Source organism: Nuphar pumila, chromosome 10 (genome assembly GCF_984573655.1).
Source record: "Nuphar pumila chromosome 10, dmNupPumi1.hap1.1, whole genome shotgun sequence".
NCBI lineage: Eukaryota > Viridiplantae > Streptophyta > Magnoliopsida > Nymphaeales > Nymphaeaceae > Nuphar > Nuphar pumila.
Window position 1 is genome coordinate 39545962 of NC_143258.1, and position 72089 is coordinate 39618050.

The 72089-nt window shown below is 37.1% G+C and overlaps 1 protein-coding gene across 1 annotated transcript; it reads left to right on the plus strand.

The window, feature by feature from the left end:
* Nucleotides 1–550: 550 nt before the first annotated feature.
* Nucleotides 551–29522, plus strand: LOC149826703 (U2 small nuclear ribonucleoprotein B''-like). The gene is made up of 5 exons (XM_090020111.1): nt 551–707; nt 23220–23392; nt 26120–26213; nt 27018–27091; nt 28738–29522. The coding sequence occupies exons 1-5, from the start codon at nt 635–637 to the stop codon at nt 29020–29022; spliced, it is 699 nt and encodes a 232-aa protein (XP_089876237.1). The 5' UTR covers nt 551–634; the 3' UTR covers nt 29023–29522.
* Nucleotides 29523–72089: the final 42567 nt, after the last annotated feature.

Below are 72089 nucleotides of genomic sequence, written 5' to 3' on the forward strand. Positions count from 1 at the left end.
ACTTGTGAATGCCACTAACCCAATGGGTCGTCACAAGTTCGAAACCGGAGTGGCGTCCCTTTTCACAAGTCGAAGCTGGGTGTACTTTCCTGTGGGCAGGAGGGACCTCAAAGGTTTTGCCAACCGGAGGCCAGCCAGTGAGGAGGGGGTGCGGGTGTTCCCTTGGATTATCCAAAAAAAAAAAACAAATTCATCAAACATGTCATTTTTCAGATTCGACTAAATAATCAGGTCAGATTCGGTTTTAGGTTTTCTCATCCAGATCCAAATTTGACTTCTAATAGAGTAAATGTCCGACCCATTCACATGCCAAAAATGCTCTTGAGTCTCTATCAATGAATGTAACTAATCGGATCCAGGTTTTGATAAAAGGTTTCCCCGTCCGCATCTGAATCCGAACACGAATCCGATTAATCCATGTCCGTTTTGTACAATTTGGAAAGGCAAAATCCGACCCGAATCCGGCTCGTTTATTTTTTATTTTTTATTTTTTTTAAAGGCAAGCTGGGGTTGGGCAGACCCCTAATCGGCTGGTTTATGCACCAAGTTTACCTAGAACAAGCCCTTTGTATTCACAGGTGGTGTACGAATTGCTATTGTCATCTCTCTCTCCCTCTCTCTCCGTTGGGTGACCATGCTATCTGCAGATATCCCGCCGAATCAGACCATTTATATAAAAAATCTCAATGAGAAAGTGAAGAAGGAAGGTATGCCAGTTTGTGGTTGCTCTCCCTTTCGCCTTCTTTTCTTCCTCTACCCTGTAAGACTGCGCATTTTTTTATGGTTGCTCGCATTTTTGTCCATTGGGTGTTTGCCTCAACCATTTACATGGGCGTCCTCTCTTTTCTATAGATAAAATGCAAATGGAACTTTTTTTTCTGTCTCCGGATTGTTATTAGCTTTGTTTTGTTGTGGAACCCATCTTCCCTATTCACTCACTAGTATGCAGATTGACTGTTGAAATTACGCTGGTGTTTTGATTTTTCATCTCTAAGAGAAGACATGCTTCTTCTGCTGTTTGGTATTTATATTGGATGTGGTTCATGTGTTCTTTTCGCTTTCAATAGCGCGATTTTAACTGAAATTTTTGGACAGAATGGTACGTAATGAGAAGGAATGCATCGATAGTAAACTGATCACAGCTTTTCATTAGTATAATGAACTGATCACCAGATCACATCTGACGTACACTAGATCAATCTCAAGTGTTCTCGAATTGACATACGTGATGTATGGTGAAGTCTTTGTTGATCATAACATTTTTTTTGTCGGTCTTTAATAACAGTAGGACATTTGAGCAACTGTTTTTTTTTTTTTAATTTGATTATTTCTTTTCTTTCTTTCACCGCTTTTTTTTGGTTTATGGCTTCCTTGCCAAAATCTTGTCACATGCTTGAGGATGTCAGGTGATAATATATGACAAACAAGTAAAAAGGAAAAAAGAGAAAGGGAAGGCACAAATCTACAGTTAGGGTAGTTGCATGTGCACTCAAAATGTTTGATGAAATACCAGAGCAAAAGTGGAAGCTAAAATTCCACGGCTAATTTTTTTTCTGCTTTCATTAGTAGGTGTCTCGATTCACGCGCTAACTTGTCTTTGGCTTATTTAAGGAGTGTAATGTCTCCAAAAGACAATAGATTACTGGTTTTGAATAGTGTATAGTTGGTGGGAGAAGTGTTGTTATTGATGTTTTCACTTTTCATGAGAACATGTTTGAAATTCAGTCTAGGTTGTCTCAAACTTAGTTCATTAGCATGCTGTGGAATGAGGTTGAAAGTTCATACTGGATGGACCTAAAGTCTCCAACTTGCCATGCTTTTTTGCTGTTGGTGTTAACATAATTATTTCCAAGTGTAAGATTATTACAATTACTTCTAAGATATGGAGCACCTTACTGAGACTCCCCTCAAATAAAGTGTGTCTATGGTTGGTAGTCAAAAGTATGTGTTTCTGTAGTTGGTAGATCTCTTAGTTTTTGTTCATGGAAGAGGTACCATGAAAACTCCATTATTTACCTTAAAATCAATGCATTTACGACCGTTGATTTTTGCATCTCCGGGAAAACCTATACACATGTCAGATTCTAGTGATTCAAAAGCTGGTTCCTGCTAAAAACAGCATGTAGATCACATCCATGGGGTTCTTTGGACAAAAAAAACAAGAAATAAGAAAATGGAGTTTGCTAAGTCATTTGTACATACAAACGTTTGTAGCAAAATTTTTACCACCCCATATATATATATATATATATATATATATATATATATATGGGGAGAGAGAGAGAGAGAGGTTAAAGAATTTTTCGATTACACTAATGAAAAATTGTTTCTATCATGATTGTAATTTATAATGAGGATTAACCAGGGATATAACCATGCAAAGCAGAACGATTGAGGGTCATATGGACCAAGGCACCCAAATCAAGTACGCAGTCATTCTTATATGTTGAGAAACCCAAAAAACATAGAGAAAGGGGAAGATATTCCTAACTTCCAAGAACATGGATGCAGAAATTGAGTGTTAAAAGAATTATCCTCCTTAACATCTGGAGGTCAAGATAGCTGATGACATTACAGTTGTCTGCACCATAGTATATGTTTTATGAGGAATCACAATAAAAAAGGGGGAATTTTGACCAGCATACCAGAGATGCTATTGAAGACAACTTCATCGAAAATGGGTTTGAAAGCTGTCTTTAGAATTTTGACAAGGTCATACCCTGGTGATCTAGGTGGATCAAGCAGTAGTCTGAACCCAAAATGTCAAGATGTAGGTCCACTTGGAAATCAAATCAAGACGTTTGGCTTCAATGAGGAATAACTTTGGCTATTGATTTGTGCTGTTGAAAAGCATATTCTGAGTCAAAGTCAGTTTGCTGACATTTCAATGGTGATTCAAGGTTTTTTCTTGGTTCTTTTGGACTGTTCAAACTTTGACTTTCTATACGTAACAACATTTAACCGAGTCATCTATCCTTATCCCGGAATAATTTTAAGTTTATCCAAGATTCATTATTCATATATTTGATAAGTTCTATCATGGTATTAAGCTCTTTAATCTTTACGGAGCTTGCCTAATTGGATAAGTATTCTCCATTTTAACTAGTAAGAAAATAGTTATTACCTAATTAAGGAATGGGAAGCCTACTAGATTTTAGATATCGTTTTCATATGATTCCCAAAGCAATCACAAGAAAGAAGAAGATGAGAAGACGTTAGGAGCTGTGCTGAACCACGATTTTCGAATATGGAAGTCGTGTGCTGTATCCTCCTTTATATATGCGCTGCAGTTATAAATCATATAGCAATTACATATGAATGGGTGATTACCCTTGGACATTTTACATATAGCTATACACATGAATGGGTAAAATAAAAAAGAATAAAGCAAATACATGTAACAATCTGGATCTTGATCTAAACCCAGACCTAGAACCAATGTCACATCTCATTAGCCTCCCTCAAGTTGTATATGGTATTGGTAATCACCATGGACAACTTGGACTTGTGATGCAATTTTTTCTTAAAAGTATTTTTCAAAAGGTATTTTCAATAAAAATGGTCAGTGTAAACCGTGCATCAAATTATAAATAACCACTTCACACTAATGGTGAAATCCGAATCGAACTTAGGGAACGGGTTAAAACCTCGTACTCCAAACAAAATAGTCTTTATTTCTTTAAAAGTAAACAAAGCGCAATTAAACCTATTACAAATGTCTGAGCGAAAATAAAATTATTACAACCCAGATTAATTAAATGGCTTAATGCTCTAAAAAATAAGAAAATAAGAAAATAAGAAAATGAAAATCACAGGTCTTCATTTGCTCGCAATCTAGCTCCTGTTATCCGCGTGTGTACGACCCTGGTATGCTTGTCACTGTCGCGTTCCCAATAGAAATAAAAAAGCTCATGCCCACCTGCAAAACTCAAAACCACACAAGAACAAAAACAATTAGACTACCTATTCTAGTTATGGTTAGTTGCAATAAACTAATAATTGAATTGAATCTAAAAACAAAAATCTATATGTATTTAAATCTAAGGAAAGGAAAGGTCTAAACTATTTTTTTATTTATTTAGCACACGGTTTGCCAAATCGCGATTTCCAAAACCAGATTTTTTTTATTTGTAACTCAATATGCAGCAGAACCATGAGCTACTATGCTAATCTAATACCGAAAAGTAATAAACTACTAATCGTTGGCAATCAGGCTGGCAGATCAATCGGTTGATCAGGTTGCAAATCGGGTTTGCCGACCTGCTGGTCGTTCGACTGGCCGATCAGACCGGCTTGGTCGGGCAGTAGATCTGATCAACAAATCTGATCGATGGCAAATCAGGTTATCTGGCTGGCAGGGTCTGCTGACAGATCTGGTCATCCGATCTGTGTAGCAGATCTGGTCGGGCCTGACTTGGTTGGCCTGATCGCAAATCGGGCTGGCCTGGTCTGACTGGTTGATCTGGTTTGGTCGGCCAGATCTGAGGGACAGATATATCAGATTTCCTTTTTGTTTTCACTAGAAAAATAAAAACTTAACTATATGCTGAAATAAACTAATTCACAAAGCTAACCTATATGCGACAAACTAATGCAAATGCAAACTAATCTATATGCAAAAAAATAAAATATAAAGAAAAGGAGGAGAAGAGGCTCACCTTGTAGCTCGCCTCCGACGGACTGGGGAGAGAAAGAGCGGCCTTCCCTCTTCTCTAAACGTATCACGCACCTTCGATTCAAGAGAGGAGAAAGAAGAAGAAGAAGAGGAAGAAGAAAGAAGAAAGGACGAAGGGAAGAGGAAGAGAGAGAGAGAGAGAGAGAGAGAGAGAGAGAGAGAGAGAGAGAGAGAGGGGCATGAATTCTAATGAGGGAAGACGCCCTCCTCTCTCTAAAAAAACTATTTATAATAAAGGGTTAGGGTTAGGGTTAAGAGGGATTTTATTAGAAATTTTCTAAAAAAGATTCCAATTTCAAAGATAAAAAAAAAACTCACTTTAAAATTCTATTCCTAAAAACATGTTAAAAAAACTAAAATATTCTAAATCACAAGTGGGTCAATCTGGAGTTTTAACATTTTACCCGATCCGTTCGCTCCAAATTGTTTATTTTTCACTCTAATTTTGATGAAATGCGACACAAAGCTCTTCTTTAGGACAATGCATCAAAATCGACTATACACGAGCTTTTAACATTGATTATGTGCAATATCATGCATAAAAAATATATAAAAACATGAATAAAATATGCATGATCAACTTCAAATGCCAAAATCTTTGCTTGGTCTGTTCCTTAGTAAACAAGTCTACCAACTGTTTTTTTTCATCTAAATCATGCATCAAGTGTCTAATACATGTAAGTTTTGAAGATTCTCCTGCTATGGTTCGATATTCCGCTTCAGTGCTTGACTGTGCTGCAACCTTTTGTTTTCAACATGACCAAGAAACCATATTTCTTCCTGTAAAAACACAATACCTTGAAACTGATTTCCTCTCATTTGGATCGCTTGCTCAATCCGCATATGAGAAAGCCATGATTTTGAGAATATCTTCACCTTGCGCTCTTTTTCTATAATACAATCTTAGTTGTCATAGATGCTAGGCGGAGCCTAGACGGTGAGCCCCTAAAAAGGTCTATGTGGGGCCTAGGCGTCCTAGGTGGTACCCAAAATAAAAAAAATTAAAAAAAACATAAAAAACATAAAAAACATAAAAAACATAATAAGAAACATGTATACAACATAATATCAATCAATAATAAGCAATAGACAAATAATATGTCGTTGAACACTGTAAAACAATTATATTACATAACCTTAATCTGCTCAAACAAATTAAGAATAAATTAACAATTGAATAAACAAACCATACAACTAACAATGTGAATGAACAATACACAAAAAATAAAATCATGTATACAAAAAAATTAACAACAATAGACATAATACAAACAATAGACAAATAATGTCTTTTTCTTCTTCTCAATAATAGACGTAATATAAGCAATAGACAAAATATGTCTTCTTCTTATTCTCAACAATAGACATAATACAAGCAATAGACAAGTAACATGTCTTTTCTTTCTTTCTTCTTCTTCTTCTCCTCCTCAAAGAAGAAAATAAATGATTTGTCTTAAAAAAAAAGCCTAGGCGGTGACAACGTAGGTGGCGCTTAGGCGGCAATATAGGGCCTCACCACCCAAACTTGGTCGCCCAGGTAGTGGAGCAGTGCCTAGGTCGCCTAAGCGGTGCGTAAATGCCGCCTTTGACAACTAAGAATACAACCCATTTCCCAGTGTTCCTTTTAAGTAACATAAAATCCTCTTTACCACTTACATATGACTCGTTCTTGGTTGATGCACGAACTGGGATCCTTGGTTTACAACATATACTACATCTGGCCGAGTAAAGGTGAGATATTGCATCATGCTCACTATGCTTATGTATTTTGTTGGGTTCTCATATAATTTTTCATCATTCTTGATTTGTTTAGGAGATCCAAACACCGAGGAAATATTTCAACTTTCCAAGATCTTTCATCTTGAACCTCTTGCGGAGAACACCTTTAATCTCTCTTATATGATCTTCAAAATCCCTTGTAACAATAGTGTCACCCACATAGATAAGTAAAATCGTCATACAACCTTTACCTTTATGAATAAACAAGGAATGATCTAGACTTGATCTATAGAACTCATGTTTTTGTATTTCAACTAAAAAGCTTTCAAACCATGAATGAGAGGCTTGTTTCAAGCCATATATTGCTCTCTTCAATTTGCATACATATTGAATTAGATCATTCTCATTGAACCCAGGAGGCTACTCTATATACACTTCCTCTTTAAGCTGTACATGGAGGAAAACATTCTTCACATCAAGTTGACTTAATGACCAGTCATAATCAACAACAAGAGACAAGACAACCCGAATAGGTCCCATCTTCACTACTAGACTAAAGGTTTCATCATAATCTAATCCGAGCTCTTGTGGGAATCCCTTTGCAACCAAACATGCATTGTATCTTTCAATCGTGCCGTCAGGTTTGTACTTGGTTTTATAAACCCATTTCGATCCGACTATATTCTTATTAAGAGTTTTTTTTTTTTTACAATTTCTCACGTCTGTCACTCATATAACACTTTCTTTTCTTCATTCATGGCTTCTATCCATCTTCTACTTTGGGTTGCATGGCCATAGGACTCAAGTCGGCCTTGCTTTTCAATCTGTATCATAAACATTTGGTGGTCTAAATTGAAACTCTCATAGCTTACCCATCTGTCAATGGGATGCTGAATTCTACTTGACCTTCTTAGAATGGCTGATCATTCTCTGCATCATTTTAGTCATAAACATGATGCTTATCATTTGATGTTTGAGGTGATTCAGTGGTGGGTTGCTCTCTGTTTCTTCTAGTGTAAACATGTCCTTCTTTATACCTGATGATCTCTGCTGCTAGTTGTTTTTCACTTCCTTTACTTGGTCAGCTTCTACAATGGAATCATTTATCAGGAATCCCTGATTATGAACTGTTCTACTAGGATCAAGAAATAGATGCCTAATATTTCGCTGCCTCTTATGCTTCTTTTCTTTCAGTGCCACTTGAGTCTTGTTGTTTGAATGCTTTCATCAAATATGACATTTCTTGATGTTTGAATGCACTTATTGCTAATGTCATAATACCCATAACCTTTATAATCATCAAGATAACCATCAAACTTGCATAAATAGGCCTTAACTTCGATTTTGTTTCTTAATTATTTTTCAATATGAACATAACACAAATGCCCATATGCACACAACACATTATAATCAGCATATTTTCCATACAAACAATAGTATGGAGTTTTGTTTCCCAAGATTTTCATAGTCAACCTGTTTATTATATAAACAACTTAATGGAATGCCTCCATCCACAATAACATGGCAACACTACTAGCATGCAACATAGCAAAAGCATTCCCTACAATATGGCGATACTTTCTCTCAAGAAGGCCATTTTGTTGCGGGGTTCGCTGGCAAGAAACTCTTCTATTGATCCCATTGATTTGGAGATAATGAATTCCTTTGAAGAGTACTCCCTCTACCATCACATTGGAGACTTGGAATAGGCATAGAAAATTGATTTTTGACTAAGGCATATCATTTCTTGAATATACCAAAAACTTCATCTTTATGTTTCATGAAGTATATCCAAGTAAAACGGGAATAATTATCAATAAATAAACATAATACCTACTACCAAAAGAGGAATAAATGAGTGTAAGACCCCAAACATTGGAATGCACAATTTCAAAGATTTTTGAAGCTCTTTCATTCAATTTAAAAGGCAATACATGACTCTTAGACAACTGTCAACTAGGACAAACAACATCTTTCAACGATGGACTCAAACTAGCCCTTGGAATTAAATTACTGGGAACAAGTCTTTCAATAAAAGACAAACTACCATGACCTACATGATTATGCTGAACATTGGACTTATTTGACTCAGACTCACTGAAAAGGCACGACGAACAATATATATCCAACTTGAGCTTCGAATAATGACTAACAGGCACACGTGAAGGATCTTCGTGGAACACATACATGTTGCCCATTCTTTCTCCCTCAACGAACGTCCTCCTCATGTGAAAATCTTTAACATAAACATGAGTAAAAATGACACGAGTTGGTATCATCAATAAGTTTAGAAACAAAAACAAGGTTCTTTTTTATATTAGGAACACGGGAAACATTAAACAACTTGAGAGAATTACAACTTGACAAAGGAAGAAACATATTTCCAATGTGAGTGATGGGGTGACGACTACCATCACCAATAATAACAGTATCTCTACCTTGGTATGAAATCAATTTAAGAAGTTTACCTATATCACCAATAATATGAGTAGCAGCCCCTAAATCGATATACCAAATCCTTGATCATTCAAGAGCAGCAAACAACAATTGCTTGTCTCCAGAAAAAGGTTGTGATGCCTATGCTTTTTGAGTAGATGTTTGTGCCTTGTTCTGATTCTTGTTTTGAGCTATGTCACACGGACTCGGCTAAAGGGTTGCCGCACCCGCGTCGACACGCACGGACTCGGGTGCGGCTTTGGACTCGGCCCGGACTCGGTCAACTCCGAGTCGGACTCGGTCAACGAGTCCGGGCCGAGTCCGACCACATTTTGGACTCGGTCAATTTTGACCGAGTCCAAAATTGTCCAGTTCGAGTTTTAAATTTTGTTTTGGATCCGGGTCGGGTCGGGTCCAAACCCGACCCAGATCCAAATTTTTTTTGGCAGCCGAACCCTAAAAGGGGTTTATCGACAGGGAGAGGGGCTTACCCTCTCGATTTTGCCTCTCCCCCTCAGCCCCTGCAGCTTTCTCCTGCAACCACGCCGGCGATCCGAACTCCGGCGACAGGCAGCCACCGGTTCCCCCTCCGTCAGGTATGTCGACCCTGCTTGTAGCCTCCCTCCCTGCACCCTCTGCTCGCAGAGGAGGGGCTCGGCCCCCCTCCCTGCACCCTCTGGTCGCAGGGGAGGGGCTCGGCTCCTCCCTGCACCCTCTGCTCGCAGGGGGGGGGCTCGGCCCCTCCCTGCACCCTCTGCTCGCAGAGGAGGGGCTCGACCCCCCTCCCTGCACCCTTTGCACGCAGAAGAGGGGCTCGGCCCCCCTCCCTACACCCTTTGCACGCAGGGGAGGGGCTCGGCCCCCCTCCCTGCACCCTCGGCTCGCAGGGGAGGGGCTCGGCCCCTCCCTGCACCCTCTGCTCGCAGGGGAGGGGCTCGGCCGCTCCCTGCACCCTCTGCTTGCAGGGGAGGGGCTCGGCCCCTCCCTGCACCCTCTGCTCGCAGGGGAGGGGCTCGGCTCCCCTCCCTGCACCCTCGGTTCGCAGGGGAGGGGCTCGGCCCCCCTCCCTGCACCCTCTGCTCGCAGGGGAGGGGCTCGACCCCTCCCTGCACCATCTGCTCGCAGAGGAGGGGCTCGGCCCCCCTCCCTGCACCCTTTGCACGCAGGGGAGGGGCTCGGCCCCCCTCCCTGCACCCTCTGCTCGCAGGGGAGGGGCTCGGCCCCTCCCTGCACCCTCTGCTCGCAGGGGAGGGTCTCGGCCCCCCTCTTTGCACCCTCGGTTCGCAGGGGAGGGGCTCGGCCCCCCTCCCTGCACCCTATGCTCGCAGAGGAGGGGCTTGGCCCTCCTCCCTGCACCCTCTGCTCGCAGGGGAGGGGCTCGGCCCCCCTCCCTGCACCCTCTGCTCGCAGAGGAGGGGCTTGGCCCCCCTCCCTGCACCCTCTGCTCGCAGGGGAGGGGCTCGGCCCCTCCCTGCACCATCTGCTCGCAGAGGAGGGGCTCGGCCCCCCTCCCTGCACCCTTTGCACGCAGAAGAGGGGCTCGGCCCCCCTCCCTGCACCCTCTGCTCGTAGGGGAGGGGCTCGGCCCCTCCCTGCACCCTCTGCTCGCAGAGGAGGGGCTCGGCCCCCCTCCCTGCACCCTCTGCTCGCAGAAGAGGGGCTTGGCCCCTCCAATATTCCCTGTTTTATTAACTTTATTTTATTTACTTATTTAATTTTTTTCTTTTCAGTTTTCACTTTTCAGATATAATGGAGAGTTCTAGCGGTAGTGTCAATACATTTGGTTCAAGTTCTAACCCTGAATTAGATGTTTCTCAACCACTTTGGAGGCTTGTGACAAAAGGGATAAAAGCTAATAGTGGTGGTGGTGGGAATGTGCAGTTTCATTGTAATCTATGTAAGACTGTTTTCACAGGTTCTTATACGCGTGTGAAAGCACATCTTTTGCATATTCGTGGTCAAGGAATTAGGGCATGTTCTGGGGTTGACAAAGACATGTTAAAACAATTAAAAAAAGAACAAGAGGAAGCTGAAAAGAAGAAAATTGCAGAGATGAAAAGCGATTCGATTAATTTGTCTTTTCCTACTGCTAGTGATACATAAGAAGAGCTTTTAAAGAAAAGAAAGATGGAAAGCAATAAAACAATACAAGCGTCATTCAAAAACATGGCAAGAGCAGAAATTGATAAAAAGATTGGTCGATTCTTTTACTCAAGCTCAATTCCTTTTAATGTAGCTAGAAGTCCATACTGGAAAGATATGATTACATCTTTGGCTAATTGCAATTTGAGTGGTTATGTGCCTCCTAGTTCAGAAAAACTAAGAACAGTCCTTCTTGCAGAGGAAAAAAATAGAATTGAAGACTTGTTAGAGACCAAAAAATTTGCATGGAAACGACATGGAGTGTCGATTGTTTCTGATGGGTGGACTGATATACAAAGGTGACCACTGATAAACTTCATTGCTTACTTACTAAATGGGCCAATCTTTTTGAAGACTGTTGATGCATCTGGAGAGTATAAAGATGCTGAATATTTAAAGAGATTATTTGTTGAAGTGATAAAAGAAGTGGGTGAAGAAAGTGTGGTGCAAATCATTACTGACAATGCTCCAGTTTGCAGTCGTGCAGGAATGAATTTGGCAAGTGAAGATACATATTCACATATTTTTTGGACTCCTTGTGCAGCACACAGTTTAAATTTGGCACTTAAGAGTATATGCAATCCATCAAAAGATGATGCACATGCACATGAAATGTGCTTATGGATTGAGGAAATAGAGCATGATGTTCGAAATATTAGAAATTTTGTTGTAAACCATCATCATACCCTTTCTATATTTAATAGGCATTCTGATCTCAAGTTACTGAAAGTTGCTGAAACTCGTTTTGCTTCTCTAATTGTTATGATAAAAAGAATTAAGCAACTCAAGAATGCATTGATGATGATGGTGGCTGATCAAGATTGGGATTTTTATCGTACTGAAGATGATGTCAAGGCTCAAGCTATCAAAAAATGCATCTGTGATGATTTTTGGTGGGATAAAATTACATATTTTGTTGAATTTACAGAGCCTATTTGGGAAATGCTGAGAGAAGTTGACAGAGATGTACCCATGCTTCATAGAATTTATGAAATGTGGGACAATATGATTGAAAAAGTTCAAAGTATCATTTTTAAACATGAGAAGAAAGATATTGCACTTGATGATTCAGAATTTTACAATCATGTACATTCAGTTTTAGTGAGAAGATGGGATAAAAGCAATACACCTTTGCATTGCATGGCACACTCTCTCAATCCAAAATACTATGCAAAAAAATGGTTGACAGCAGGTGTTGGTCGTGTTTCTCCAAATGAAGATCCTGAGATATCAAGAAATAGAATGATATATTTGGGAAGAGTTTTTAATGATCCTCACATGTTTAAGGTTGTAAATAGTGCGTTTGGCAAGTTTTCTACTGGAAGATTTGATTCTTTAGCAGCACTTGTGACAAGGGACGAGGAAGATCCCCTTAATTGGTGGGCAACATATGGATCAGAGACACCAAATCTGCAAAGTCTTGCAATGAAGTTGTTATCCCAACCTGCTACATCATCTTGTTGTGAAAGAAATTGGAGTACATATGCTCAAATTCACAACATTAAAAGAAACAAACTCACTAGTAAAAGAGCAGAGGATTTGGTATATGTTCACTCAAATCTACGATTAATTTCTCGCCGCACCAAAGAAGAGTATAGGTACTTTTTTTTCTTTGTATTCAAAGTTTGTATTTAAATATTTCATATTTGTATTCAAAGTTTTAAGTTAGAGACTAATATAGTGATTTTTTGATGCAGTTGTGGACCATCTAAGAATTGGGATGTAAATCCAGAAGATTTTGACTTGGAGGGAGAACATAATTTACATACTCTCAACATGGACTACCTCGATCCTGTTCTTCCTTCTAATTCAGACGATGAGGCAGATTTATGATAAGTTTTGTTGTTTATCACACTCACAAGCTTCTTTATGTGTTATATTTTGGTAAGTTTGTGTTGTTAAGAATTGCTTTTTTTTTGCTTTAAAATTTACAATCTTTATGTGTTAATTTATTGTTATATATATAATTATAATATTTAAAATATATATATTTATAATATATATTTTTTAATATATATATATATATATATATATATATATATATATATATATATATATATAGCCGAGTCCCCGTGTCCAAATTTTTTGGAATTGCGCCGCACCCGTGTCGCACCCGCACCCGCACCCATGTGACATAGGTTTTGAGATGCCTTCGAATTGTATCTAGGATCATCTTTAAACCATCAATTAGCCTTTATATGTCCTGGCTTTTTGCATATGTAACAAGTTGAGATCCTGTTTTGATTGCCGACATTTGGAAGAATATTGGGTGTGGGCAATATTCCATGGCCTCCCTGATTATTGGCGTGCCCACATCCTCTTCTTCCATGGTAAAATCCTCGACCATGACCACGGGAAGGAACACCTGTCATAAGCACCTCCTAAGAATCTGCAGCTTTGGAATTATTGCCTGTAAGAGCAGCAAGGGACATCTCATAATGTAGTAATTTTCCCTTGAACTCTTCAAAAGAAGGGAGACACTTTCTTATACTGAAGAGTAGTAGCATTAACATGATATTCTGCTCCCAAACCGCTTAGAATCTTATGCATTTTATCCTTTTCAGGAACTTCATATCCGACCATGTTCAGCTGGTCGGTGATGGTTTTCATCTTATTCAAGTATTTCATTTTACATGGAGCCTTTCTTCAAAATTTGTAATTCTTGTTTTAAATGCATGACCCTAGATTTCAATATTTGGGAGTAGGTCTTCACCAACCTGAGCCACAACTACTTATCCGTGCAATCATCTGGAACCCCTACGAGAACCTCCTGAGACAAAGTGGAGGCCAATGTTAGATCTCTCTTCATCCAATAAATGAATTCAAAATTTCACGAGTGGTAGTCTTGACCAAGGTTGTAAGTATCGTATCGTTACCCGTATCGGTCGGGCTCAAAATAAGATATGTATCGTATCGTAAAAATCATGACTTTTAATAAAAAATTTAAAAATTTCAAAAAAATCATGAAAAATCAGAAAAAAACTAGAAAAAATTCTAAAAATATCATAACACATGCAACAATGATGAATTACACAAAATACAACTATAAAATCACATATGAAGCATTTGTCTGCATAAGACATCATAAAACATCAACTATCTCATAAGAACAATGCAAAATATTAAATATCTTGCAATTAAGAACATGTCATAAGACTCATACTTTCATCTTACATAAACAAAAATATTATGGCAATATTTGCACTCGATTTTCAATCGTTTTCCACTCATTACTTGAGTTCTCCATTGCCATGCCGGATCATTTGATGACATCTTTGTTGGAGGAGTGTGGAGCCTTGATAAAATCTCTAATTTCTGCAAATCCAACTTCACGGTAAGTTGGCGGGGGGCGGGGGTTGCAAGGGGGCAATGCTCTCCATGGTAGAAATGTTTTGGATGGCAACTTTGTAATTTTACTTAGAATTTTTTTTTTACCTTAACCCACTTTCTTGAGTGAAAACATGGTGAAAATGCACTTTTACTTTAGCAAACCGTAAAAGCTCTCTCCCTTGAGCACGAATCGACCTCCAAATCGCTCTCATGAGTCTTAGGGTGCTTGAATACCTCTCTAATGACTTCTACACAAATGAGGGAATTGGCCCTCAAAAGGTCTTTAAAATCTAAAACTGGAAAATTATGATTCGACCTTTTTTAAGTAGACCGACCCTGTATCATACGCTACACCCTGTATGCTATGTCACATGGGTGCGGGTGCGGGGGTGCGGCACTTTCAAAAAACTTGGGTTCGGGGGTGGGGCAAAAAAAAAAAAAAATATATATATATATATATATATATATATATATATATATATATATATATATATATAAAGTCCAAAAGTTGGACATAAATGACCCTGGGTGCGGTCAATGCACCCAGGGTCAGGTTGACTGCACCGGGTGCCGCACGCGCACGCGCATCCGACCCGTGTCGACGCGGGTGCGGCACCCAGTTGGCTGAGCCCCTGTGACATAGGTGCCACCTTAGAGATTTTGGTATTGTGCCACCAAAAACGAAGGTTGAAGCAAAATTTCTTAGCTGATCCTTTTTCTTTTCTCATTTTCTTATTGTCAATGAAATCACCACCACCAAATTGTTTATGAGAATGTAGCTGTTCCCTTGCGACTTACAGTGTACAGTTGCGCTTAGAGTCTGTTTTGCTTTTGTTGAGTCTGATGTAAGCTGCCCGGTTCAGGTGAATTAATACCCCGAAGGGGCAGCCCGTATACTTGAACTGTAATAGCCTGCGGGCAAAATTGTGAATGAATCAAATGCGTTGAGCTTTCTTTTGTTCACCCTCGTTGTGATTGCTTCTTGTGATTGCAACTTCTCTCCCTCTATTCTCTCTTGCTCTCTTGCACTCTGATCATAAGCTTCCGCGACCGGCAAGCGAGCTGACGAGTAGGCTTGCGGCGGTAAGGAAGGACCGTCGCGCCGCGCTGGCCCATTGAAGGAAATAGGCCCGTGACAAGTGGTACCAGAGCCCGTTCTCGTGCTGGGGAAGGGACTCCGGAGTCGGTGTCGACAGACACGCCGACAGGCTGCGATTTGTGAGCAAGACATCGTGGCGCCTTATCAACACTTGCGCAACACCAGAGGCAAGGCAGTTGCCGAAGCTGAGGAGATGGGTTCACCTCAGGGCCAAGAAGAGTTGGCTGCAACTGTTAATAAGCTGGTGGAAGATGTGACTTCGCATGATGAAGCGATTTCACGTGCATGTGAGTCATTCAATGGATTGAATGATGTGGTGGCGAGCCTGCAAGAGCAGGTGAACTTACTAATGGGGCAGGTCACTTCGTTGACGACTACAATGGCCGATCTTGAGTTGAGAAACCGTACGTTACAGCGGACGGTGACCCTGAATGGCGGAAATGGTGAGAGATCGTCAAGGATTGATGTACCTAGACCCGCAAAATTCAATGGTTCTCGCGACTGCAAGGCCATTGAGAACTTCTTGTTCCAAGTAGAAGACTACTTGGATATCCAAAATGTGACCCTTGAAGATCTGAGGATCAAGGCTGCAGCGGCCTTACTTGATGGTGATGCTATCGCTTGGTGGAGGCGGAAGCGCAATGACATGGAGAGGGGTCAATGTGTGATAGACACCTTTGACGACTTCAAAGTAGAGTTGCGCAACTACTTCATGCCAAGAAATGCGCAGAGACAGGCTTACCGGATGGTTCGTGAACTCAAACATACTGGTTCGTTGCAAGACTGTCCGAACGTTCCAGAAGCTTATGCTGGAGATACCTAACATGCCAGAAGACGACATGCTCAACTGGTTCATTGTGGGACTTCAACCATGGGCACAGTCCGAAGTGGAAAGGAGCAACCCCCGTATTTTGGAAGATGCATATGTGGCGGCGGAGCGCTTAGTTGATACTCAGCGCAAACCTTTCACCCCATCAACCAAAGTTGGGAAGAAGCCTGACCACGGAGGCAAGAAGGATGAGCAGCGCAACGATAAAGGTGAGGCGTCGACACGCCATCAATCCGAAAAGAAACAGAACTACACAAAGCATAACAACAGCAACAAGGGTGCGGTTGTGACATGTTGGTTCTGTGGTGATAGACATATCGCCCGGCAATGCCCAAAGCGCCTTGTAAAGGACGACGGGCAAGCCAATGCTGCACAGGAAGAATGCAGCGATACTGAAGGCAGTGACACTGAGACCATGCAACCGAGGATGGGCGCCATGCGATCGATTAACGCAGCTAGAAGTTGCGCAGCTAAGAACATGCAGGTCAGTAAGGAACTTATGTTCGTAGAAGTCATTATGAATGGAAAGTCTACTTCGGCAATGGTAGACTCCGGGGCCACACACAACTTTGTCTCGCAGGAAGAGGCAGAGCGATTGGGCTTGAAAACTGGGCCAAAGCAGAGGACTATCAAAACAGTAAATTCTGAGGCCAAGTCCATTCTTGGTGAAGCAAGAGATGTGGCTACTCAAGTGGGGAGTTGGGTCGGCAAAGCTAACTTCTCTGTGGTGCCCCTGGACGATTTCAAGGTGATTCTGGGTATGGAGTTTTTGCGAAGCCAGAATGTGATGATGCTGCCAAAGTTTAACACGTTGACGATCATGGGATCAGACCTGTCCCACACAGTGCAGTGCCTTACGCAGAAAGGCAAGTCTTCAGTGTTATCAGCAATGCAACTGAAGAAGGGTGTCAAGCATGGGGAGCAGACATTCCTAGTTGCAGTGCGTGCAGATGAAGGGAAGGTAGAAGCAGCAGTGCCGCCGACCCTAGCCCCTCTATTGGAGGAGTTTCGGGGGGTGATGCCTCCGGAATTGCCAAAGCGTCTTCCGCCAAGACGCGAGGTCGACCACAAGATTGAGTTGACCCCGGGAGCAAAGCCTCCCGCAATGGTTCCATACCGTATGGGGCCAACAGAGTTGAAGGAGCTGCGCAGGCAGCTAGACGAGATGTTGGACGCAGGCATTGTTCGTCCATCAAAAGCCCCATTTGGTGCCCCGGTCCTTTTTCAGATGAAACATGATGGCTCTAAACGGTTATGTGTGGATTACCGGGCCTTGAACAAGGTCACGGTGAAGAACAAGTACCCATTGCCATTGATAGCAGACTTGTTCGATCAGCTAGGCAGTGCCCGTATCTTTTCCAAGCTAGATCTGCGATCGGGTTACTGGCAGGTGAGGATTGCCGAAGGTGATGAGCCGAAAACAACTTGTGTCACCCGCTATGGTGCTTACGAATTTCTAGTAATGCCATTCGGGTTGACAAATGCTCCAGCCACATTCACGACTTTAATGAACCAGATTTTCTACCCTTACTTAGACAAGTTTGTGGTAGTCTATCTGGATGATATCGTGATCTACAGCAGTAACATGGAGGAACATGTCGGGCACTTGCGAACAGTGTTTCAGGTGCTGAAGGAGAATGACCTCTGTGTTAAACGAGAGAAGTGTCTCTTCGGGCAGGAGGAGATCAGCTTCCTTGGCCACGTTGTGGGGCGTGGTGTGCTGCGTATGGATGGGCAGAAGATAAGGGCCATCCAGGAATGGGTTCCGCCAAGCAAAGTGCCAGAATTGCGGTCATTCCTCGGCTTGGCAAATTATTATCGGCGTTTCATCGAAGGTTATTCCCTCATTGCTGCGCCCCTCACAGATTTGTTAAAGAAAAATCGGGTATGGCTCTGGACAGGAGCGTGCCAAGATGCCTTCGAGGGCTTGAAGAAAGCCTTAGTGAGAGAGCCAGTGCTGCGATTGCCTGATCATTCGAGACCCTTCGAAGTCCACACTGATGCCTCAGACTTTGCCATTGGCGGAGTTATTATGCAAGACGGGCATCCGATCGCATATGAGAGTCGTAAGCTGAAGGATGCAGAGAGGCGGTACACAGTGCACGAACGTGAGATGACCGCCATTGTGTATTGCCTCAGGACCTGGCGGCACTACCTTTTGGGTGCCGAGTTCGTCGTCAAGACGGACAATGTGGCCACGAGCTATTTTCAGACGCAAAAGAAGCTGACGCCCAAGCAAGCTCGATGGCAGATGTTTTTGGCTGAGTTCGACTTTGCCTTGGAGTACAAGGTTGGAAAGACCAATGTTGTGGCGGATGCCCTGAGCCGTAGGGCTGAACTGGCAGCTGCGCGTGCGGAGTCTTCTGAAGTGCATTTGGAGGGTGCACTGTTGAGCCGCATCCGCGAGGGTACGCAGCAGGATCCGACCGCACAACACCTTGTTTCTCTAGCGCAGGCAGGGAAGACTCGGCGATTTTGGCTACAAGATGGCCTCCTCATAACAAAAGGGGGACGCATCTTTGTACCACGGTGGGGAAGCCTTCGCCGAGAGCTACTCAAGGAGTGCCATGATACACTATGGGCCGGCCATCCTGGTCAGGAGCGGACCTTAGCACTCCTTGAGCGCGGCTACTATTGGCCGCAGATGAGAGACGACGTTGAGGGGTATGTGCGGACATGCCTCATCTGCCAGCAGGATAAGGGGACAAATCAGAAGGCTGCCGGTCTCCTTGAGCCTCTACCAATTCCAGAACGTCCATGGGATAGCATCTCCATGGACTTTATTGTTAGTCTGCCAAAGGTAGAGGGCCTCAGTTCTATTCTAGTTGTGGTGGATCGTTTTTCAAAGTATGCCACCTTCATCCCGGCTTCTAAGGAGTGCCCTGCAGAGAAGACTGCAGAGTTGTTCGTAAAGCATGTGGTGAAGCACTGGGGCATACCAAAGAGCATTGTGAGTGATCGTGATGCTCGCTTCACGGGCAAGTTCTGGCGTGAAGTATTTCGGCTACTGGGCTCTGAGTTGCTGTTTTCAACTAGCTTCCATCCGCAGACAGATGGGCAGACAGAGCGCATCAACGGGATCCTGGAGCAGTACCTTAGGCACTTTGTTAGTGCCAATCAGAAAAATTGGGTGAAGCTCCTTGATGTGGCACAGTTTTGTTATAATCTGCAGAAGAGCGAGTCTTCAGGCCACAGTCCGTTTGAGATAGCCACGGGGCAGCAGCCACTGACTCCGCACACTCTTGCCACACAGGAAAAGGGAAGGCCATCATTCGCCTATCAGTTTGTTCGCGACTGGCACGAGCAAAATGAGTTAGCGAAGGCATTCTTACACAAAGCGGCAAAGAGAATGAAGAAGTGGGCAGACAAACACCGTCGGCCCGCAGGGTTCCAAGTTGGGGACCAAGTGTTGGTGAAGTTATATCCTGGTCGCACAGGCATCTTCCGCGGGCGGCACCGCGGACTACTCAGAAAGTATGAGGGACCCTTCACCATCACAAAGAAGGTGGGCAAGCTAGCCTATAAGCTGGAGTTGCCCCCAGACTTCAAGGTGCACCCGGTGTTCCACGTGTGCAACCTCAAGCAGTTCCATCCAGATGATGGAGACCCGGAACGCAATGTGCCGCAACGCGCTCCCATCATGCAGAGGGCCCCGGCAGCACAACGGGCCGAAAAGCACCTCAGTCAGATCCTTCGCCACAAGGTCAACTACTTGGGGCAAGCGAAGAAATACTTGGTGCAGTGGGAGGAAACAGCGGAACCAACGTGGGAGCCTGCATTTCGAATGAACAGCCGCTACCCGGCTGAAGTCAGGGCTTACCACGAAACAGATGGCGCCGAGGACGGCGCATGATTTGAAGGGGGGAGCATGTTCCCTTGCGACTTACAGTGTACAATTGCGCTTAGAGTCTGTTTTGCTTTTGTTGAGTCTGATGTAAGCTGCCCGGTTCAGGTGAATTAATACCCCGAAGGGGCAGCCCGTATACTTGAACTGTAATAGCCTGCGGGCAAAATTGTGAATGAATCAAATGCGTTGAGCTTTCTTTTGTTCACCCTCGTTGTGATTGCTTCTTGTGATTGCAACTTCTCTCCCTCTATTCTCTCTTGCTCTCTTGCACTCTGATCATAAGCTTCCGCGACCGGCAAGCGAGCTGACGAGTAGGCTTGCGGCGGTAAGGAAGGACCGTCGCGCCGCGCTGGCCCATTGAAGGAAATAGGCCCGTGACAGTAGCTGAAGTCCAAATAATAATCTGAAAAGGTAATTACTACTTGGTTAGAGAAATCAATTCTCATAAAGCGCTTAAATGGCAACAAAATCAAGGGTATGAAGCCCATAATAGGTAAAAAAACTTTAACTAGTGACATCAATGTGAAAAAACCCAAGAAGCATCCAAATTGCTAAAACAAAATGATGCCCAGTAAGACCGGAAAATTGCTCATGCATGCTCAAATTTTGAAAGAGATCTTACTAAATTTTATAGAGCATTAACTTACTTGCAGGAGATCAAAAGAGCACATTAAGATGGCCCTTGCAGGATAAGATGACTGAAACCGATGCATAAAAAGGGGAAGGTAAAACCTTAAGGGACATAACTAAGATGCTATGTCACAGGGACTCTTCAACTAGGTGCCGCACCCGCGTCGCACCCGCACCCGCACCCGATGCGGTCAACCTGACCCTGGGTGCAGTTAACACACCCAGGGTCATTTATGTCCAACTTTTGGACTTTATATATATATATATATATATATATATATATATATATATATATATATATATATATATATATATATATATTTTGCCGCACCCCCGCACCCAAGTTTTTTAAAGTGCCGCACCCCCGCCCCCGCACCCACATAGCTCAGATGATATCTCAGTCAGGGATTCAAAAATAGGTTGCTCTTGGGCAACATTCAACAACAACAACAACTACGCCTTCATCCCAAAACAATTGGGGTCGGCGATATGAACCAACAAAGAAAATCATTCTGGGTCTTCCACATGAATCCTTCTCCTCCAATCATTAGTGTAGACAGAAGTGAGGAAAATCCCATAGAAATTTAAAAACAGGCAGAAACTTAGGAAAGCAGTTTTATCAATAAATATTTGTTGCATCTCAGAATCAAGAGCTTAAATGCAAATTGTTTAGGAGTTCTACTTGCTTGGTTAAGATTTTTCACATGCAAATTTTCAGGTATGATACAGCCCACACCCTTAGAATGTCGAGTGGGCAGATGATCAGAAATCTTATGGGAACAGAATGTACTACAATTGAATGTATACATGAAAGTCCTATATTCAAAATCCTTGTGGCTTCTGAATTGGTCCATGATCACTCTGCATGCATAAACCATTGCCATGATTCAAAAATTTCATGTATGTTGCATTCCTTTACTGCAAAATTTTCAGTTACTTGACTTGCTTGCCTGTTAATCTATTTCACTATGCCCATTCTTTTTGTTTATTTATGTATTCCATTATAATGGTTGTTCCTTTGCCATCAAAGGTTAGTATTGTGTACCCAAGGACATACAATTACTTGACATGTTAATTCAAAATCATTTACCATTAATGACCATTTTACTTTTTTTTTAAGAAATTAGTTGTTAATTTTAATGCAATGCTCCATAGTTTTAATTACTGCAAATTGTATGATCATTTAAGCTTGTACATCCTTATCATCGTCGTCATCATCATCACTATGTTCAATTTCTTGTTTCACTGATGTTTTTAAAGCAGGTCATAGAACAATCTCTTGCTCTTTATTACTGTTTTCGTCCAAGTCTGTGTTCTCCTTAGTACCTAACCCAGAATCATGTCGGCTTTCATAATAACTCGTGGATTTAGTAGTGCCTTGCCTTGTCACATTTGCTGGGTTAATACTTGGTAGTTGTGGTTTATCTTAACATCAAACATGTGCTAAATCTTTTTGCTCAAAAGACCAGGAGGATTAGTAGCAAAATGGTTTTCCCTGTGTCACTTTTATGCAAGATCATTAGCTCACATACACATGCATCCTTTATTTGGAATTTCCTAATCATGGATTTTTTTCAAGCTTGGCACTGGCATTAAATTTTATGGCCATTGTGTTATGGTGTTTGTTTATCCCAATGTGACTAAAAGCACAAAGATTTTCAATTTATATTATTTTTTATGCATTATTTGGGAGAACTTTTGTATCTCTTATGTGCTTTACACTTTCTTTATACTTCCCTTTTTCAGTCTAATTTCCTTCATTATTTTGTCTAGTTTTGTTGCTAGAATATTTATTTTTCTCTATTTCTTTCATTCTGGAGTTCCCTTTTCTGCTTGACAAGCTTTTCTTCATCCAAATTCTTTCTTGATTTGATGACCGGAGGATTATGGATGTAAGTCTTTTCCCAGCATAGGGGCGAAATGATTGGAATAAAGTACTTAAGTAATACTTTTCTGTTAGCAAAAATTAAATGTAAAGATAGTACCAAATCAGGGATTGTATTTCAAGGGTTAAATATCAAGTTGTTAAACTGTCATTTAAAGTTTTTTTTTTTCTTAACCATTAACCTGTCTGATGCACAAGTGGTTCTCATTTTAATGATCAAATTCTGCTTTGTTTTTTGTTCTTAGTCATGTTAGAGCTGTCATTATTATAAATAATGATCACCTTGCTTATGGTAGGCAATTAAAGTAAAACTATGATGAATGCTGTACAGATGGAGGTGATCTCTCATATCGAAGTGTCCATGTTGGGCCCTGTAGTTTTTTTTTCTATTTTGAACTGTCCATGCTTAAGAATCCCACACACCTCGCTTGATTAAAGCTTTGATAACATCGTTTGCAAATCTTACAGTGTGCATTACGACTCCAGTTTTGCTTGTTGTTTTGGTAAATTATTTGCTGTGGAAGATATCTCAATTGTGGCCGATATTATTTTTCTGTCTTTTCTTTTGGTGCCACAAGTTTTAATGCAGCAGAATTTGATGACATACATTTTTGGTCCTCTTGGCAGAATTGAAGAGATCACTGTACGCTTTGTTTTCCCAATTTGGGAGAATTTTGGATGTTGTTGCTCTTAAGACCTCCAAACTTCGAGGTCAAGCATGGGTGGTATTTAGTGAAGTGACAGCTGCAAGTGCTGCTGTGCGTCAAATGCAAAGCTTTCCCTTTTATGATAAACCAATGGTGTGTCTTGAATGATTTTTCCTTCTTTGGTTGCTGTTGTTTTCTTGACTTTTTAAAGTCAAACTCTGTACTTTGACATGGAAATTATGTTTATTTTGAATGCCCTTTGAGTTGAAGACCACAGTGGTTTCTTTTTCCTTTCTGCATTGAATTTTAGTACTGTTGGCTGATCATGTATACTGGCAATGACATTTGAAATCTAAATGCAGCTTGTAATCTTAAATCGAAAAGGAATTTTATATGTTTGTATTGTACACATGGTTGATCGAGGGTAACTATATTTCATTGCACATTCCCTAGATTCCCAAAAATGTTATATGCCCAATTCCTAGGTGACCAATAAAATTCTTCAAAAATTGAGAAACGATCTGGAAGCATTTCATGCCGAGGATTTCATCATTTGCTTTTTGAGAATAACCATGCTTAGTTTCTTTAGCACTGAAAAACATAATGTTGCATATTCGTAGTCATTTGTTGTAGGTAATTCATTTTCACTCTGTTCAATCTGATTCTTAACCTACTGTTTGTCATACCTCTCTCCTATCACTTCTTGTTTTCTTCCTCCTGAAGCATCCCTTGGAATAATAAGTTTTTTGTACTTTTTAAGTCCTTGTATACAATGTGCACTTCCAACTTCCTCTTGTGTTACTTCTATATTCCTGCTTCATAATAAATTGTCTTGACTAATGGTTTTTTAGTTATTAATTTGTGGAATCTCATTCTTCTCTACAAATGCTATATTGCGTCATTGGGTACATCCATCTAGTGTTGGCTGAGATTTTTTTCATTCATGATCTTCAAAGTAATGTGGTAATGTATAAGCAAGGAAGACGAGGGGAATTGTTGTCACTCAAACCAGTCATCAATGGGGGAGGCGGTGCTTTTCTATCAGTGGTGTCCTGTCCAATCTTTGCATACTGACAAAAAGTGCTTGTTACATTTGAATATTACAATATTTCTACTGCATTCAATTTTGGATAAGAAATTTATTAGACCAATTAGCACTGATATCTGTGCATAGTGTATGCCAAGTCTCATGTTTAAGTTTATGTTCGAAAATATGTAACTTGTCTTCTAAGAACAAATGCCACTACTTGGACTTGGTGAACTCTCTGGGTGAAATTATATCCTCTTACTCAATCTTCGATGCTGACAAACTTTGCATGCACATCCATGTAATGTGGACATGGCTAAAGGACATAAACGCATGGAAATCTTGTGTAGTTCCTCATTAAGCATAATATATAAGGGGATATGACACAGGAATAAAATGCACTATCCCTGTGGCATAGATCCGAAATTTCTAATTTATTTATTTATTTTGAAAGCAATCAACTCTGCCATGTGTTTTAATCTGGCATGGAAAGTGAGATATGCGAGTGGCACTCTTCTTATGACATAAAACCACAGATTTATTTATTGTTATTCCAAAAGAGCCTTCAAACACCAAAGCCTGCATATTTTGGATGTGATCTGGACATGTGCATAGTTCTCTGCCTTTGTGTCGGATTATGCAATGACTTTTGTTCTACTTCTCCAAATGATAAGAACAAAATAGAATCAATAGCCAGAAGTATGTCTGTGAAATTGCAACATAAAAGAAAAATATCGATACTCTTTTATTTACAAATGTAAATAATGAAGCCAAAAATGATATAGTTGGCAATCCTACTGAAAGTTGCAAAAATGATTTCATTCATCACAAGTACACCAATCAAGATCCTTCTATTTTGAAAGTCAAGGAGAATACCAATTACATATGTTTTTACCATCAGAATATCCACAATCCCTCAATTCATACTAAATCTAGTTTTTTTCTTTTTCTACTTGTCAGGGCAGCAAACAGGGCATGAGCAGGACTTGCTTAGAGAACCTGTGATAAAGGTGGATAATAAATATTGACAAATCTGCCCTCTTTGTATTTCGCAAAACCCATCTTTTACAGGACATGAATAGGAATCTCAATTCGCACAGCCAAAAGCTTTTCTGCTATCCACTTTCAGTAAAAAATCCTTTAATTTGTCACCTCTGATAGAATGAGTAACCTCATAGTTGAAGTATTACTTTCCATGATAAATTGTTCCACAAGTCACCATTGTAGGAAGGAGATGTTTCCTAGAAACAACCGAGTGCTTTAAATATTTTTCACTACTAGGAAGCCTCATTGGCTGAAATCTTAAAAATTTCTCGAGCTTCCACTTATTTTGAAAGAGCACCAACCATGTTTTTTTGGGTTTTTTAGGTAGGATCTTGTTGGTTTAAAAGGTCTTCCACGTTATAATATGCATATCCTAATATTTTGGAGAAAAATATTACATATTCAATTACTTCCCTTCCATTGTCAATTCTCTCTAGCTCACTTTTTTGAAGTGAGATAGTGGAAGTTCAATAAACAACTGGGGGTTATTGCTAAAGCTCTTTGGGGATGCTTTATTTTATGTACATAACTTTTCTTTGTTAAACTTTTAGATGTTTGCTTTGACTAGGCAATCTTGGCTTTTGGTGCTCTCAATTCAGTTATTGTATGAAATGATAAATAGCGTGCACATCTATGTAATAAATAGCTTAAACAACTGTGAGTTCTTGCTCTGCCTTCTGTGCCCTATTAACTGTTTTTCTTTCTAGGATGGTTTCATTTTTTCACAAGATATCTTGCAAATTTAGCTGCTGATATATTGTCATTGGAGGGCTTATTAAGATTGTTCATCATTAAATTTGTTTTTCTAGAGGATACAATATGCAAAGTCGAAGTCTGATTGTGTTGCAAAATCTGATGGTACATATGTTCCAAGAGAGGAAAAAAAGAAGCACGAAGAAAAAGGTGAAGGGATTTCTTTATTAAATTTTCATTTCTAGTAACATTATTGTTCTACATTCTAGTTGATCTTCCCTTCAGCCTGCTTCTGTCTGTCTTGTTAGGGTTATCATCTTATGTAGAGGTTCATGTGCATAAAGGTTAGGACTAATGGTGGAGTCTTTTGACCTTCCCTTTTTGGGTTCATGAGCTAGACTTGTATTTCTTATCACGTTCTCATGTTGCTTTTGATAGTTGTTAGATCCGATCTTATAATTGAGTTTTAAAAAACAGATGGTTGTAACATCGATTAATTCTCATTCTCTTGATAATTAGTGACTGACCTACTACTACTGCTATTATTGGCTTCATTTACATCTAACATGTGTGGTCTCTTCTTTCACAACTGAAAATTGGATATAACTAAAGTTAGATCTACCTTGTAGTTACCTAGGGCTTCTATAGTTATTATTATTTTTGTTAACCATTGATGTAAAGTGGCATTAGGTTGTTTATGAGTCCTTTCATACTAAGAAGTACCAATCCATACTTTTAGTATGAAAAACAAAAGTCGACTAGCTTCAGTTATAAATGAAAAAATTGTTTATTTTGGTTGTCCTATGTTTGAACTTTCAAGAATATATCCACTTCATCTTTTTGGCTTTGAAACTAGTCTTTTCTTGGGCCTAGCATTCTGTGATCTATGCTGACATTTTAAATATGCTACAAAATATCCAAACTGAGATTGTTAGGTCAGAATCTCTTTCTTATTCTTAACTTTACCAGATGGTTGGATCAATATAGTAATTTTTTGGGGCTCCTTCTGTGCAGCTGAAAAACGACGCAGGGCAGAAAATGAGCAGCAATCTGGTGCTGGTCCTAATGCAAGTGCTCAAAATAATGGGGTACATTTTACTTAATTCTTTGCTTTATATCTGTTGGTCAAGGACTCAAGGTCCAGATAAGCTTTGTCTTCTTGTTTGACCCAAATTCCTATCTTTCTCTCAATGTCAATTTGTAATAGAAAATCTAGCATCTGTTAAGTTTATTAAACTCCAAAGTGTGACGGGTTGTTGGAATAGAAAACTAAAAATCTAACAGCAACTATTAACCAAGGCTTTCGTTTATGTGAAGAAAGAAGCATTCTCTAACAAAGCTAAAACACTTTGGAGTTGGGGAACCTTGATGACGGGTTAGCTCAGGGTATGTTTCGTGGATTAAAATGTTCAAGCTCAGATGATGCACTATATCCGATTCTCCTTGATTTTCCAATGAAAATTGATGAAGCCACTAAATCTAAAATTCAATGTGTCAATGCAGTTCATATATTTTTTTTCTTTTTTTATGGGCCGGCTGGTGAGTAGCCACTGGATTCAAACCTGTGGATAACCATCAAGCTATCTCATTCAACCCGAATACAGAAGTTCATAGTTAGTGACTACATATTCTAACATGCAAAATATTAAAAAGGGGCATTAACCCTTCTTCATTTTTCACTCAGAATAATAGGATTTTCTTGGTAAAATCAAAGAATTTTTTAAAAGGGAAGTTGATGAAACTGGCGGAGAAACCATCCTATTTGGTTCATGATAATGATGTGCAGGCAAAATGTTTAGCATGAGTCCTGCCAGAAAGTACTTGATAATGTCATCAAGGCAAATACTGAAGCTGGGTTTAGAATTGGATTCCCATAGTTTCTCAATTATTTTAAAATGGTTTAGGCAGGTACTTCCTCTATCCTCAAGTCTGAAAGAGGGAAAAGAGCTGCAAACTTTAACACCTTTAGATATATCAGATTTTGATTTTTGCATCATAATGGGATAATAAAATTAAAAAACATAAAATGTTTGTCATTATCTGTTTTTTATGTTTTGCAAATGTATTACAACCGAATAGTACGGAGCAACATATATTGCATAGCAGGATGTAAAACAAGGGAATTGACTATTGAATGTTGCTATTTTTTCTCCACAAAAATAAGTTGCCCTTACAGTAGGAGTTGGTTAACGAGGTGCATTTGAATATTTGGTACATGAATGCTGTAGGACTCTCTCTCTCTCTCTCTCTCTCTCTCATGCACATGCTCACATGTAGTGCATCCTCCCTGGATTGTTTAAAAGAGAACTTTGACTATAAGTTTACAACTGAACATATCCTAGTGATTTTTGTTGCTCACCCATCTTTGAATTGTGTGTTTGCATCTATCTTGCTGCCCTTGGAAGGTGCAGGAAGATATAATTACCATTTTATCATACTATGCTTTGATGATTAATGAACATTTCTGTTAGCTGTAAGTTTCTCATGGCCGAGTGCTGTCATGAAATATCTTTCCAAGAATATGGCACAAATTTTCTGTTGTTGCTGACCATTTTTATTTCACAGGCATCTATTGCTAGTAGAGTTTTCAAGTTTCTAGATGGCCTTGTCAAAGAATAATTGCAGCAATTGAAATGTCTGACTAAACCAATTCACTTTGGTGTCTGTGCTGGGTGTTTTGTTCAATGAGGGACAGTACGATTCTTTAACTTTGTCTCTCTTGTGCTTTCTGCAGGCTTTCCAATCCTTCCGCCAAGGAAAACCTTCTCATGAGGCAGCTGCATCTCCAAACAATATTCTGTTTATCCAGAATTTGCCACATGAGACAACAAGTATGATGCTTCAGATGCTTTTCCAACAATACCCTGGTTTTAGAGAAGTGAGGATGATCGAAGCGAAGCCAGGTATTGCTTTTGTCGAATTTGGAGATGATGTGCAGTCATCTATCGCTATGCAAGCTCTGCAGGGTTTTAAAATCTCACCACAGTATCCCATGGCCATCACATATGCCAAAAAGTGATAACAAGTGGGAAAACTGTCATTCCATCCTCACATGGTTTCAGTTCTTTTGGTAAGAGAGAAGCTCCATGCTGTTGACAATCAATCTGTATTCCAACCTTTTTCTGAATTGTTTCCTGTCTGAACATGATTGAACACATGCATCTTGTTTTAGAATAGCTAGATAGGTATCAATGTAGCCGTGCATATGCATACACAAAGTTTACATGCTAAACGGTACCTGGACTAAAATGATGTTATGAATAGACTAAGGGCCTGTTTGTTTGACAGGAGCAATTGAGCTCCCACTTTTTCATGCAAAAATGCTTTGCAAGGCGACAAAGCTGGGGGGTGCATGTGATTGTGCTTTCTGATGAACACTTGCGATATTTTGTTTCATCTCTTGTGGGAAACTGCTCGTTTTGTCGGGGGAACATACAGACCCTAACTGACAGAAGACATTAACTGATGTAAACAAGTTGACATTTGTAAAAAATGAATGGACAAGGATCCTGTGGTGGTTAGTGTGTTGAGAATGTCTGGGATTGTTAGAGATATTTGTGACATTGAAATATCCTTGCAACAGTTCCAACGATTTTATGCAAGGTTGCTCTTGGTGTGATGCGGAGGATGCTTGAATCGTGTTTTCCAGCACTTTATCTAAAATGCTTTTGGATGTTAAGAGCTAGATTTACTCATGAAACAGCAGTAGCCGGTGGTGAGTGTTTATGAGATAATTTGAGAAAATGAGTAGGGTTTATGATTATGAGTTACCTAAAGCTTCAAATGGAGAGCAACTAGATTGTTGAATCCTGCTATTTTGGTTGCACTATCCATACAAGTTTTTTGGTGTGCCCTGTATATGTAGAACTGAACTCATGATTATGGGGTCTAGTTTCAGCATAAAATGTCTCTTTTCGAGCTTATCTAAAGGATCTGTATGCATAGATAACCAAAAAGGTTCTAAAGTCAAATATGCTGTTTCATTAGCTAGTCTGTCTTCAAATTGCCTCGGCAACTTCTATGAATTTTAGGCGATTGTGAATCCTTTATAACAAATTGAGACTTCATAACAAATTGAGAGACACTGGTATCAAAGTCAACGGTCTTCAACTTTACTAGATTCACTAACATAACGTTTGACCATGTTTCTCCCTTTTCTCTCTTTCCATTTCGTTCTTTCCTTATTTATTTTGAGAAAATTCCATTTAGGGGCTAACCTTTTGCACCTAATTCCAAATATACAGGCTTCTGTTTTCCTGAAAAATGATGAGGTCCTGCATTTATTATTGCCCTTTAACTCAGGTTAAATCACAGATCAATTTACAACAGTGACCTCGACTTCAAAGTGTTTACTTTGTTTTTTTAAATGAGGATGAAGGATTACTTTGTTATTATTTGGTTCAAAATTATACCCTTTTTAAATCTGGCAAAATATCCCTTTTTTTGCCTATTTTTTGATAATGCATTTTGGAGGGAAAAACTCCCTTTATGATAAGTGTTGTTTTGTCTCAGGATTAAACATCTTTTAAAAACTTTGAGTTTAAAATGCGGTTAAGGCCATTGAGAGACTTGGATCTTGGACTTGGATTTAGATTCGAATTTGACTTGTTTTGGCTCGGTTCAGTTTGGTCTTATTCGGTTTGGTCTTGGTCATGGTTCGACTTTTAATATACTTTTTTTAGACAAACTTGTACCTCATAAAATCACTTAATAAGATTTTAATTTTTTTTAACATTTTGATGGTTAACCAATATGTCCAAGATATAGCGGCATTAGTGGGTACTAGCAGCCCATTGTGGGTACAGGCAACCTGTTGAGGGTGGTCGTTTGGGCTTTTTATGGATGCATGCTACTTGTTTGGATCCTTAATTGGCTTTTATTGAGCCATGAAAGCTAGATTTATATAAACCCCAGTTGCTTTAAGTCAGTCCATCTGTGAGTTTCTTCTTCTTCTTGTGTTCTCTCTCTATTTCTCTTTGTTATCTCTACAAAAGCTGTTTAGGATAGTTGTGTCAGTGATGACTAGCCTACTCAGTGCCAGGAGAGACTAGTATTGCACGTGAGGTGTAAGGTTAGTTGTATCTCTCGGGTTCAACCCTAGAGGGGCGTAACTGTCGATTTTAAGAAAGCATCATTGTTGCATGGCTCCAAGCTTCGTCGATTTCTGTAAAAAAAGTTTTGAATTTTCAACCTACTTTTTCAATTTTTATGGGATACCAAAAGGAATATCTCATTTTTCAAGATGATAGATGTTGACCTGAGGTCTCTATTTGATTGTTTTCAGACCCATATATGAAATTTCAGAAAATTGTAGCCTATTTTTTAAATTATAAAAAAAGGTTAGCCATAAATTAAAATTTTCCTTTCCTTTTATGTTTTTGTGTGCTTAAGCAGGCCTGTAGATTGCCCCCTTGTCCTACGTGCATATAAATCCCTTAGAATGGTATCCAATGTCCAACTTACACCTAAGCTTGACTATTTCCAGCAATGTCGGTTATAGTTAAGCAGTTCAGCATGGAAATATTTTGGGAGGTTTTTAAATGTTTGGTTCTTATTGAAAAGTCTTGAAAAAATGTCTTGGTCAATTAAGAACATAAAAAATATATAAATATCTTAAAGTAAAATATAAGTATAAATATAAGTGAAATAATTAGTAACATAGCAAGCAAAAAAAGTAAATAATTCCACTCAAACATTTTCATAAACTGAAATGTTAGTCCCATGTTGATGTGATTTAAGAGGGCGCCCTCACTATTCCATAAGACAAACCTCCTCTCCCATTATAGTTAGTAACTCGTGAAAGTTACTTCCAGTGCATGTCAATTAGAAGACCAAAAACTTTGTCGAAATCTGTAACGATAGGTTCAATTTATCGTGTGTTTCACTTGTTTATCATTTTGATATTTTACTGCAAAAAGCACAATAAATTTTAAAATGTCGATGATATATGTGATTGCATACTTTTCCCACAAAAGACGACCTTTGAAGTTGTGATTCAAGATGGCAAGGTGAAAACAACGCGATTGATATGCCATTTGAAGTTCTGCTCCCAAAGAAGAAAACTCGGTTCTTGTTATGGTGATGATTTACGTGTGGGTTCGGGTACAACATAGCGGCATACTTGATCCGAATGACTGACACTAATGTGTTGGACGCCTCTGGTTTTTTACTCACATCTGATATCGACCTTAGCTCAACCCTACTAGTGCCAGTCCTAAGCCTGGATAAGGGAGTGTTTGTGTTGGTGACAAATGGCCATAAACTCTAGTCACATCTTATATGAATATGAGTCTTGACGAGGTTTTGGTTTATGGTAGGGTGTTCCGTACAGGTAACAGGCAACAGACTATGGCAAAAGCCGATCATAGAGAACATGGACAAGGGTGGAGGGCGTTCACCACAAATGATGCACTATGAAATAACTGGTCATAGTGAAAAGTAAGCGAGGGTTTAGAGTATTCTTATAAGCGGTGTGCTGGAGCAAAACCCAATCATAATCAAAGGTGAGTAGGGTATGTTTGGTGGCTCGTGCAAGATTGGACAGAACAGCCTAACATAATAGACAAAATGCATGTTCTGTCTGTAACAACTGCGCTGAATGCATGTTCTCTTGTACTGGACTACGTTCAGCGTTACTTTCGACTGAACAAGAAGAGACGTGTTTAGCATGGTTTATTTACTACGTTAGAATGTTTTATCATGACTAATACATCAAAAGATCATATTTTTTAGAGAATGAAAATCAAAGGCTCATAATTTATGAAAAAAAGGGTGGTCTAGAAATGGTATAAAACCTTATATTTCAGTCAACCTTATAACACAGTAATACTAAATAGAATATGTTAAACATGATCCAAAGGTTAGATTTTGCATTTGAAACTTAGATCTACATACGCCTAAGTGTGCAACCATAGGTTATGATGGTACGGTACCACTATAGAAACACTGGTATATATATAGTAATGTATTCCTTAGGGCTCTTTTTTTGTTAGGTCTCCTTAGTCTCCTTCAAAAATCATAGTTTTAAGTATTTTTTCTCACGTCTAACACGGTAGATGTGATCTATAGTTTTTTTTAGCTTGAACCAACTTTTGGATCGCCAAAAGCTGACCTGTATACAGGTTTTTTCAGTGATCCAAAATCAATGGCTATAAAGGTATCAGTTTTTCCTGTCTTATAAAAAATATATTTTTTTGTTCAAAAAACATGATCCAAGGATTGATTCCCACTAAATCGAGCATGTTAAACACATCTAACGGTTCATATCTATCATAAAACACTTAAAACCTATGGGGCAGAACAAGGAATGAGGCCTAATATGTTCAGTTCTAGTATATATATATATATATATATATATATATATATATATATATATATATATATATATATATATATATAGAGAGAGAGAGAGAGAGAGAGAGAGAGAGAGAGAGAGTTGTGTAACCCTTAATTAGGTGCAAAGCTACAGTGATATCATTGGCCATCCATCACAGGATGTGATAGATGGCCAACGCCCCAAAACACAAAAAAAGGGCAAAACTCGAATTTGCATGTTTTTGCCCTTTAGAGGTGGTTTCTCACTACCGCTAAAGGTTCCAGTTCTGCTGAGAACTTTAGTGGTGGTCGAAACTGTCGCTAAACGCCCGCGTAAGGACGTGGGCATCATTACTAAATTTTTATTTAGCGGCGGTCAAAAACTGCCTCTAGAAATTTCTGTTTTTGCCCTTTTTTTTTGCATTTTTAGATTGTGGTCATCCATCACGTTGAATTGATAGCTGCACAATTAAGGGTTGCACAACTACCACTCACTATATATATATATAGAAAAACCCATATGTTCAAATGGATTTTCCTTCAAACTTGGTCGAACCTGCGAAGTTATGACACCCATTCTTTTTTTTTTCCAAAAAAATGAAAATTAGCAGTGGTTTTGAATTGCCGCTAATTCTCTATTTTTTGCCCAGATATTTAGCGACGGCCAAGACTGCCACTAAAACTCATGAGCCCACAAAAAAATGACAGAGCATCACCGTTTGATCGCGTGCAATCAACGACGACGCTTAGTCCGACGTATTATCAAACACTTTATGTGTTTGATGATACAGGTTACTATATATATATACAAAAATGGGTAGGTGTCTGGCGCTTTTTGTGCCTACTGTTTGGGTTTGCAAGTTGTTTTTCAAAAATCTGACCCTACAGATGTGTTCTAGATGATGGATTTGATAGAAAATCACATTTGGATCATGTTTTTTAATAAAAAATGATTTTTTAAGCATTGAATATTTTAAAAAATTGCAGACAATTGATTTTTGAATCTTATAAAAACCCAACTTGGTGTTGGAATCGGACTATCAAAAGTCAATTACCACAAAATCAAGGATGTAGATCACATTTTTATGGTCATATTTTAGAAAAAATAGAAATAATTTTTCCAAAGCTCCCTAGGCACAAAAAGTGTTAGGCACGTACCCATCACCCTTGCTGGACATGCTTTACATAAAGCAAGTCCAAGTCAAATTTAAGAAAAAAAAATTAAAAGAAATTTTGAAGCAAAAATATGGCTAAGTCAAAACTTACCAAAAAAAAAGGAAGGCCTTGACTTGGCTTGAGCCAAGAGTCAAAGGACTCTAGCCAGCCAAGCTAGGGGCTAGGATGGGACCACATGGGGCATCCCTACTTCTGGCCCAAGATAAAAAGAAAAATAGAAAGAAAGAAAAAAAGAATCAAAGAAAAAAAAAAGAGAAACAAGGAAAAAGACAAGTATTCTTGCCTTGGTTTTTGGAAAGAGTAAGAAGGAGATCACGACCCACCCTCCTTCTTCTTTATTTTTCTGACCTAAGCAAGGGTTTTAGCAACCCATTGTTGAGAAATAAAGAGTTTTTGAGAAAGAGTGACATTTTTAGAGAAAAAGAGATCTTGAGAGGGAGAGAACTAGGAAAAAACCCCGACCAACTCTTCTTCTTGGTGGAGGCTGGTCCAACATTCATTGGAGGTTGCAGCCAAGCTTGACGACCTTTGTTGGCTGTTTGCATAAAAAAATATAATAATAATAATAAATAAATAAATAATTTAAATACATGTGCAAGTATGTCAAAATTATCAAATATACATTCATTTACACATGATAAGATAAATACGCTGGTTATGGTAAACCTCCCTCACTGTGCTTGCTAGTTATGGTGAAATAGGGTAGCATGTGCTGGTTGTAGTAAATCTCTCTTACTACTTGTGTTGGTTACGATAAAGGATTGTAACTTGTGCTAGTTACAGTAAATTAGTCATGTATCACCCTAACTCCCAAGCATCTACCGTGGCTGGTACCCATAAAGTAGGAAGGCAAGGATCATGGGGGTAGTTACAAATACAGATGACATCCATCTAGTAAAAACAGTATCCATGATGGAATAACTTCTATTATGAGATGCTAAACTTAAGGGAACAACTCTATAAAAGAGGACAGTTACGCAAGTTCGGAGAAGAGAAAAAGAGGGCATAATGAAAGGAAAAAAGTAATTTGCTAAAGTGACAGTGTATTCAAGGAAGCCCAAGAAGACACAAGAATTTGATAGACGCACAAGCCCTCATCTTCTTCTCCCATTATCTTTCTCTTTTCTTCTTCTTCTCACTTGTAATCTAAGCTCTTAGAATCAGAGGCTATTGTAAAGGTGAAGAGATTCTGAAATAAAGTTCAAAGTTTCTATATCTCAATTTGAGTGTTAAAAATAAATCAATGCTCCATTGCTGAATCCAAGATGGGAGACAAATATTTTATTGATTCAAAACACTGAAAGAAGTTGGTTCACCTATCGCATGGAATATGAGTAGGACCAATTTTCAGATCTGATCCAAGGTGGATCAGACCTTAGAGTGATTGAAAATTTGGTTTTACATAAGTTTTAAAAAACATTTTTGGTCAAAATACATCAACAAAGGATATTTTGTGCAAAAGCAGTTTTGAAAAGGGATTTTAGTGAAACCAGTTTGTGTGGTTAAATATGTAGTTTTGATCCATGTAAAAAGAAGCATATGTAGGTTGTTTAGATCTGTAAATTCATGTTACAAATCATGTTAGCAAGTGTATGGTGGTTGATTGATTGTATGATTAGGATTTTGTTAAAAAGCATGCCTAAATCGAATGTGTATTATTTTCATGAATCATGAATGAGTAGTGCTGAAAAATCATGTAGTTTAGCATAAAAAATTTATGATTAATGGTTGTATTGTACTATGATCATGTTAGTTTAAGTAATAAGCATGTTAGATTAATTATGCTAAGCTTAACATTGATTAATGAAGAATTTGTGTATTTAAATTTTTATTATGTTGTTCACGTTTTGGACCTAAACTGTTTAAAAAACAATCCGATAATTCAGTGAATATGAGTCCAATAAATACAAATAAAGAGACTCATATTCTATACATTTGGGGATTGATTTTAGAGCTCTTATTTATTTTATTTAAGTAAGTTTTGATGCTAAAATGACCTCTGCAAAAAGGCATAAGCTTGCTACCCTAACAACATATTAGACTATAAAACTATTTTGTTTTTAACCTAATAAGTTATAGAAAAATATCTATATCTCCTAAAATATAAATTAGAAAATGAAATTAAAAATAGTGAAATGTTTTACACATCTGAGGCTTGAGTTTGGCTTCTTAATTTGTCCTGATTGAGTCTGTTTGGAGGGAGTTATGCCCTCTGTAACAGAGCACTATTTTCTAGCTCTGGTTGTAGGCTTGTTTTGACCAATTATTTTGGCAGTCAAGAAAACTCATTCAAAATGAATTATTTAATTCTATAAAAAATCTGACTGAGAGTCCACATATAGAGGAAGACTTGAAAAAAAGGTTTTTTCAAAAAGAGTTAATAGTAGGTCCCAAGAAATTCCCAAATTTGGAGGTTTTTCTGTACATTACAAAACTGGTTTATAAAATTTTTTAAATAGGGTTCAATCTCGGATTTTTCTTGATTTTTTTGTAATTAATTTTAATGTTCTGTATCTTGGGTTGTGTCTCTGACTTGTTAAGGCAACCTCAGTTAAATTTTGAGAGTTAAATCAGATAGTATGAGTCTTGGTGGATTTTTCAAAATCAGGTTAACAATGACCCAAATTACATAATTACCATGTGTTAATATCTAGTTGCTTTTTATATTATTGCAACATGTTTATGGATGCTTAATCTTGATTATGATCTGATAAGCATATTCACTGAATGCATTTCATGATTCTATCATGATTGATAACCATGTATATGTTAACCACGTTAATGAGCACAATGCATCACAAGGCATGAATTGTGGAAAAATAAATTAATGCAAATATTGTTTGTTTATTGGTCATGATCAGGATTGAATTGTGTATGCAACTTTCATGTAGGCATGTGAGCGTATGATATAAGCATGAACATGGCTTGTGAGTGAGCTTGGGTTTGATGGAACCCATGGGTGCCTGCAAAGCACCAAGGACATAAAAGACTAGACAACCATACACATAATTGCCTCATGAAGGCCATGCTCAAAGTCATCTAGAGATAGGGTTTGAAGTTTGAGCTATTTGAATGGGTTAAATAGCCTTGTGTTATATAATCTCCTTGAACAGAAATCGGGCTAGCGAGCCTGTGTGCTGAAAGCACTTGAAATTAATTCATGAGCCTAATAATTAAATAACACCCATGACCCATTCAAACTTGGTACCAATTTGGAGAGAGTGGTGGTACACACGACTGATCGACCATTATCGCTTTGAAGTGCTAGGCATCTCCATTGGTACCTAGTCTCTGGTCATAGGGGGTCAAACTATCGTGTGACCTAGATGGTATGTCTCGAATCTCAGCAGAGTAGGAATCAATTCTGTATGGACCATTGGGAGATTCTCTCGATCACGAACCACTCAAGTGAAAACTTCAAAGGGAGTTGGCAGATTCTTCTAATCGATGAGGCTAATAAAATACATAACATAATAGGCACCTCATTGGATTGGTTGAATTAGAGTTAGGAACTTGAGAGTGTACCTTCAGGGCTAAAAAAGAGAAATAAATCATTAAGTGTAGAAATCATTGGTTTTGATACAGTATGTGGATACAAGAACTGCTACTCAACCAACATCTACGGTTAATAAAGAAAGCAATAAAAAAAAGAGACAAGAAAAAAGAGGCGCGCGCATGCACACACACACAGTGTGTGTGTTGCTTGGCTTTTTTATAAAAAAAGAGAGAAGAAAGCAAAGAAATAAAAAAAAGGCAAAAAAAGAAAAAAAATGGTTCCCATATATACCTACGTGGGTCTGACCGATGTTCTTTGTTGATTAACTCAACACTGGACCGTAGCCTCGAATTATGAATCAAAATTTGACTCAAGGAAGGCTTATACTATTCAGTGTTAAGGGATGCTTATTTATGAATGACTTTCTAAGAGATAAGTAAGAGAGTCATTGTGAAAATGTTAATCCGAAAAGAATCTCAATTAATTGGGTTTCTAACCAGCTCAAAAGATGAGAACCTTACAAAAAGATGTTGGGTCTCACGTTTTCTAATCCTAAACCTGGTAACCTAAATTACCAAAGTCAAGAATAAATATATAATTAAAAATAAATAAATAAATAAATAAATACAAAAAATACAAAACATTGGGCACTAAAAAAAGCCCTAAAAAATAGGAAAACACACCTAAAAAAAAGATGATGTGAATCCTATAACATGTTGGAGATTTCTCATAAAAAAAGGGAAGAGTCCAAAAAGTGAGAGTTGATTCATCATAGTAAAAAAAAGTTATGAACCCAAATCCAACAAATTATATCAAATTATGGATCAAAATTCAAACCCAAATAAAATGGGGATTTAAATATGAATGGATCCTATGTCAACTCCACAATCCAAATGAATAAAATTTATTTAGCAAAAAACAAGGGCTAAATAAATGAAGGCAATTTCTTTATGTTTGAAATTACATTCAAACATAAAGAAATTGAGGGGCCAACTGTTGGCAAAAAATATATATAATATATAATATATAATATAATAATAAAAAAATAATTTAAATACATGTGCAAGTGTGTCAAAATTATCAAATATACATTCATTTACACAAGATAAGATAGATACATAGGTTATGCTAAACCTCCCTTACTGTGCTTGCTGGTTACGATAAAATAGAGTAACCTGTGCTAGTTGCAGTAAGTCTCTCTTACTACTTGTGTCAGTTATGGTAAATGATGATAACTTGTATCGGTTATAGTAAATCAATCATGTATCACCCTAACTCTCAAGCATCTACCCATGTTGTAGCTGGTACCCATAGAGTAGGAAAACAAGATATAATATATAATATAATAATAAAAAAATAATTTAAATACATGTGCAAGTGTGTCAAAATTATCAAATATACATTCATTTACACAAGATAAGATAGATACATAGGTTATGCTAAACCTCCCTTACTGTGCTTGCTGGTTACGATAAAATAGAGTAACCTGTGCTAGTTGCAGTAAGTCTCTCTTACTACTTGTGTCAGTTATGGTAAATGATGATAACTTGTATCGGTTATAGTAAATCAATCATGTATCACCCTAACTCTCAAGCATCTACCCATGTTGTAGCTGGTACCCATAGAGTAGGAAAACAAGGAGCATGGAGGTGGTTACAAATACATATGGCATCCATCTAGCAAAAACAATATCCATGATGGAATAACTTCTATCATGAGATGCTAAGCTTAAAGGAACTCTATAAAAGGGAGAAGTTACGTAAGTTCGAAGAGGAGAAAAAGAGGGGATAGAGACAAGGAAAAAGTAAATTGCCAAAGTGACAATGTATTCAAGGAAGCCCAAGAAGACACGAGGATCTGATCGACTCACACACCCTCATCTTCTTCTCCCTTTATCTTTCTCTTTTCTTCTTCTTTTTACTTGTAATCTAAGCTCTTGGAATTAGAGGCTACTGTAAAGGTGAAGAAATCCAGAAATAAAGTTTAAAGTTTCTATATCTCAATTTAAGTCAACAACAACAACAACAACTACGCCTTCATCCCAAAACAATTGGGGTCAGCGATATGAACCAAAAAAGAAATTCATTTTGGGTCTTCCACATGAATCCTTTTCCTCCAATCATTTCTATCCAACGCCATGTCCTCGGTGAGGTTCAAAGCATTCATATCCTTTCCTATCATCTCCATCCAAGTCTTCCTAGGCCTACCCCGACCTCTTTTAACTAATATATTTTCCCATTTCTCCAACCTTCTAACTAGAGCATCATTAGGCCTTCGCCGAATATGTCCAAACCACCGTAAACGATTCTCTCGCATCTTATTTTCAATGGGTGCAACACCTACCTTCTTACGTATCTCTTCGTTCTGAATCTTATCTTTTATTGTATTTCCACACATCCATCTAAGCATCCGCATCTCAGCTACACTCATTTTTTGAATATGATGTCGCTTGGCAGCCCAACATTCCGTACCATATAGTAAAGCGAGTCTAATAGTCGTCCTATAAAACTTTCCCTTCAACCGCAATGGCATTCTACGATCGCACAGCACTCCAGTAGCACTTTTCCATTTCATCCACCCAACCTTTATCCTATGATTTACATCTCCATCAATTTCTCCATACTTTTGAATGATGGATCCCAAATATTTGAAATAATCATTCACCGGTATATCTTGCTCACCAAGCTTCACTACACTCCCATCACTACTTCGTTGCTTACTAAACCGACATTCCATATATTCAGTCTTACTCTTACTCAACTTAAAACCTCTAGCTTCCAATGTCTGTCTCCATAATTCTAACTTAGCATTAACCCCAGCTCTAGACTCATCAATCAAAACAATATCATCAGCAAACAACATACACCACGGTACATTTTCTTGAATTGATCTCGTAAGCTCATCCATCACTATCGCAAATAGGAAAGGGCTTAAAGCAGATCCTTGATGTAACCCAATCGTTATCGGAAAATTGGTTGTCACCCCTCCACAAGTGCGGACATTGGTTACTACTCCTTCATACATATCTTTAATTATACTAATGTACTTAAGAGAAACACCTTTCTTCATCATTGTCCACCAGAGAACGTCCCTAGGTACTCTATCGTATGCCTTCTCTAAATCAATAAAAACCATATGCAAATCTTTGTTCCTCTCTCTATATCTTTCAATAAGTTGTCTAAGAAGATGTATAGCTTCCATAGTTGATCTTCCAGGCATAAAACCAAATTGATTCTCCGATATCATGACAACCTTCCTCAACCTAGACTCAATCACCCTCTCCCAAAGTTTCATAGTATGACTCATGAGTTTTATACCACGATAGTTTGTGCAATCTTGTATATCACCCTTATTCTTATATAAAGGCACCAAAGTACTCTTCCTCCACTCATTAGGCATCTTATTTGTTCGCCAAATCAAGTTAAAAAGATTTGTCAACCATTCTAAACCTTTCTCTCCCAAGCATTTCCAAGCCTCGATAGGTATACCATCTGGGCCAACTGCCCTTCTTGATTTCATTTTCTTCAAAGCCTCTGCAATCTCTTTCTTTTGAATCTTGCGCATGAAGTCACGATTTATCTCATGAAAAGGAATGGAGAAGTCTCCAAGATCTTGAGCATGACTATCATTAAATAGCTTATCAAAATAATCTTTCCATCTCTCCTTAATCTCCTCATCTTTGACTAAAACCCTTTGCGTTTCATCTTTGATACATCTAACCATACCCAAATCCTTCGATTTCCTATCTCTCATCTTTGCAAGCCTATAAACATCCTTCTCGCCTTCTTTGGTATCCAACTTGTCATAAACCTCCTTATATACCTTAGCCCTCGCGTTTCGAACAACTTTTTTAGCTTCCTTCTTTGCTATCATATACTTCTTCAAATTCTCATTATCACGACTCTTACTTAGATTTCTATAACACTCTCTTTTAACCTTAATAGCTAATTTGACATCCTCGTTCCACCACGATGTATCCTTACCTAGTGGTGCACCGCCTTTAGACTCACCCAATACCTCCTTAGCTACTTTTCTCATACCACCCGCTATCTTATTCCACATTGATTCTGAATCCTCCTCGAGACACCAATCAACTTCCTTAACTACCTGCTCTACAAACATTCCTTGTTTAGCTCCTTTCAGTGCCCACCACTTAATTCTAGGATCTATCCTATGTCTATCCCTTTTGCGGCATTGTCTAATTCTAAGATCTAAAATTAAGACTCTATGTTGTGTAGCTACACTTTCTCCTGGTATAACCTTACAATCGATGCAACAACCCCTATCTCTCTTTCTAAGTAGGAAAAAATCTATCTGACTCGTATTAACCCCACTTTTAAATGTTACTAGGTGAGACTCTCTCTTCCTAAACCAAGTGTTTGCTAAGATCATATCATAGGACAAACAAAAATCTAAAATCCTTTCTCCACTTTCATTTCTTTCTCCTATACCATAGCCTCCATGGATATTCTCAAATCCATCCCTACTAATGCCTACATGTCCATTAAGGTCACCGCCGATGAAAAGCTTTTCTCCATAAGATGTCTCTTGTACTACTCCATCTAAATCTTCCCAAAATTGATGCTTAATTGAATCATCTAAACCTACTTGAGGTGCATAAACACTAATAATATTAATAATATCCGTACCTAATACTAATTTAATAAGTAAAATTCTATCACCCTTCCTACGGACCTCAACTACATTATCTATAAACTGATGACTCATAACAATCCCTACTCCATTCCTATTCCTATTTATTCCTGTATACCAAATCTTATATCCCCAAGGTTCTATCACTTTAGCTTTCTCACCTACCCATTTGGTCTCTTGAAGACATAAAATATCAATCTTTCTCCTACACATAACATCTACTAACTCTACCAACTTACCAGTTAAAGACCCTATGTTCCAAGTGGCTAACCTAATTTTATGGTCTTGGACTAACTTCTTTACCCCCACCCGTCCAACAAAGTGAGGGAACCCTTGCCTATTTGACACCACACCCGGCCGCCGGTGTGACGCGTCGCTTCTGGGCGACGACCTAGCAACCCTTGCACATTTATCACTGCCTCCGGGCCTAGAGAGTACAGCGCGTCGCTCAGTAGGGAACGCCCCAACGAAATTCTCATATTGGTTCATTTTCATAGGATATGACAAAGTTTTTATGCTGGCTGTCACAGGCCTACCGCAACCCTCCTCCTTTATCCGGGCTTGGGACCGGCAGTGTATAACTACACAGGCGGAGTTTATATCTCAATTTAAGTGTTAAAATAAAATCAATGCTCCAGTTTGTACGCCTAGTGGGTCCTTTGCCTGCTTCTCATCTCCCTCTAAGAACTGCAACAATGGTGGGAAGAGACAAGAGCCCAAAAATCAAATTGGTGCTTGCAAATCTTTTAAATGGCATCAGCACTTCGTCTACTTCTGCATACAAGGGCCCTTTTACTAGAAGCACAACCAGAGACACATCAACGTCCTTCGATAGCTTGGAAGGCTTAGCCTTGAAATTTAATACCTCTTCAAAGAGAAAAATGCTAAAAAGTATTTCCACTGTAGTGAAAAATGAGATGTCGAAAGGCTCTCCTATGCAAAGAAAGCCGAAAGGCTCTCCTATGCAAAAGATGTCGAAAGGCTCCTATTTTTCACTAAAAAATGAGATGCTGAAAGGTTCTCCTATGCAAAGGATGTCAATAGACTCCTTTCTTTCATCCAAAAATGAGATGTCAAAACTCGCCTACAAAGTGGATGTCAAAGGGCTCCTATATATTTTCAAAGAAAGGGATATCAAAAGGTTTCCCTTACGTTCAAGAAAATATACATAAAAATCCTTTTCTTAACATGAAAGAAGAATATGGTTGGACTTTGGTGGTTCCCAAAAAATTACATTCCTTGAGAAAGCGATTTCTGAAAAATGCAACTAGTGTTATGTCTCCTATGGTGATGCAAGAAGGGAAACCAATATTCATGTTGATAAAGGTGACAACACCAACCAGCCAAACTTCTTTAACACCTACGAGGGCATCACTGGTTAGAAAGATGTTATCACCAACCGGCCAGAACTTACCCGTATAAAAAAAGGTATTGTCATGGGCTGAAAATGTGACATCACCAACAAGCCAAAACTTTTTTTCAACAAAGGTGACATCACCTATCAGCCAAAGCTTAGAGGTGTCATCATTAATGGCAAATGTGACATCACCAACCAGCCAAGACTCTCCAACAAAAAAAGTGACATCACCCGAAGCAAATATGACATCACCAACTAGCCAAGGCTCTCCAGCAAGAAAATTCACATCACTCAAAGCAAAGGTGACATCTCCAGCTAGTCAAGGCTTCCCAACAGGAAGAGTGACATCACTCAAAGCAAATATGACATCACCAACCAGCCAAAGCTTAGAAGTGATATCACCCAAAGCAAATGTGATATCACCAACCAGCCAAGGCTCTTCAATAGAAAAAGTGTCGTCACCTAAAGTAAAGGTGACATCACCAACCAGCCAAGGCTCTACAACACTTGTGCTAGAAAAAGTTACATCACCTAAAGCAAAAGTGACATCACCAACTAGCCAAAGCTATGCAACACTTGTGCTAGAAAAAGTAATATCACCGACCAGCCAAGGCTCTGCAACACTTGTGCTAGAAAAAGTGACATCACTTAAAGCAAGGTGACATCACCTAAAGCAAGGTGATATCACCAAACAACCAAGGCTCTTCAACACTTGTGCTAGAAAAAGTAACATCACCTAAAGCAAATGTGACATTACCAACCAGCCAAGGCTCTACAACACTTATTCTAGAAAAAGTGACATCACCCACCAGCCAAGGCTCTTCAATAGAAAAAGTGACACCACCCAAAGCAAATGTGACATCACCAACCAGCCAAACTTCATCAGTACCTGTGTCAGCAGAGATGACATGATCAATTGGAAATATGATGTCATCTACTAGCCAAAACCAAGTAACTCCTGGCTGGAGAATAGTGACATCATCAACAAGCCAAAGTGTTACAACACTTACGTACAAAGTGATGACATCACCTACTTGCCAAAGTCTCTCAACACCTACACAACTGAAGGTACCATGCAAGGTTGTATTAACTGGCAAAAGTTACCATCCCATACCTTATTTTACTCCTATCCAGCCATGTGAAAAAGGATTTTTGAAAAATACTCTTAGATCAGAATATTCAAACCCACTATTTGAAGATGATCCAATCTCACTTCCAAATAGTCCAATGGCAATGTTTGTTATAATGGGTGACACAGAACAAATATTGACTCTAGAAAAGCAAATGGCATTACCAAAAAAAAATTAGAAGAAAAAGAACTTGAAATAAATGCTTTGCTTAGTAAAGTGATGGAAAAAGGAGGAACATCAAATCCTCTTCATGCATCATCATTAGTGTCACAATCCAGAGGAGGATCCTTCCTTATAGAGGAAAGGTTCTTAGAAGAGCTCAATAAGAAATTTGAATAATCTAAGGTAACAATGACTTCTGAACCTTCTCAAAGTTATTCTAAATCATATCTGAAACATGTGGATAAGGTTCCTTATCCTCCAAATTATCAACCCCCAGTCTTTCAGAGATTTAATAGGTTGGGGTGTCTAAGAGAACACTTAGCCCATTTCATAGCCCAATGCGGGGTCACGGAAAATAACAATGATTATTGTTTAAGACCATTTATCTTGTCATTGGAAGGACCTGCATTTACTTGGTATAGCCATTTAAGTCCACACTCGTAATGAGTTGTAAAAAAATGCAGGATAAATTATTGACTAGGCTTTATAGTCAGCAAAAAATCATCACTACCTCCGATTTAGTGGAAACTAAGCAAAGATCAGATAAACCAATCATGGACTTTATATCAGATAGAGGAATATGGTTGTCTTATGCGAAAAGCAATTAATGGAAGCACGAGTTATAAAGATATGTATGAAAAACTTGAAACCATCTATCTCACGTTACATAATGTCAATAGAACAAAAAACATTTAATCAACTCTCAGACATTGCTGAAAACATCGAAAGAACCTATGATAGGTCTAAGATAAATACTGATGAAAAGAGAAAAAATACCTGCAATAAGGGTAACTCATATTGCAATATGATTGACGCGGTGTCGAATCACAAACCAAAAGTTAATGAACCTAAGAATGAAAAGAGTAAAGACATCAAAGATGATGGTAACAAGAAACATAATAAAGAGGGTAAGGCCAAGACTACCTTGGAAGAGAAGCGAAATAGATAAACTGTCCTAATAATAGATAAACCTTCCTAATGACTGCAAATATCATCATGATACTAGTCACAAGATGGAAGAATGCTTTGTTCTAAAGGGCTTTATTCAAGACAAGATCAATAAAAATGAGCTAAGCTTGGAAAGATGGGCTGCGACGCCCCCAGATTTCCCGATTTGTAAAATCCTTTAAATTTTTTTGGATTTTTGGGTAAACTTTTTTTTTTTGAAAACATGTATGCAAGTGCGGAAGAAACCAAAACAAGGAGAAACAAGCGGCGAACTCTGGGGCGGGTCGCAGGAGTGAAACAACAGTGAAAGAAACAACTTTTATTAAACACCATTTACAAGATGTACAAATCAATCCCTTATACAAAACCAAAACTGCCAAGATCCAACAAGTGCCAGAAGTATGGGTTTAGAGTCCGCTGCAGCACATCGAGCTCCATCGCACGCCTAAGTAAAACACTTGTATCCCCATAAAACGGGGTCAGTACTCTTTCGAGCTGGTGAGACAAACCAAATCACAATATACCATATGTGTGGAAATCGAAAGCAAGCTATTCAAGACATACATAGCATGCTAATTTACAATAATTGAGCAATTACAACATGAGCAAGTGTACAAAGCTATACATGGTGCATTAAATGACAATTACTAACAGTGACATGGTATGCATCAAGGAACATAAATCTCTAACACATTTTTTAACCTTTATAACATGGTATGCATCACAGAAATATAAATCACTAATGTAACAATACGAAAGACTGTGACATGCAAACAGATGTGGCATCGTGAACTGTGCACAAAAACAAGTGAACAAGTATGTGCAACGTGCCATAAGTGCAAGAACTAGCCAAGCAACAATACAAACCATTGCACGTTATGATGAGACAGTTAGAAGCATTTGCCACGGTAAGGCGTGACTCGCAAGCTGTGCCAAAGTTTTTAAATCATGTATTACAACCATAAGCGAGCTCATCTCGCTAAGTGGGGCCATCGCCCACCAAAACTCGCCACGGAGTTACAAAAGTCTCACAAGACCATAATCTCAAACATGTATCTCGAGAATCCCTACGTACTTAGGGAAATACATTGGAATTGCCAAAGTGATTCATGCAATCAAAATATAACAAGCACAACCATGCGACTACATTCATTTGATGACATACATTCAAAAATCTCTAATATGAGCTAGCGACTACATCCATTTCGTGCTCTAGCTTACGTGCCAATGTGCGACAAGAGAATTGCCACCGTTATATTTATTTCATTTGACATGAGCCATTGGTCCCTTCATTACGCAAAAACCCTTATTTTACTTAAATGCATTCGATAGGGTGTCATAACCAAGTAAAACCTTATCTTTTTATAAAAAGGCCTTTAATGAGGTACCATTGCAAGCATTGCGAACATTTGCGTTCTATGCTAAAGTGGTCACATCCACAACAAGGGTGGAACTATACTACACCAATTAATGGTTCTTACCATTCACTACGTATACATAACTACGCATGCATACCTATATCTTCGTAACTTGCATTGAACAATGACCACATACATTGCACAAGTTATAACTAATCCACGTACTTATGGACTCGTTGGGATATTGGATCCCGCATCAACCATACTTGCAGCCCATCGGCTGCAGCTCGGAGGTCCGCTATCAATGCAAGAAAAGGTGGTAAAAGAAGGAACCCCAGCTGCGGACTGGAGTTGTCCAACACAGACCGACAACACACATCTAAACACTCGATGTCATGTGGCAAAGTGCGCACACAGCAGACCCGAAGTAATGGCGGCCCTGTTGAACCACACGAGGCAGCTACCAAAGCGATGTGACAACAACCAGCATGCTGCTAGGACCGAACCACTTGGACCCAGCTGGCATGGTCCAGAGGAAGGCCCCAAGGCAGGTCACGGCAACGTGGGGGAGGAGGCCCAGGTCTGAACCGACTGGTCTAGACCCCCATACGGCCGCTCTAGCTGGAGCAGGGTCTGGACCACGTCTAGACCCAAACTGTGGCATGACTGCCACCAAAAAGAGGGTGCAGGCACACGACCTGTACCCAGCCGCAGTCCAAAAAATGTTGCAGCCAGGCTGCAGCATCCTCTAACGGCACCAGCACTAAGCTGGGCACAAAATGTGGAGCCCCTTAACCGATACGTGGTTCGGTTAGGGGCCTCTAATAGGTCTGGACCTAAATCGGTCCAGACCATGTTAGGCCATCCGATGAATCCAGCCCACCTAAGTGGGCGCTGACATAGACTGTGCCAAAACTGAAAAGGGAGAAGAGGGGCAAACACCCCAAATGTACTGAGCATAGGCCTTTGACAGGTCTGGACCAGTCGGTCCAGACCGTGTCAGGCCAAGGTAAGCTGGTCCACACCCACCTGGTTTGGTGGGTTCGGCCAGGGTTCACGCTGAACTAAAAAGAAAGGGATAGAAGAGGCGCCCATGCTAGGAGAGATCTGGGTTGAACCCTGCTGGACACGTCCAGCATGTCTGGACCGTTCCAGCCAAGAAAATAAAATAGCTGAAAAATGGAAAAACTTAATGTGCGTTTAATCACGGCTCAACCTCTTTGGCCAAAGCCAACAATACCCACAAGAGGCTAACCTGCATAAGCCGGGTTTGCTGGACTTGCGCCAAACCATGGCCTCCTAGCCAAAACGGAGAAAGAAGACGAACAATGTCTTGGCAAGGCCCGACTGACATGAATCAAACCATATGAACAAAACACGTCAACAACCAAAAGATAATGCTTGAAGGTGGAATGACTTCCAGCCATTGTGCAACTGTAATACAAAATGAGGAAAGAAGCAAATATTTGAAATAGAATAACATGAGAAATGGAAAAGCGTTCTACCATGATTTACTTAAAGAAATACATTCATGCATGCTAAATCGGAAATGCAGTGACAACGCATGAAAGCACATCCGTTAAAATCTACAGAACTGAATTAAAACATGTAGTGGAGGCTCACGAACGTGCAAAAACACCAATATCTCGCTCAAACGAAAACCCATAACATGATACATGTTAGCCCACTTAATGAAATCGGCTAATGAGTAATAGGAACTAAAGGCTCAACCGAAATCCACGTTTTGGACATGAGTAGGAGCGTCTGACCTTCGAGGCTTTCTCAACAATGGAGGAGATATGGTGTTCACGGTTGGAGCTGCTACAATGTGGTGCTCCACACCACTCACACTCTCAACTCTCTCTCACACACGGTTGGAGAAGAAGGGAAGGAGGAGAGAGGCGCTCCAAAAAAAAAAATTGCCCAAGGGGTCCCTTCTTTCTCTCTCTTCAAAACTTAAATAGGTAGGTTTAATGAAATGGATGGATAATATTTAATGGGGCAAGATGGAGGGCTGGGGTGCTCCACGCCCCCCCCCATAGCACTCCCACGCCCAAAGCATGTTGACCTTTCAAAACTTTTTATTTTTTCTTTCAAAAATGCCATTGAGAAATGCCTTTATAGTTTTCAAAATTTACATGGGGGTGCCCTAAGGTGCCGCCCAACCCAGACACTCATCATCAAGCATTTGAAATGAATTAAAAACATTACAAAAGAGCCATGGGGCGCCAGCCCCATGCCTCCATTTTGGAAAATGCGCCCCCCATAATGAAGTTTTATGCTTCATTATGAGTTATTGAAAAGAACAAGGGCCAATCATGGCTTTCTTTTCAAACACCATGCAATTTCTTGCAAAAATGCCACCCAGCTGGTCCATCCTTGACCAGCTGGTCAACCAAAGCCAAAAACTTCCTCTAGAAAGGACACCCAATGGGTTTGGGTCCTTCTCTAGTGATCCGGATCCAAATCCAAAAATCGCCAATTGTGATGTTTCAAAACAACGCTTATTTAATGCATTAAAATACTAAATTAATTTTAATAAATTATTTAGTTCTCTTCAAAACCTTAATTAACATAGAATGCTCAAAACCTCTTCAGAAAATTCTCATTCGTTTGCAAGAATTAAGCGTATTACGATTCGGGTCCAATCGTCGAGCAAAACTCGTAATTCACATGCACTGACAAGGTTTTTACATAATATAGGTCCCAAATTTGGGGACAAGCTATAAAAATATATTATAAATCAACCCTTAAAGTTTCAAAGATTAATTCATCCAAAATTAGGCTTTTCTTACTTACACAGTGTATTTATGCGATTTTCGGGTCGCGCGTACAAAGCCGAAATACAAAGCATAGTCAATTTACATCAAATTACGTGCTGTATTCTCATAAACACATGAAAGCATGCATTCTAACTCAATTCAAATAGTAAAATCCTCAGAAATTTTTGTGGGTCTTACATGGGCACCATCCAAAGAGGAAGTATCGGCAAATATGACTACCATACAATTTGTTTCACTTCCTTCAATGGACATGCCACAAGCTGTACTGGCTCAACCAATTCTGTCGCTTGATGCCCAAACGACTCCCCTCTTTAAACCTTAAATAATAATAGAACCAGATTCTTTAGTAACACAACAAGTTCAAATAAACAAAGATTGTTGTTGGGATTTGAACTCATGCTATGAGAGTTTTGGTACTTCTTCATATACACAGAATGTGTTGGCTGATGGGTATGGCGACAGTCCAAGGTATATAACACGTGCTCAAAAGGTGAAATACCAAGAGCGTGGCCGTACCTGGATTAAAGAAAGTTAGAAACAAATTTCTAAACCCATCATACCTACAGGGTGGGGAGAAGAATTTAAAGTTGAAATGGTACCTCACAATGTAAATATTGAAGAAATTCAAGCAAAAGATAAAGGACCAAAATTTGTTGCACTATAAAATCATATAGATATGGTTAAAGCAGGAGCTATGGAACTAAGGTCAGGCAGGCAATTGCCAAAAAGAGAGACACCTACTCATCGACCAGTTCAAGAAGAAAGGCAAAATTGAAGGGGGGCGTCCGTCTATAGTTCACGAAAAGTTAAAGCATCTATAAAATATAATGTAACCACTTATCTCAAACCGATACCAACATTATTAAGTGTATATGATGCCCTCATGTTATCTTCTGAGATATGTCAATCATTAATACAAGCACTTAGTCAACCAAAGTGTTATATGACAGAAATTAAAGAAAATGGTAATGAATCTGTTAGAGAGATATTACATTCTTTTGCCTGACTATCATTTTCTGAAAAAGATTTTAAAAATGTTAAGAAACCCCATAACTGAACTCTGTTTGTCATAGGAACAGTTGAATCACAAAGGATTTCTTGAATCATGATTGATTCTGGGTCCAGAGTAAACCTCCTTTATTTAAAAGCCTTATTAGATCGTGATTTTTTTGTGGGGCAGCTGATGATATCCAAACTCATTATACAAGGGTTTAATCAAGATAGTCAAAACTCCCTTAGGGCTATTGAACTTAAATTAACCATTGGAGAGCTCTCATCAATGGTTAAATTTTATGTGAGTGATGCTACCACATTATATAATGCACTTTTAGGAAGACCATGGATACATGATAATGGAGCGGTGGCATCTTCACTACATCATTGTTTTAAATTTCTTAAAAATAGAGTCGTAAAAACAAAAAAGGCTGATCCTAACCCATTTTTTGGAATTGAAGCAGACCTCATTGATGTAAAGTTTTATGAAGTTGCCTCCTCAATGATAAAAGAAACATCATTATCTAAAAATGCAAGGAGTGCAGTTTGTCCATTGACTAATATGGATCAAGAATTGGTTCAGTCTCCGACCTTAATGATCCTTCTAAGAAGAAAAAAAGATAAGACGATTTGCTTTCTAAAAGGAAAAAATACTGCAATAAGAGATATACAACGCCCCCAAAAGGAAGAGGAGCCTCAACAAGTCAAAATCCCTACTAAAAAATATAGTCAAAATGCTAAAAAGATGATGCAAAAGATGGGATATGACTTTGATAACCCTCAAGGCTTCAAGGCTAGAGAAATAATTGAGCCTGTAGAACCCTATCTTAGACCTAGAGAAAAATAGATCCTAGCCGAAGATGGGGTCTTAAATCGAAAAGGTAAAGTAGGAATAGGGTACCAACATACCATCATGTTAGAAGAAAAATATGGAGTACATCACACATCTGCAAATGATATAAAGGAGGATGAAGAGTTTATTCAAGAGCAACTAGCACATCCTAGCATTGAAGATGGAACACATTCAACAATTGATGAATTACAAGAAGTAAATCATGGCACAAAAGAAGATCCAAAGATTACCTTTGTAAGTGCATCTCTAACAGAAACAGAAGTAGAGCAATATGTTACACTACTAAAAGAATTTCAAGATGTGTTTGCATGGTCTTATCAAGATATGTTAGGATAAGATGCAAATGTTGCAATGCATCGATTATCAGTTTTACTAGGTAAAAATCCAATCAAACAAACACAACGAAGAATGCGGCAAGAACTCGCTGAGCAAGTCGAAATTGAAGTTAGAAAGTTGATTGTAGTAAGTTTTATCCGTGAAGTCAAATATCCTATTTGGTTGGCAAATATTATGCTTATAAGAAAGAAAAATAGCCAAATTAGGATTTGTGTTGACTTCAAGGATCTAAATGTTGCATGCTCAAATGATGACTTTCTACTTCCAATTACTAAATTACTTGCATATGATTTAACAAAATACCAAATCTTATCCTTTATGGATGGGTTTTTAGGGTATAACCAAATCAAGATGCATCCAGGCGATGAAGAGTTGACATCATTCTGAACACTGATAGATGTATTCTGTTATATAGTTATGCCTTTTGGATTAAAAAATGTAGGTGCAACTTATCAACGTGTAATGCAAGTAATATTTGATGAGATGCTTTATCAAATTGTTGAGTGCTATGTTGATGACTTGGTTACCAAATTTGCAGATAAAGATGACCATATTGCTCATCTGCATAGAGTTTTTTGCAGGCTTTGTGAGATGAAGCTCCGAATGAACCCATCAAAACGTGCTTTCGAAGTAAATTCAGGAAAATTTCTTGGCTTTATTGTCCGGTATAGAGGTATTGAAATTGATCCAATTAAAATAAAAGCTATTATGGACATGCCTCCACCAAGAACTATAAAAGAATTAAGAAGTCTGCAAGAACAATTAGCCTATGTCAGAAGATTTATATCATATCTCGTTGGTAGGTGTCAACCCTTCTCACATTTGACATAAAAAGTTGTCCCATTTGTATGGGACTGGTTATGGAAAAATGAATTTGATGCCATAAAAAAATATTTGCTATCATCTCTAGTGTTGTCAGCTCCTATTAAAAGGCGACCTCTCAGTCCTATATATTGCAGCATTGGATAAATTGCTAGGGGCACTTCTTGCCCAACAAAATGATAAGAGGCATGAGAATGCTCTATACTACCTTAGTTGAGTTCTGCTAGATGCAGAAACTCGGTATTCAATAATTGAAAAGTATTGCTTAGCACTAGTGTTTGCCACTCAAAAGCTTAGGCACTACTTAGTCACACATGAGATCCAACTAGTCTCTAAAATAAACCTCCTTAAGCATCTGCTCTAAAAAACAGTCTTGTCTGATAGATTTGCAAAATGGGCAATGATGCTATTAGAATTTAGCATTTCCTTTGTCTACCAAAAAGCAATCAAGGGGCAAGCATTGGTGAATTTTCTTGTTGACCATCCAGTCCCAGACAATTCACCTTTGTGTGATTTACCAGATGAAGATGTGTTAATTGTAGAAGAAAAGCCTTCATGAAAATTGTATTTTGATGGGGCATCATAAAACAACAAAGCTGAAGTCGACGTAGTATTTATTTTGCCCGAAAACGCTATGATACCCCATGAATATACAATTCCTACCTCTTGTTCTAATAATGGGGCCAAGTATATTGCTCTTACTTTAGGACTATTAATTGCAGGTACCATGGAAATAAAGAAACTTGAAGTTTATGATGATTCACAGTTGGTAATCAATCAATTGAAAGACATATGAGGTTCAAAAATCCACTCTTGTGCCTCATTACTTAAAAGTAAAAGGTTTACTAAATAATTTTGATGAAGTCAACATTACTCATACATCGAGAAGTTTTAATTCTCAGGCAGATGCACTTGCAAAGTTAGGGACATTATTTGACATCAACAAGAAAATACAAGAAAAAGTCTTGGTGGCATTGTATCGTACACTACCAAATGATTAAGAAATGAAAATTTCAGAACCAAGTCATCTGTTGTAAAATCCATGATTTTTCTTTGGCAATTAAAATGAATAAATTATGAACTTTTTGTGCATCTATGACATGAGTATAATTTCTTGGTTTTCTTAAAATTCTTGAATTTCTTGATTTTAAATTATTAGAAAATTAAGTTTCAAGTTATGAAGAACATTGGAAGAATAATTGAAAAGTTTAAAATATGTAGACTAAACAAGAAAGTAAATGATTTGTATATTTTTAGATTATGGATCTTTGATGGGTCATATTAAGATCTAAACCTTAGTATTTGGATCCAAATCAAAATTTGAATTAAATATAGATTTGGACCTTAAATTAGGTAGTGGATTTAACTAATGATATTTGGACCCAATCCAATTACGTTAGATATAATCCATAATATTTAGATCTAATCTCATTGGATTGGACACATAGGGTCAGACACTCTGAACAATGTCATCATTGCTTTGATAGAAATTTTGATTGATTGGTGGCTCACCTATTAGATTGAAATTGACCTTGATGTTTCTAATTTTGAGGGCATTAAAATCGACTATCTATATGCCTAAATTGGTGTTGATTTGAGTATTTTATCATCAATCAAAGTTTATGCCTAATTGTAAGTCAAAAATCAATATTTTTCAGCGTCGACTAAATTTTCTTGCCGATTCATGTGTGTACTATTAAATCTAAGGCTACCACAATGATCTATATTTTAAGAGCTATCGAATCTTTTATTTGAATGTCAAATTATGTTGAGTCGTTGAGTCTATAGGCCTCCCGGAAGGTTACCCTGTCACTGAAGCCCAAGTCAGGGTAAGAAGTTCTCACTTTTCTTCTCTAACTTAATTAATTTTGAAATTAAATTAATTAGGACTAATAATTTATTTTTTTATTTTATTAATAAAAGAGATAAATAAATATTAATTATGTTGTTTTTTTTAAAATAATACTTTTAAGCCAAAAACTATGCACCAAATAATATTTTTAAAACCAGTTCTTGCACTCGTTGTAGAGTAGCAAGTCAGATCGACTCCTCAGGGAACTTAATTAATTTTGAAATTAAATTAATTAGGACTAATAATTTATTTTTTATTTTATTAATAAAAGAGATAAATAAATATTAATTATGTTGTTTTTTTAAAATAATACTTTTAAGCCAAAAACTATGCACCAAATAATATTTTTAAAACTAATTCTTGCACTCGTTGTAGAGTAGCAAGTCAGATCGACTCCTCAGGGAGCGAGACTAAGGCAACATAATTCACAAATAACTTACTTTATTAATATCTCGAAAAAGAAAATAAATTACACTATTCTTAATTACAATGCTGACTAAAATAAAAAGAACAAAAACAATAAAAATAACTATTCTAAACTATGCTTGAGACTCTCGAACACAATCCAAGAGGCTTGAATATATATGATCACCTCAGCCCACCCTCCTCCTTGTTCGTGGCTTGACTAGAAAAACCTGTAAAAAGAATAAACAACTATGCTATTCTATTCTAATCAATTATTAAAATAATTAATAACAAATAAAATAACTAATTAAAGGTCTAACTAGCAAATAACTGGAATACGAAGACCATAAAAATAAATGCAATTAACTATTTTAACTAAGAAACAAACTACTATTATCAACTAAAACAAATCTATCGATTATTCTAAAAACTAAACTATTCTATCGGTTAAAAGAATAAACTAATAAAATAATTATCGAAACTAACTAAATGCAATTAATGATTGAGAACTAAAATAACTAATCTAACAAGAAAGCAACGATCAAATAGTCAAAAGAAACTAATTAACTAATTAACTTGAAAACAAATACTTGAGAAATTCGAAATTCAAGATTTTAACAAATACTAAGCTAATTGGATAAAATGAATAACTAATTAATCTAACAACTAAGCATGCTTTAGAGAAAGTAAATCTACTCTAAATAACAAATAATCTGGAACAATAATAGTAAAAAAAAACCAATCTAAAATATCTAATCTAACTAATTAATCGATGAATTAAAAATAATAAAGAAATCAACAACTAATTTACTCAAAATGCAAGATTCAAATAAATACTAAACTAAACTAAAACTAATTTACTGAATGGAAATTAGCTACAGTCAAACACAATTAACTTTATCTAAAAACTATGAATTATGCTATTTTAAAGAAAACAACCAGCAACCAAATGCGTTGATGTTAATCGACTAAGCTAATTAGTGCTAAACAAATTCTAATTAATCTAAATTTAACTCTAATGAAATTAAACCAAATTAATATGAATCTAACCAACAGAAAAACAGAAATTAACATGAATAAAAACACTAATTAAAATAATTATTAACAATTTCCTAAAATCGGCTAAATTAAAATTTCTTATTAAGCAACAAAAACTAACAATAAAGCAGCTAATGTCTAACTAAATTTTGGAATTCAAATGAAAGATAACTAACTAATAATGAAAGAAAAATCACTTATTCTATTCAGCTGAAAAAAAAATTAAAATAACTAATTATTAACTATTTAATCTATTAACTGAATACTTGGCAATTAAAAACAATAAAACTAACTAATATGCAGAGAAATAAAAAAGAACATAAATTAATATTAATTAATTACTTAACTTAACTAAAATAAATGGAAAAGAAATCAATCTAACTACTGGGTGTTAAAAGGAAATCACAAACCCTAATCGGCTAGAAATAAATAAAACTTATCTAATAGACTAATTATTTCTAAGAAATTAATAACGCATAATCAATAAACTCTAACTAATTTTGTTGAGAAATAAATAAATAAAAATGTGAATTATAGAAAGTAAGCTAACCTATTAAATAAAAATAACGAACAGATTTAGTTCTAATTACTTGACGTTAACAAGAAATTTAAAGAAAACTATCTAATCAGCTAAGATAAAATTTTCAATAAATTTAATTCTAAACTAAATACCAAAAATAAAAACATATTTTCTATTAAACTAATTTAAAATCTGAACCTTAACTAGACTAAATTTAATTCAATAAGAAAGAGAAAAGAAAAAGAAAACCAAAATCATTATTGAAATAATCTATGCATGCAAGAAAGAAATCAATAAAAAAAGACCATGTAATATTCAATTCTAATTAATGAAAAGCGTGAATCTAAAACGTAAAACAACCTAATCAGATCTAATATTAATTAAAACTAATCTAATCAATGAAAATATAAAAATCAATTAATAAACTAATTGCTATAAATAAGATTTACAAATCCAACGCTAGCTGACAGACCTGTTCGACTAGGTTTTTGGCTCGAATGACTCAAGACTCGACTAAAATGCCACCAAGAAAATGATCAGATCTTGAAATCTGATTCTACATGACAAATAACATGACATATCAAAAACCCAAACCTAAACTCAAAGGAAAACAAACCAAGACTCAATTTTTTTTAAATATATAAAAATAAAAACCAAAAGGTAGAGAGAGGGAGGAAGGCACACCTTAAGGGTTGCTCGACGATTTTGAGGGTAGAACAGAGTAGACTTTTACCTTGAATATCATGCCACAAATGTCTTTTCGTTGCTGGAGTTTTGTTTTTGCTATAGCATGTTGAAAATTGAATCGTCGAAGGGAGAGAATCAATCAAGAAGAAAAGAGATCGGTCAGTTGTAGGGAAAGAGTTTCTCAACCGCCGATCATGAAGGTAGATGGTGGTTCGCACCAAATCCGAGTTGAAACTTTCAGCCATGGGTATTTTCAGCAAATATAAAATCCAAATCAAGAAAAAGAAAACAAAAGCCATGATGGAAAGGAAGAAGAAAAGAAATCGGAGAAGAAGAAGAAGAAGAAGAAGGAAAAGGTCTGGAGAGGGTGGCATGAAATCCTAGGCAAAGATGCCCCTCCTATTACTGGATGTCCCCTTTTAAAGAGAATTTTAAGAAAAATTCTAAAACAAGGATTAAAATAAAACTATTTCTAAAAACTACCTTGAATTTCTAAAATTACTAAAAAAACACCTATATGCCACTTCAAGGAGGATTTTTTCATAATTTTTCTTTTTGGATCTATGAAGTTGGGTTCAAATAGAATTTGGATCATATCTAAAGTCCATTAGGCACGGTTTTGGATTGGGTTTGGATCCAGTTCGCATCGGTACAAATCCGTTTTTTTCTAAAAAGGTTCTTATTTGCTCATTTTAACTAAAATTTTGATAAAATTCAAACCGAAGCTCATTTGTACCTAAAACATCATAAACACTTATACTTAAGCTATAAAAGCACATATAATTGCACAAATTTATGATAAAATGATATGTATTTCATGCATTATCAATTAACTTCTTATATTAGATATGAGACTCTTCTCTAAGACCATATATAAATAGAGACCTTCATGAGGAGGATTAATAAGGTTAGTTCTCCCTCCCTCTCTCATTCTTATTAGAATTCTCCATCTTCTTTTCCTTCCTTAGAGCTTTTCTCAGCAGCCATTGAAGTTACTCCAAGGTACTAAAATGGGAGACGAAGGTGTCGGCGGTTCTGAAAACACGTTTCAGGTAGGATTCAGCCTACTCATAGCATAGATCGGATGCATACGCACAAACCATTCATCTTGCTGATTGTACAGGCTAATCCATGGTGAATCAGGTCTAGAATAGGTTTGAAAAGGGTTTTAAAAGTATTTTTAATTTAATATCATGCTTTAAAATGTATTTACAAAATTATTTTTGGTAAATCTATGCTCAAATAGCTAAATAAAAAAATTGGGTAACCTGAAACGTATAGTTTCATATTCCTACCTAATTTTTGATGATTAAATCTTTGTTTCAAGCATGATTGGATATATATTTTCTTTCTTGCATGTGTTTACAATATGAATCATGTTCCTGCAAATTTATTTCATGTGTTTCATGGTGTTTTCACAGGCTAGCATCTTAAACTATTTATTCAGTGCAAAAATCATGATTTATTTTGATAGTTTTGATTCCAAAGCATGTGCTATGATCATATGTCATCTCTTTATGACTGTAGATGATGTTTAAATACTATCCATGTGTTGATTCATGATTAAAAATAGATATTTTATGTTTGTGCTTGAGTTTTCTTATTTTTATCATGATTTATATTATATTCTCCATGTTATCTTGATTTTCTTGACCGATACATTGCAGTAAAATAAATATACCCCTTAAATCGGATAACTAATGGCCAAACCCTTTTATGAAGATTTTTTAAACATTTGGGAGGTATCTAAAAAAAATTATGCCTTATTGGTGGTACGAAAGTGAGGGTTATGGTTGCTGCGACCCAAGACAAAAAATTTGTTCTGTGTGCAGAGCGATTCTTGATAGTCAATTTTGCAAAAAATCTAATAAATCAATGGTTTCGAGTTCATGACTGATTTTTGGATATGTTATGCACATCATATGAATAGATCTAAAAAAATAAAAATAAAAATATGTTTCATTCTCTGTAAATCTTGAAGACTCAACAAAATCATGTAAAATTCAAGATTCTGTAGAAAATTTGGATCCAGAAAATCTAGAACATTTATATGATGGATTTTTTGGGTAAACTCAGATGATTTTTAATAAGCATACCTTTCACCAAAAAATATGAGAGGACAAAATACCTCTTAGATTGGGTCTGGTGACTACTTTGGAAAGCAAGATTTTGGTAGGTTCTGTGAGAACAAAAAAATAGTCTTAGTTTCATGAATTTCTACGGGCAAATGAATTCATTTTTCTGAGATCTATCACTTGGATTTGAAAATTAATAGCCTCTAATATTACATTGATTTTTTATGAAGATATATCTATTATTTTTAATGGTCTTTCAGACCTATGAACAACATAAAAATTCTCATGGTATACAGTTCTTGATTTTAGATAATATCTTGACTTGTAAATTTATGTCTAAAATCATGTGCTTAATTGTGATATGAGATGTTAATTATGTATATATTGATGTGGGATTTACCATGAATATGATATATGTATGCATATAGATTATTTGTGCATGATGGCATATGAGACTGCATGTTAAACATGAGAATTAAACCACATGGTATGTATAATCATGCATGCGTTATGCTATGAAGTTTATGGTTCATGCTAAATTGAAATGAGTCTCATGCATCATGGAGTGTGGTATGTAGCATGTGTTATGTTGTAAGTTCTGCGAGGCATGCATACATGGGACTCAAATGTGAGTAAGGTTTAGTAAAACCAATGGGGTGCTTGCAAGTACCTGGTTTGGCTTTGTTAAACATGCTCATATACGCACACTTTAACTAGACTCTTGGGTGCTCCTTACTAGAAAGTACTTACTTGAGTTGGGTTCAAATGAGCTATGTTTGAACACCTTAGTGACTATAGGGGGTGTGGGTTCTTGCCTTGTGAGGCCATGGTTTGAGCTGCCATAGTGGAGCTTGGGGCTGCCCATAGTGGAGCTTGGGGTTGTTGAGCCGGGGGTGTGGGTTCTTGCCTTGTGAGGCCATGGTTTGAGCTGCCATAGTGGAGCTTGGGGCTGCCCATAGTGGAGCTTGGGGTTGTTGAGCCTGGTGCATAGTACACCTAATGTGTAGTCAAACCTATTGTAAATAACACCTAATAGCTAATTTGTTTCAGTGGCCTACTTTAGAGAGGATATGAGGTACACTCATCGACTGCCATATTTTGAGGGCATTAACACCTCTTGGGCCTCCAGTTGTTGGTATAAGGGGTCGGGGCTGTCAATTTATCATAGGTAGACAATCAGGCTCTACAGAATAGGAATTGATTCTTTGGACCACTGCTAAGTTTCTCTCTTGGTTAAAGACTGCTTTAGTAGATGTTTGGCTTGACTCTTCGAATTAATGAGTTAATTAAAATACATAGCATACTAAACTTTTATATGATTGCTGAGTTAGGATTGGGTCCTCAGTATGTACCCTTAAGGAAATAAAAGAAAAATAATACATTAGATTAGGTTCACCAGTGGTTACATGATTTATGAAATGTTGGCATAAATTTTTATGCATGTCATGTATAATTTCTACTTCATGCATATGTTGGCATACATAGATTTGTTTGATTATTATCTTGATTACTAATGATATGATACCAGTATATTATATGATGGTAAAAATGAATTATTAAGTAATCCTACATGATTAAATTGTTATTGTTGTGATCACTAACTTTATTGAGTTTATAAGCTATAACATTCTATGATTTGTTGCCTTGGGAAAGATGTATGCTTTGTATATTTATGTTCTTTTAATAATTATATGTAGAGTGTTTTTCTATTGGGGCTATGGCTAATGCCCCTACATTTTTAATATTTTAGGTAACAAATAAGCTAGAGGGTGATGATAGGGCTCAGGGTGGCGTCAAGAGGGTCATAGTCCTTTAGGCTGTTGAAAGTCATAAATGATTTCAATTACTTTATAATTTTTCTTTAGTCCTATAAACTCTGATATTTGGAAGACTAGTATTTGATTTATTGTAATTTAATTGATGGTTTGGTTATATTATTCTAGTCTTTCAAGTGTGTGTTGGTAATTGTAACTCGCCCAAGATTTGAACCGAATAAAAAAAAGAGTTTCTGTTGTGTTCTTCAAAATCATGTAAAGGGATTTAAAAGAAAATAAATAAAAAATTCCTAATTTTTTTTGTTTAAAAAATCGGGGCATTACATCTGCATGTTCCTAATACATCTGTGAACATCATTATTTATGTAGATGGCACATACCTGAGTGATGTTGCTAGAGAACAACTTATTTGAAAATTATATTATAAAGCGATATACGCACAAGGAGGATATGTTGGCATCATCCTATCTGGAGTGAAAGAGTATTTACATGCCTTTACCCTTGCGAGTGCAATAGATTTGCCTTCAGTATGCTATGAGGCATTAGTAGTAGGATTAACAATGGCTGAAAAAAAAAAGAATTTGATGTCTCATCATTCATGGAGATTATCAAGACAAAAGGGCACACATCGATGCTTTAAATGACATTGAATGACCTCAATTTACCATATATCATAGGATACTCAAAGAACTAACAGATTCATTTGATATCCTAACTTTTGGTATAAATGACTCGATTTCACTTGATCATGCTCTATAATTAGCTCTATATGCCAAAAAAGCATTGATTCTAGAAGAATGTGAATTCCAGATAAGCATAGAAACTCAAACAGTCCTATCGAGGATATATAATCATATGCCAATATCATTTATGACTTATTACATGACAAGACATATTGAGCATAAAGGCAATATAATGGGGGTAGCCAGGGCCTTCTTGAAGAGTTGACATAGTTAGCAGAGCAGAATATAGAGCGGCCTATCAATCATGGACAAGTGAAATCGCCTCTCAAAGCATACGAGATAATGTACAACATTATGATATTATAGAAGTTCAAAGTTCACAAAGTAGTTGTTCCCTAAACTCTAATGAGGATGAGGTAGCCACAGTTAATATGGTAACAATACAATTTATTGAAGTGGATTGGCAATAACCTATTTATGACTACTTACAAAATAGGCAATTACTTCAAGAGCGAGAAAAACATATATGAATCAGAAGGATGCCCCCCCATTCATGGTGTTAAATGACACCCTCTATCGAAGATCTTATGATGAAATTCTTTTGAGATGTCTCACAAGAAGAGAAGCTACTATAGCGTTACAAGAAGTACATCAAGGATCTTGTGGTGCTCATCAACCCGGTCCAAAATTGGGTAATCAATTACGGAGAATCGGCTACTATTGGCCCACCATGATGTCAGATGCAATTTAGTTTGCACAGAGTTGTAAGGTTTGCCAAATTCATGGTGACCTTATACACCAACCACATGACTACCTACATACCACGACCTCATCTTGGCCCTTTGCATCTTGGGGCCTAGATGTTATTAGTCCTATTGCTCCCAAATCATCAGCAAATCATCAATATATTTTGGTACCTACTGATTATTTTTCTAAATTGGTTGAAGTTATACATGTCATAATGGTAACTGAAGCAATAGTAGCAAATTTTCTACAGACTAACATCATTTATTGATTTGGAATCCCATAGTCATAACTTTTGATAATGGGACTCCATCTAAAAATCAAGTTTTAGAAAAACTTTGCATAAAGTTCAAAATCAAGCAGAAATTCTCGTCGCCTTATCACCCCCAAGCAAATGGATTGGTTGTGGCATTTATTAAAACTTTATGCAAGTTTTTGAAAAAGATAATCGACAACAACAAAAGAAATTTGCATGAAAAGTTGGGTGAAGCTCTTTGGATGTATCAAATGACATACAGAACAACCACCAATTATACCCCATATTCTCTTGTCTACGGTTCTGAAGCAATATTACCATTGAAAGTCTAGCTCAAATCCTTAAGGGTAGCACTTAGCAACTCGTTGACTTAAGAAGAAGGAGCTAAATTTTGTTACACTGAACTCAATTCTTTAGATGAAAGAAGGTTGCAAGCTCATCAATCTTTACAAGTTTATCGGGCATAGATGAATGGTTGTATTTTTGTAAAGGCAATTTTAAAAAGCTATTTTTAATAAAAGAAGTTTAGAAAATCGACAACCAAATATATAAAAACCAACTTTCCACAATCATGGCAAGTACGGGTCGAATCCACAGGGAATAGAATAATATCCAATATTAACTCTAAAAATTTCAATTTATTAATATTCCAAAATGTCTACAATAACAATATAAGCTAATTCACACACTAATATAAATAAAAACTAACTAAGAAAAAAATATAATTCTAAACTATGCTCCTCAGGCCTTCTTCAAGTTCAAAAGGCATTTTCATCTTTTCACAAGCTATAGCATTCACACTCTCAGTATAAATACACCTTTCGACCTGCAGTATGCTTGTCAACTTATAAATAAAATAAAATAAAAAGTCAGTAACTAAAATCACTATAATTACTTTAGAAATACCACTAAAAATAATTCTAAAAATAACAGCTACAACTAATTTATAATTTAAGTAAAAATACCCTAAAATGTAAGTTCTAATCAAAGTGGATAACTTAAGCTAAAACTAATTATACTACTTTGTAAAAAAAACTATATATTCTGCAGAAACTAAGAAAATTATAGAAAACTAATTAATTAGTGAAATGTTTGTTTTGCCCTCGCTATAGTGCATGAATGATTTTCTGACAGACTTTAAAAAACAGAGTATTTGAAGGGTCAAATAGAATCCAAAAATTGTAAAATTTGTTTTTTTGGATTCCTGACATGTGAAAAAGAAAGAACCTTTTTATAGATTTCAAAAATTCCTCTTGAATCTCCGGATATAAGCATTTTAAGAACACTTAAATTTTGGAAATTTGCTTGTTCTGAAATTCAATCTTTTGCAAAACCGGTTTTTGAAAAATGGTTCAAAGCATGACCAAATCAACTCCGAATGAGTTGATTTTTGGTTTGCAGACAGAGGGCACATGAATTAATAGAAAAGAATTGATTTCTCTTTAAAACCCTAAAAATTTGCACATAAAATGATGAGTGCAATAGACTATAAAAGCTGGTTTTAAAATTCAATTCAACAATAAAAAGTAAATCAATGCAAGCACTAAGGACACTAAGCTGATTTAAGAACTAGGCATAATAGACCTAATACTAAACTAAACTAAACTACAAAAAACAGAATGTTAATGATGCTACGAGGAATTAAATCTAACAAAAAAAACATAAACTATTGCAAATGAATTAAATTACTCTAATGTACAAGTAAAAATTGACTATGTTAAATTAACAAACCTAAACTACTAAAAAAAATTAACTCACATGAACACACATCAATGAGGCTGTCTCCTATATGAGGTCTACTTCAACTTTAAAAGAAATACATGATATAAAATGTAAAGATGATTACAAGCAGCTTACCTAACTAAACAAGATTGATTTAATGTAAATGCAGGCTAAGGTGAACCGTCTCCTATGTGGGACCTACTTAGGATTTAATTAAATAACAAAATGAAAACAAAGAATTAAATACAACTAACTACTAACCTAACTAATATGCAATGATAATTATTAAATATACAATAAACAAAATGTCTAAGTCAAACATTTCCTAAATTAATGAAATATTCAATTAACTACACTATATTATCCTAACCTAACTAAGAGAAAGGCAATCAACACATAATTAGACTAAATGGAATTAAGGTGGGGCCCATGACATCTTTCCTTAAAAATTTCTGACCTCTCAAAGTAAAAAATGCCAGCCCCATTGGGCCCACACCATTTTGACTAAAATCTCTAATTAAGAGATCTATTCCTTAAATCAAGAGTTCTGAAATTTAAGTAAGGCGATTCAAAATTTTAAATCACTTTACTTAATTGGGTCAAAAGTGATCCCTTTAGGCTGGGTCTTTAAGGAAGACCCAGACTTTCCAAACTAAAATCTTACAAAAATTGGAAACCCCTACTTAATTACCCCAAATTGCCTATTCTTTGAAATTCCCAAATTGCCCTTCTTTCAAAATTCAAATTCTCAATTTTATGATAAACTAACTATACTTAACCTACTGTATATCATATCTAAATGAACTAATGCATGGTTAGAAATGGAATGCCAAAAAAAATCATTAATGCTAATTAACCATATAAGAAATACCTATAGCAATTTAATTAATTAATGATTAATTAAAATCTATGCCCTAAATGCATTAAACACCAAATCAAAACTTGCTAAAACTAAATTAAACTTTCTAAAAACACATCAGACCATGCTAGATCAACAATGGCTGCCGTCTTCCTTGGAGAAGACAACAACCTCTAAAAAATTTGATTTTACCAACAATAAAAAAAAACTAATTTTTAACTAGCAAAACAAAGCAAATTAAAAATCAATTTTTATTTAAACTAAACCACTAGCGAGACTTGATCTTAGGATAGTGAAAGCATAATTTTAATCAACTGTAATCAACAAAAAAACAAATCAGAACACAAAAATATTTCAAAACATAAAAAATGGCTAACTATAAGTTAGTCGGTTTTTGTAAAACAATTAAAATAAAATAAAAAGAAGAAGAACAAGATCTTACTGGATGATCCACATTCGGTCCATAATATGAGGACTCCCATGACTTCTTCTAAACCTTTGATTATGTCTACAACTTTCAGCAGATTGATGGCAGAATGGTGGCGGTGGTTCGAAGGATGGTAGGTGGGAACAAAGCACTAGCCCAGAAAACTCCTCGGCTCGCGTGAGGGTGCAGAAATCTCCTCGACCGAAAAGTACCCAGGAATCTCCTCGGTGCAAAGACTAAGCTTTGTCAATGGCTGCCATGCTGCTTCACAAAACAATCAGAAAATTAAGAAAAGCTTGACACTAAAAAAAAACATGAAGGGAAAGAAAGAGAAGACACCCAAAAATCTCCTCGGCGGTGCAACACCCAGAAAATTTCTCAGTGCGATGAAACAAAGGTGGAAGGAAGAAGATGAAGGTGGCTGGTACTGTAGAGGTTTCTCAAAAATCTGGACAAAGGTCAAATGAAGAGGGCATCCCCTTTTGTTTCTTTCATTTCTGGCAAATTTCAAAAACACTCTTATGAACAAAATATTTTCGCAAACACTCAAAATTTCTCAAAAATAGCTGAGCGCCCTTTTTTGGAAAACCGTGAATGGGTCTTGGGTTGGTTCAGTGTGATACAACCTTGATCCATGATCCAAAAATCGTTATTTTAATATGGGTCTGGATTTGGATCCTGAGTGGATTTGACCCATTACGCAAAAAAGCTCATAACTTCGCCAATTTAACTTAGAATTGGACAAAATTTGAAACATAGCTTCCTTTGACTTGAATCAACATAAACATGGATTTTAACTCTAAAAATATGGATAATGGCATGAATATTATGTTTAATTTATAATGCATTCCATGCATTATCAATGAACTTGTTGGCATATTACTTTCGAGAATAATGCAAAATTTTATAATAAATAAAAAGTTTCATTTTTTTTTAAAATTTTGGGTTTAGAAAAGTTTTAAAGAGGTTGGATTTTTTAGGGACGTTACACAAAGTAACTCAGGTATTTGCGCAGTCTAGAGGTTCGAGTTTGAAAGACATTTCACATATTTTTTTATGCGAAGTAACTCAAATATTATGAGCCCCATTTCTCATTATGCCCCATGATTTTAAAGTATTTTATGATAGATCTGAACCGTTAGATGTGTTTAGCATTCTTGATTTAGTGGGAATCGACTCTTGGATCACGTTTTTTTGATGAAAAAACATGAATTTATAAGCTGGAAAAACTAGTACCTTCATAGCCATTGATTTTGGATCATCATAAAAACCTTTATACTTGTCAGGTTTCGGCAATCCAAAAGTTGGTTCCCACTAAACAAAATCTATAGATAACATCTGTGGTGTTATATGTGAGAAAAAATACTTAAAACTATGATTTTTGAAAGGGCCTACCGAGACCTAACGAAAAAGGGGGCCTAAAGAAAACATTAGTTAGATATATATATATATATATATATATATATATATATACACACACACACACACATGAAAAGTTAACCATTTATTATACAAGTTTGCACATTTTTTATGCAAATTTCATAAGTTTTATTCGCGAAGTAAATCACATATTTACGCAGTTTATGTGGACTTTGTAGGTTTGCAATTTTTACCTTTTAATAGTTTATGCAAATAAAAAAATGACAGTGAATCCAATTTATAAATTGATCAAATTAACAATGAATCAAATTTATAATGAATAAAAAAAATGACTGAATAAAATTTACAATGAATTAAAAATTTTATAGTGAATCAAATTTGCAATGAATTAAATTGATTCAATTTATTAACAAATAAACCTACTCATAAAATCATTCATTCCATTAATTTGGTAACGAATCAAAGTTACAATAAATCAAATTAATTTCATTCATTAACAAATGAACATGCTCATACAATCATTCATTCCAAGGACCCAATGAGGTGATGTTGCCTCCTTTGAACTTGCATCGACAAGTTTAGAGAAAGCTAAGCTTGTGTTGTTCTGTGACTCTTCTCATACACAGTCCAATTTTCACAGTGCATTAGAGTGTATATTCCTCCAATTTTCAAAGCAAGTTGCTTTGAATTGTGTAGACAGTCTGCGATGAAAGAAAAAAGTTACCCAAAAAGCACCAACACATTCTAAGCAAATGCCTAGTTTGAGAATAACTGTAACAAAACTGACTGCTAAAACTAGTCCTTTGCATGTAATGTGTTGGTTTTTTTTTGTTAACTTTCTCCTTTTTTTCTTTCACCACAGACCGTTTACACAATTCAAACCAACTCACTCTGAAAATTGAGGGAATATCCTCTCTAACACATCTAGGAAATCACAGACTGTGTATAAGAAGAGTCACAAGACAACACAAGCTTAACTTTCACTAAACTTGTCGATACAAGTTCAAAGGTGACATCAACACATCACAAGGGCATCACTCATAGTATTTGACTACCGCCCTTCACTCCAACATACGGAAGCCTCCCCTTTATCCTCCTCATAAACTTAAATACAGGTGACGTCCAACTAGAGAGAGAGTAACGAGCATTCCAATCATTTTAATTTTTTGTCTTATGCTAACAATAATAACTTCCTTTTATAGGCCAAGGGAGGCTCCATAAAAGCCTTACAAATTACAAAATATTTCGTAAATAAAATTGCAAAGTCCCAAGATGCTTAACCCTAATTTTGGTTAGGGCATTAAAGAGAGGAGGTCAACCAGTCAACCTTATCTCCTTATGCAGGTCCACCTAGGGCATTGAAGATTCTTGTGAAGATAATTAATCCAGATATGTTTGATGAACATTAAAACTTTTAAACTCGGACATCCAAACATCGCAAATACTTGAGTTATTTCACATAAAAAATTCCTAAATTCACATAAAAAAATCTATAATTTTTTTTTAAACTCAAATCGACAAACTTCACAAATACCTAAGTTACTTCACATAAAAATTATAATAATATTGCATAAAAAAACTGTAATTTTTTTTAAACTCAAACTTCAAAACCTCACAAATACTTAAGTTATTTCACATAAAAAATGTAATAACTTCACATAAAAAAACTATGAAGTTTATTTCAAACTTGAACTGATAAACTGCATAAATACCTGAGTTACTTCGCATAAAAAATGTAATAAGCATAAAAAACTGCACAATTTCTTTTAAACTCGAACATCAAAACATTGCCTATAAAAAATCGTAGTGAAAACAATAGGTGTGAGGGTTAAAAAGGTCATACAAATAATTGAATTTACAAGTTTAGATAGCAGTCATATTTGAAATCTTTTAAGCCTTTTCAAGAAATGTGTCATTTTGGTCATACAGTACAATCTTTTTTCATTTTTTTTAGACAAAGAAAATTGGGGTTAGGTAGACCCCTACCAATTATACAACCATACCATTAGAATTTGAACTTGCAACGTCCTAACACAACACAAGGTGACATTCACTAACTGCTCCTGCCAAAAAAGCAAATCCCCTATTGGTGGCAACTTGGATACTACATTTGGAATTTAGCTATTATATGGTTCAATTCAAACTCATGAAGCCATATAATATGTGCAAACTTCTCCTCAGATTCATCATAGTTGAACACGACTTCCAGCTTTTAAGTACTTTAATGATTCAATCTAATGCATGCACTCAACTCTAAATGTGATTCTTCTTTTAGTGGTCAGCCTGAGTGATAACTCACATTACGTACTTTAGTTGAGCCAAGTGGCTATGGAGACTCACTGAATTCATGTTAAAAGGAATATAAAAAGACAACAACATAAATAAAAATCTCAAGTTTAATTACCATTTATGTCATACATTTAGATCAGGTCTTAACTCTTAACCTCGATAAATCTTCATCAATACGTGCAACCAGGTTTACAAATAGGATGGTAAATATGGATTTACATAAAATGATTTAGATTTTGGAGAGAGAGAGAGAGCTTCAAAATTTTGGTAGAAGAAAGTCTATTTTCATATTTTTAGAAATACCACTAAGGTATGATAATTGTTCCGTCCACCAGGAGTGACCGACTCTAGTTATGAAAGCATCATCCACATACATCTTTCCAAGCTAGCTTGGGCTAAGAAACGAAACGAGCAGCTTGTCATTCAATCTGGCTTCACCTAGAAGTTGAGCTTGTCAGCCGAGCTACGAGCCATCCCATTTAGGTAAACAAGCCTAGCATGAACTTCATAAGCTCTGCTCAACTCAGCTTGTATAGGCTCATTTTACGTATTATATATTGGAGGTAATGTTTACTGTTGGATATAGGAAGAGGAGAGGAGGGAGTTCAAATAAAGAAAACATTGAGGATCACTCCTTTATGGAGTGTGTTTGGACTTTGATGATGTGGAATAGTCTCATATTGAAGAATCTTAAGAAAGTTGTGGGCTTTATAACCTACATGGAGATTCTAATACTTGTTCCAAAGAACAAGGAAGTGGGATGACTACCACACACACACGCTCGCGTGCCCGCTCGCCGCGCCGTGCCGGTTCGGGTTCAGGTAATTGGCCCTTTAGGGCCATATCCTTTCTAAGTCCAATGATCTTTTTGTCCCGCATTATATTATTTATTTGGATTAAAATAAAGACAAAAAGTAGAATGGATAACAGATCGATCTGTTGGATCGAATGGTAACGAGTCTCTTCCACGTCTTTTGTAACTGTTCAATGGTTATAAAAGGGCATGTCTACTCCCTGTTTTCGTTTCGATCGACTGATAATCATGTTACTACCTATTCAGATTTATATCATGATGTTGATTGTGATACGATGTGATCTAAAATATGATCCAACAGTCTTAGAGAAGATTCTAAGCATGTTGACTTCATCTAGTTTTATACCGAAAGTAGACATGTCTGGTATGCCTAAAAAATTTGCCAGTCAGAATTTCAAGCATTGACAATAACGTATGAAAATATGGTTCATGACTATAGGCTTATTTTCTATTCTAGAATTCGAATGCCCTACTGTTTCTTAAATAGATCCTGATCCAACCTCTGTTACAACGACAATAACATAGAAAGAGAAGGATGATATATGTCATGGTTGCATTCTATTGGCTCTGTCCAACACTTTGTTCGACGTATACAATTCCTCCTCTACCACTGTTAAAGTCTTATGGGATCAACTTGAAAAAAAGTACAATACCAAAGACCAAGGTCTTGAAAAGTACTCAGTTGTCAAATTTTTGAAGTATCAGATGGTTGAGGGCAAGTCAGTCACTGAATAGGCACACGAGTTTCTATTGTTGCTCCATAGTTTGGCTGAGGCTGGTATAAAACTTCCTGAGAAGTTTCAAGTAATGACCATCATGAAAAAATTTTCTAAGTCTTGGGTAGACTTTGGTATGTCTCTCAAGCATCGTAGATGAAAGATCTCCTTGGATGATGTGGAATAGTCCCATATTGAAGAATCCCAAGAAAGTTGTGGGCTTTATAACCTACATGGAGATTCTAACACTTATTCCGAAGAACAAGGGAGTGGGATGACTACCACACACACACACACACACACACACACACACACACACTCGCGCACACCTGCTCGCCGTACCATGCCGAGCCGAGCCAGGCGGGTTCGTGTTCGGGTAATTGGCCCTTTAGGACCATATCCTTTCTAAGTCCAATGATCTTTTTGTCCCGTATTATGTTTTTTATTTGGATTAAAATAAAGA

Excerpts from the sequence above, each read along its gene's own strand:
- LOC149826703 (XM_090020111.1), top strand. The coding sequence starts at position 635 with ATGCTATCTGCAGATATCCCGCCGAATCAGACCATTTATATAAAAAAT. Across the intron at positions 26,214-27,017 it reads AAAGAAGCACGAAGAAAAAG|CTGAAAAACGACGCAGGGCA; the intron begins GTGAAGGGATTT and ends CCTTCTGTGCAG. Across the intron at positions 27,092-28,737 it reads CAAGTGCTCAAAATAATGGG|GCTTTCCAATCCTTCCGCCA; the intron begins GTACATTTTACT and ends TGCTTTCTGCAG.